Source organism: Pseudochaenichthys georgianus, unplaced genomic scaffold (genome assembly GCF_902827115.2).
Source record: "Pseudochaenichthys georgianus unplaced genomic scaffold, fPseGeo1.2 scaffold_891_arrow_ctg1, whole genome shotgun sequence".
Classification (NCBI taxonomy): Eukaryota; Metazoa; Chordata; class Actinopteri; order Perciformes; family Channichthyidae; genus Pseudochaenichthys; species Pseudochaenichthys georgianus.
Window position 1 is genome coordinate 1 of NW_027263425.1, and position 59,022 is coordinate 59,022.

Below are 59,022 nucleotides of genomic sequence, written 5' to 3' on the forward strand. Positions count from 1 at the left end.
ACTATTTATTATTTGCTAAAACACTGTTGTTTCTTTTGATGTGAAATATTATTTATTTAATTTAAATGAAAAGCCATGTTCATTTTTTAAACAATTTGTTTAGTTAATTTAATAATATGTATTTTTTAATCAAGTATTCATCTTTATTGTCTTTATTGTTAGTTTCCACATGCCTAAAACAACCTCAAGCTAAATCTAACAGTTGATGGCTAAATAAGAGCGCTTGAGAAATTGTGCAAGGCGTAATAGTCCGAATAGTCGATTAATCGTTTCATTAATCGATAGAATAATCGACTATCAAATTAGTCGTTTGTTGCAGCCCTACTGCTTCAGCACCTCAGGCTTGACATTCCAGTTGTCACCGAGTTGACTGAACGCCCTGTGAAACTTCGGGTTCTTCTCCTGCTTTTTCAAGGGCCCCACCTTCCCCTTCCCTTTGAAGGCACTGGTGCAGTCTTCTCCGCTGAACACAAAGAATCCAAGAAGTGTGGCACAGTAGTCTTCTCCCAGGGATTCTGCGAGCTCAGAGGGGTTGAGAAGTTGTCCATGTTTCCCTGACCCCGTATCCAGGTATATAGTCTGCCTGATGGCGTGAGCGTGGTAAAGAAGAATCACAAAGATATCCGTGTCAGGTGTTCAGACTACAGCATTCTTGTACCCCAGGGCAGCAGCGTGATGACGGTAGAGTACCACCCTTGTATCAGTCTCTTCCTGGTTGCTGTAGATCGTGGGGAGCTCACGTACCTCAACCTGATACACAATGGGACTTTGATCAACAATGACAGAGACTAGACACAAATCAAAGATAATCACTTGGAGTTAGAGATGTCCCGATCCGATCACGTGATCGGGGATCGGAGCCGATCACGTGATTTTCAAAAAATCGGGGATCGGGATTTCTTTTTTATAAAATGTTTTTTTTTAATTTAATGTTAGAAAACAAAAATGACCATGTTCACGTCTTAAAGTCATCCTGAGGACTTAGTTTTGGTTTAAAATTACACAACATCATGTATGTGTTGCTTCTTTGGGCTTGTTTTCATAGACCTGGTTGCTTATTCCTCTCAAAGCTGGCAACAGAGTGGGCGCAGTGTCTATAGTAGCAGTAAGCTAACGAGAGGCAACAACAACAGGACGAGTACACAGCGGCCACTCAGGGAACGGCACTGAAACAACCGACACTTTCAGAGGCTTTCAAAAGGAAAGAGAAACTGCCCCAGAACAGAGAAAAGGCCAACACAATAACAGCCAAGATAGCTGAACTCATCGTGTTGGATGACCAGCCGTTATCTGTTACCTTTGTTTTCTCTTAATGCATTGCATAAAGATCGGATCGGGAAAAATCGGTATCGGCAGATTGTCAAAATCAAATGATCGGAATCGGATCGGGAGCAAAAAAAGGTGATCGGGACATCCCTACTTAGAGTATAATTAAACCATCAATCACTTTTAATATGGGCTTTCAATTTACCTTGCCATTTGAGGAGAGAAGTTGACGGGCTCTCCCTTCCACGACCAGCCCTGCCCTTTCTGTTCTCTCCAGCCCTGAAGCTGCCTGTTGATCACTCCGTACGCGCAGCAGAGTTGCTTTTCGTTGTCATCATTTGTGAGAAACATCTTGAAGTCATATGGCTTCCTGGTTGCTGGTCCGGCCAAAAGGATCTTCTCTGAACTGCCACGTCTCAAGCTCTCCTGTGCTTGGATAGATCCTGGATGGTAACGGTCGGTCGAGAACAAAAAGTGCTTTTTGGCCACCATCTGATCGAGCACTTGTAGGCATATCTCCCCACAGGTTGGAGGAAGGTGGGTGAGGACACGGAGCAGAGCCATCCTGGATGAACAGGGCATCCTTAGGGTATGGCAGATCCTTTGGGGTGGTGTCCGCCAGAATGTAAAGAAAGGGTCCAATCATAACCACATGACGGACAAATGTATCTGGCCAACACCAGATGATGGGTAGGGCTTTCATTCAGGACCCACCTCTGACCCACCTGATCAGTGGCTAGCTCAGAACGCTTCAGTAGCTCACGAACAACTGTATCGTCAGTGATTGGTTGATGGATGGGCGTGAAGTAGTCCACTGTTGATTTTCTGAGTGGAGGAGTACCAGTTGCAGAGGTGAAGCCCCCGAGTCCAGGCACAGGCAGCTGTCCATTGCTTCCGATGTACCTGATATCGGCGCGAGAGAAGTGTAAGGGCGCGAGTGTTTCTGGTGTGTTGACTTTCAGGCTACGCTGTTGCGACTTGTCGATGACGGGTAGCATTCGGACCTTGTTGCTCTCAAACCCAGGCTTGACCACCTGGACCATGATTCCCCCAGCACTGGTGACAATGTTGCTGCCGTGCACACTGGGCGTGGTTTTATTCAAATGGTCCCACTCACAGTGGAATACCATGTTTCCCTCTCCTATCACAATTGCGGGTGTCCGATAGGATGAGACTTTGTCCAGGACCTTTGCCAGGGCAGTTTCCAACTCCAAACCAAATCCGTAGCTCTCAGAGTGGCCAAGCCTGTGTAATATTCTGAACAAGTTCTGTTTTGGTAACTTCCATTCTCCCTCTGACACTGCACGGCACAGGTCTTGCCCAATGGAGAATACCAGGCGCTTCATCTTTTCATTCGTCTCCATGTCTTCCTTGCCAGCCATAACCACGCTGAGAAACCGGACGAGGTCTGTGGGTAGGAGGTTTTCAGGAGGGAGCTCCATGTCGTCAGCTGTTGGCGGCCACTGTAGGTCTTTGGACTCTCTGAAAGCCTGCAGAATATTCTGGCGGAGTAGGAGAGCAACGTTGTTGTACTTGTCTGTGGTTCCGAGAGTGTAAGCTCGTGCAACGGCATTCGATACCGTGATTTTCAAGCTGTACACCAGCCAGAAAGAAATGGCATCAGCGTTGTCGTGGTCAACTCTCGTAAACTGGATATGCTCCTAGATTGGATCTTTCTGTAGCCGTTTCAGGAGTTTCTCAGAGCGATCATTTGTGTTCTCGTACCCATTCAATTTCAGCTCTTCCACATACAGCGAGCGCAAGGAAGATAGCTGTAGGACCTCAATTTGCTGGACTCCATGGGTTCCAATGTGTTCCAGTACTGAAACAAAGGCCTTTTCATGGGAGGCTGACATGAAAGCTTGGTTGGTATCCTCAGCTCCTGCTTTAAGAATACTGCTGCGCTCGTAGTTGGCTAATGCTGTGCGGAAATATTTAAAGCACGACTGATGGTGTTTAGCCTCACAAGCAAAGAGGTCTTTGCCCTTCACTTGTCTTTGAAGTCAAACTAGACCAGTGTTTCTCAAACTTTTTCATACCAAGGACGACTTAACCAATAAAAAAACACTCGCGGACCACCTAACTCCACAAATATCCAAAATCACATCGTTTTTTTAGAACAGATTACAAATCGCCTGAAAATGGTACAAACAAGTGGCAACATGTGTGATGAAGGTGTGGCGCTGGGCTATATCATGCAATCGAAAGTGAAAGTTAAGATCGCTCCATTGCGGAGATATTCCCGCGAGAGTGCGGATAGCTTACATTTATTTATTTAAAATGTGAAATGTTACCAATATACTCACGGACCACTAGGGGGCGCTCACGGACCACACTTTGAGAAGCACTGAACTAGACCCATATTCTCAGCCCGTGATTCTATTTGCTCCCATGCATTTTCTTTGTTCTTATAAGATGGGAAGTATTCAGGTCTCTCAGTTTTACGATGACCATCTTTGATCTATACTTTGTCGCAACTAACTAATTTTAGTTCGTTTTTTTTTTGGTGTGAACGCAACTTTTCGGAACTATATCGGAATTATTGTGGGAAAAGTACTCCGGTGTGAACGTGCCTAAAGACACCCTGTTATACAATCAGAACTTTTGAAAATTATAACAGATGTTCTGAGAGCAGCCATCATGTTCCACAGTTTAACCTGTTAAGCCTATTTTTCAGGCCTCAGGCTCGAAAATGACATGCCCAGAATTATATCTTCACAACTAAAAGGGCTAGATGAATAATATTTTTTATCAAAGCAATGATACAATAAATAAATCTATCACTACACGACATATTTAAACAAATGAATGTCATTTTAATTTTTTGTTACTTTGTTCTGAAAGCTGAACCTGCTGCTCCTCACAGAAGAGGGAAGCGGCTGTGAATTACTTTACATGGTGGATAAGGGTGGATAGCCCCCATTGTTCTGTGTGTCAAAATGAAAGACAGCCCACACATGCAACTCGACATGAGTCTAGTTGAGTTAGCTAATTACCTTGTCTGTTTGAAGGTTGAATGTGTGTGTGTGTGTAGCCAAGTTAGCCATCTGTTTGTTTTTGGCGGGAAAAAATGTTCACTACTGCCAGAGCTGTATGCCACAGATACATGTGATCACTGTGGGAATAGTATTATTGTGATCGTTGACCATCACAACATGGGTCTAGACCAGGGGTGTCAAACTCAAGGCCCGGGGGCCAAATCCGGCCCGTGACTTAATTTTATGTGGCCCCACAAGAGCTTGCAAAGAATATTATATGGTTACATGCAGATTTACAGAAGCACGTTGCCTATAAACTACATGTCCCACAATGCATCTCAAATTTGCCTTTTTTTCTCAGAATTTGCCTTTTTTTCTTCTAAACATGCCTTTTTTCTTAGAATTGTTTTTGTAAATGTGACTTTATTTGTTCAAATTTCACTTCTTTTTTCAACATTTCACTTTTTTGGGGGGATTTTGACTTTTTTCCAGAATTTGGCTTTCTTTTTAAATCATTTTGTGACATTCTCACTGAAGATAATTGCAATTATTTGCCATAGACTTCTGCTTTCAGACGTTATTAATCTATCCGATAATGCAGAGGCAATAATGTAATATAATACATTATGTTATGTATATATGATATGTATTTTTTATATAGTCTTAAAGTTACAACTGGCCCTTTGAGTGCAGCCATAATGCTGATGTGGCCCGCGATGAAATTGAGTCCGACACCCCTGGTCGAGACACATTATTTGTTCATAGAGATAGAGTGGAAAGTGTGAAAATTCAGTTTTTGGTAATGGTGACACTAATTTGCATAAAAAATACATGTGGGACATCCAGACAACATTTTAACACAGCTCATCATTTCCTACATACCTTTTCCACTGAGGAAACACTGATTATAAGAATATTTCTGTGTCGGTGCAAAATACATCGTTCTTGGTACAAGACTAAAATGCTATTTTCTTGTAATGGCGGCACTAATTAGCATGTGATCACTTTAAGAATAGTTTTATTGTGTCCCTTGACCCTCAAAACATGGATCTGGTTTCCTTATTTGTTCAGTTATCTGAGATATAGTGAAAGGTGTAAAAAGAGTGAAACTCGATTTTTAGGGTAAATAAACACTAATTTGGGAAAAAAATATACATGAGACAATTTTTCAACTTTTTAACATAGCTAATCGTTTTCTACACACTATCTAGAAAAGCTGATTAAAAGTATATTTCGGGGTGGTGCATGATACCCCCTTCTACCCACTAGACCAGGGGTGTCAAACTCAAATTCATCACGGGCCACATTAGCATTATGGTTGCACTCAAAGGGCCGGTTGTAACTTTATAAATATATAATATACATAAAATAATGTATTATATTACATTATTGTCTCAGAATTGGATTATTATTGGATAGGGTAATAACTTCGTAATTAACTACTTATGAAAGCAGAAGTCTAGGGCAAATAATTACAAGTCTCTTCAGTGCGCATGTCACAAAATGAGATGCATTGTGGGACATGTAGTTTATAGGCAACGTGCTTCTGTAAATCATGTAACCGTATAATAAACGTATTATAATCTTTGCAAGCTCTTGCGGGGCCACATAAAATGAAGTTGCGGTCCTGATTTGGCCCCCGGGCCTTGGGTTTGACACCCCTGCACTAGACTATATGTATTCTTATCAAAACCGTCTCTCCTGATTGAACTGCTCCCAACCAGAGCTGCATCAGAAACGCAAAACATTTAACCGTTTAAAAAACTGAAAGAAAGCCAATGTATGTGATGTTATCCAAACTGCATGTGCTGCCATGTGACATGACTGGGGGGGTGTTCTGTGTTCACTGCATTTATATTCAAGATACTTTCCACCAATTGAACGCTAATATGACCCTGGACTTAACTTAACTTTTGGGGGGGGTTTGGATAGCTCATTATCAGCTAAGAGAAAATAAGAGAATGTGAGTGTCTTCTTTTTTTCGAAGTGTTTTCAATGTTTTCCTGTTTCTCCAGGGTGCGAGGAAAACCCTTGCTTTGCGTAAAAGCCTATCGTCTCCTCGATCAAGATGAAAACACACACCGGGTGAGTTTTGATGTTTACACAAAGCTCTCTCCGCTGAGAGAAGCGTAAATGAAATCTTACCTCGAATCTCTCGTCCTCGCAGCGGTGCAGCTGCTCCTCGTAGGGAGTCTTCTTCGAGCTGACGAAGGTGGAGTCCTCCGACCAAGAGGGGAATGACACCCAGGTGTCGTTCAACACCTTCACACACACACACACACACACAGAAACGTAAAATCATCAATGGGAAAACGTACCTTTTACAGTAAAATATTTCACAATGACATGCCTAGAAATATCACGGTGATGTAAATGTATATTAAATATTCAATAGATTTTACTGTCAATATGTATTTCTTATTCTAATGTGGATATGTTTATACTGACTGTTTAAATTGTGTTTGTTTATTTAAACGTGAAATGCCTTGTTGACATGTTGCCGTGATTAAATAATTACCCTAATTAGGAACAAAAAGTAGATCCGATCTGATGAGGCCAGAAGAGGCAGGTAAGAAGACGACGAGCTATAGCTGCTAAATAAATTAATATGATATCGATATGAGACGAGTTGTTAGATTTGAGATATTAAAATACAGCAAAAGTTAGTTGTTCTGGTTTTAGAAGTTGCCCAATTAATCATAATTGAATCAAAATCACAGCTACGGCAAGAGGCACAATTTAAAAAAACATTCGACACCAAAACAAGACGCTTGTAAAAGTAAAGTGGTGTGATTCTGGCATTCGTATTTTTTGTCCTCACCTAATAAGTCATTAAATCCACATTACTGATGATTAATTATCAGAAAACTCCTTGTGTAAATATTTAAATCAAAGCTCAAACAAAAATCTGCAAATGTTTTAGGACTCATGCTGGAGAGAAAACTTGTTTATTTGACTAGGACTCTCGTATCGTAGTCGAGTCGATGCTGAGAATAAAACATATTGAAGGAGAAAGCTCCCCCGATCCGAACTGTTGAGTAAAGAGTCAAAGTGAAACCCCTTCTACTCCTTTAAGGTCAATAAGGTGCAGCTACTATACACGCCCCCCCCAGGATACATGATATTGTTACTCATATCATTTAATTATACTTTTGTCATTTATTCCTCTCTTTTTGTCTAATCCCTCACACACAGTTTTTTTTGTCTTTTTTGTCTCCATGTATATTTTTTAGGGCCCTCAGTCGATTAAAATAGTTAATCGCGATTAATCACAAATTAATCGAATTTTTTTTGTATCTGTTCTAAATGTTCCTTAGAGGAAGTTTTTAATACTCTTATCAACATATGAGTGGACAAATATGCTTTATGCTAATGTTTATTTACTATCATTTGAACAATAACAAATAGTCTCCTGAATATTAAAGTTAACCTCTGAACATTACAAATATCCGCCTCAATTCAACCTGGAACCTCATACAATACAATAATAAAATACAAAGTGTGTGTGTGTGTGTGTGTGTGTGTGTGTGTGTGTGTGTGTGTGTGTGTGTGTGTGTGTGTGTGTGTGTGTGTGTGTGTGTGTGTGTGTGTGTGGTCTAGCATTACTATACTTGTGGGGACCTAAATCTGTTTACATAGTCACGTGTGGGGACTCGCCTCCCTTATGGACTAAATAAAAATAAATAATTAGGTTTTCTCCGAATGGCTCCTCCTTTTTTCAAACTTCTGCACTTTGGAGGAGGTGCTGCCATACTGACAGACAAAGTAAAGCGCAGCAGTTGTACCTCCTTGCAGAGGGCGGTGCGTCCGCTGCATTTGGGCTGCTGGTAGGTCTTGGGCAGCGCTCGGTAGCTGGAGCCCAGGCGCTTACAGGAGGCGTAATCCACCTCGCGGCCCCCCCCCCCCCTCCATGTAGCGATCCGACAGCCCGGACACCGCATGAGAGAGCTCTTTGTCCCCCAGAAACGACTTGAACTGTGTGTACAGCTCGGGAAACTTCCTGCAAGGAGAAGGAGGACATATAAATCAAGAATGGCAGATAAATCAGGAGAAGAACAGCTGATCAGAAAGCGAGAGGGAAGAATCCTCACAAAGAGCTCAACCATGGTATGTTTAGTTTATTTTAGCAGAGGTCCATAACCAACAGCCTCATACATCACTCTCTTTAAAGGGGTGTGTGAAAGTGTACAGTAGTTTAAAGATACAAAGACTTTGACCAACGCTGAGAAAAGACTGATAATTATTGTCTGTTTTCTTTATCAACCTCCTATTTATGATGTTGTGGTTCTTAATTTAAATCTATATTCTGCTGTTTTGGATGATTGTTGAGTAATAAGCCAACAATAAGCTCAGGCTTCAGACTACACCTACTCCGGTCTGACAATATTGATGATTTTATTTTAAAAGTGTTGTTCATGTATCTTAAAACAACTATTTAAGTCACATGTGTCAAACTCAAGGCTCGGGGGCCAAATCAGGGCCGTGGTGGATTTAATTTCGGCCCGCAGGATCATTTCTAATTCCTATTAGATCTGGCCCGCCGGTATATTGCACCTTCCCTCCATCCTGAGGGTCTCCTCCGCTCAGAGCCCAAACATTGATGACCTTGCACCCGAGATGAGACGCCAAGTGTCTGAGCTAGCATCCCAGAGCAGCACACTGAGCTCAATGGATGCTTCCTTCTGCACTTTCTCTCACGACAACAGGGCATGTTTGGTTTCTCTCTGAGGGGAATAGTTTTGTTGAAGCTGTTGTTGGCCTGTGGGGAAATGTACTCATAAGAAGTGACTCTGGAAAAGCTGCAGATAGAGCCATGAGAAATGAATGCAGCTGATTATTTAATGTTGTTTTTATAGGCAATAAATTAAGCTTTGTTAGTTCCAGGTTTAATATGTGCAACAAGTTCATTTCAATACGTTCTGCATTAAACATTGAACCAGTCCGGCCCTCCACAAGTACGAATTTTTTTATTTTGGCCCACTGTGTATTTGAGTTTGACGCCCCTGATATAAATGGTCAAAACATTATTACAAGTGGTATCCGGCAGTAATACTATAATGTCTCTTCTACAACTTTATGTCAGCTCCCTGCAGCTACTGCATCCACCATATATTCAGCAGTGTTAAATTCGTCAACGAAAACTATGACGAACATTTTTTTTTACACGACTAAGACGAAACGATGACTAGCTAAAAATAGATTTTTTTATAATAAAAACTATGACGAAATATATATATTGTTTTCGTTGACGAGGCGGGACTAAGGTGTTAATGCTGGACTATCGGACATTCAAAATGTAGGATATTTTCACCCAATTGTCCGTCTTGTCTGTCAAAATGCATCCCTGTCATTGTTTGAATTAGTTGGGATTCTGGGAATCTGCACACATCACTAATATTACACAAGTAAAGTGTTAAAGGTGGGGTAGGTCATTTTGGAGAAACCAGCTCGAGTGCGCTAGAATTTGAAAATACGCAGCCGGGAAAAATCTACCCCTTCCTTCAGACTTCCTCACAGAGCCCCTCCTCCAACACACAGGAACGCGCACATGACCAATGAGGGCACGAGATCAGTGTGTGCCCAGATGGAAGGCTGACAGGCAGGTAGGCCATCCAGTTACTTTAGCCGGCTCAGATGATTGGTCGTGCTTTTTACAGCACCACGGCTTCCACAGATGACATGTTTTATGGATTTATTGTCAAAGCATTTAATGTATTCATTGCTATCGGGATGTGAAGAGCATTCCATGGAATATAACAAGTGTTTCTGAAGGGAATTACCTACCCCACCTTTACGAGAGTGAAATGTTGCTTTGTGAATTTCAACACTTGATACTGTCACCTTGGTTCCAATTTCAGATACCTGTGTGAACTGAACTGGTTTAAAGAGAGAAAACATTTTGACTAAAACTGGACTAAAACATTTTGAGTTGTCGTCGACTAAAACTAGACTAAAACGTTTTGAGTTGTCGTCGACTAAAACTAGACTAAAACGTTTTGAGTTGTCGTCGACTAAAACTAGACTAAAGCGTTTTGAGTTGTCGTCGACTAAAACTAGACTAAAACGTTTTGAGTTGTCGTCGACTAAAACTAGACTAAAACTAGACTAAAACGTTTTGAGTTGTCGTCGACTAAAACTGGACTAAAACTAGACTAAAGCGTTTTGAGTTGTCGTCGACTAAAACTGGACTAAAACTAGACTAAAACGTTTTGAGTTGTCGTCGACTAAAACTAGACTAAAACGTTTTGAGTTGTCGTCGACTAAAACTAGACTAAAACGTTTTGAGTTGTCGTCGACTAAAACTAGACTAAAACGTTTTGAGTTGTCGTCGACTAAAACTAGACTAAAACTGGACTAAAACGTTTTGAGTTGTCGTCGACTAAAACTAGACTAAAACTGGACTAAAACGTTTTGAGTTGTCGTCGACTAAAACTAGACTAAAACTGGATTAAACCTGGATTAAAACGTTTTGAGTTGTCGTCGACTAAAACTGGACTAAAACGTTTTGAGTTGTCGTCGACTAAAACTAGACTAAAACTGGACTAAAACTGGACTAAAACGTTTTGAGTTGTCGTCGACTAAAACTAGACTAAAACGTTTTGAGTTGTCGTCGACTAAAACTAGACTAAAACTGGACTAAAACTGGACTAAAACGTTTTGAGTTGTCGTCGACTAAAACTAGACTAAAACGTTTTGAGTTGTCGTCGACTAAAACTGGACTAAAACGTTTTGAGTTGTCGTCGACTAAAATTAGACTAAAACGTTTTGAGTTGTCGTCGACTAAAACTGGACTAAAACGTTTTGAGTTGTCGTCGACTAAAACTAGACTAAAACTGGACTAAACGTTTTGAGTTCGTCGACTAAAACTGGACTAAAACGTTTTGAGTTGTCGTCGACTAAAACTAGACTAAAACTGGACTAAAACGTTTTGAGTTCGTCGACTAAAACTGGACTAAAACGTTTTGAGTTGTCGTCGACTAAAACTAGACTAAAACTGGACTAAAACGTTTTGAGTTGTCGTCGACTAAAACTGGACTAAAACGTTTTGAGTTGTCGTCGACTAAAACTAGACTAAAACTGGACTAAAACGTTTTGAGTTTGTCGACTAAAACTGGACTAAAACGTTTTGAGTTGTCGTCGACTAAAACTGGACTAAAACGTTTTGAGTTCGTCGACTAAAACTAGACTAAAACTGGACTAAACGTTTTGAGTTCGTCGACTAAAACTGGACTAAAACGTTTTGAGTTGTCGTCGACTAAAACTAGACTAAAACTGGACTAAAACGTTTTGAGTTCGTCGACTAAAACTGGACTAAAACGTTTTGAGTTGTCGTCGACTAAAACTAGACTAAAACTGGACTAAAACTGGACTAAAACTGGACTAAACGTTTTGAATTGTCGTCGACTAAAACTAGACTAAAACTGGACTAAAACGTTTTGAGTTGTCGTCGACTAAAACTAGACTAAAACTGGACTAAAACGTTTTGAGTTGTCGTCGACTAAAATTAGACTAAAACTGGACTAAAACTGGACTAAAACTAGACTAAAACGTTTTGAGTTGTCGTCGACTAAAACTGGACTAAAACGGTTTGAGTTGTCGTCGACTAAAACTGGACTAAAACGTTTTGAGTTGTCGTCGACTAAAACTAGACTAAAACTGGACTAAAACTAGACTAAAACTAGACTAAAACGTTTTGAGTTGTCGTCGACTAAAACTGGACTAAAACGTTTTGAGTTGTCGTCGACTAAAACTGGACTAAAACGTTTTGAGTTGTCGTCGACTAAAACTGGACTAAAACGTTTTGAGTTGTCGTCGACTAAAACTAGACTAAAACGTTTTGAGTTGTCGTCGACTAAAACTGGACTAAAACGTTTTGAGTTGTCGTCGACTAAAACTGGACTAAAACGTTTTGAGTTGTCGTCGACTAAAACTGGACTAAAACGTTTTGAGTTGTCGTCGACTAAAACTGGACTAAAACGTTTTGAGTTGTCGTCGACTAAAACTGGACTAAAACGTTTTGAGTTGTCGTCGACTAAAACTAGACCAAAACGTTTTGAGTTGTCGTCGACTAAAACTGGACTAAAACGTTTTGAGTTGTCGTCGACTAAAACTAGACTAAAACGTTTTGAGTTGTCGTCGACTAAAACTGGACTAAAACGTTTTGAGTTGTCGTCGACTAAAACTGGACTAAAACGTTTTGAGTTGTCGTCGACTAAAACTGGACTAAAACGTTTTGAGTTGTCGTCGACTAAAACTAGACTAAAACGTTTTGAGTTGTCGTCGACTAAAACTGGACTAAAACGTTTTGAGTTGTCGTCGACTAAAACTGGACTAAAACGTTTTGAGTTGTCGTCGACTAAAACTGGACTAAAACGTTTTGAGTTGTCGTCGACTAAAACTGGACTAAAACGTTTTGAGTTGTCGTCGACTAAAACTAGACTAAAACGTTTTGAGTTGTCGTCGACTAAAACTAGACTAAAAACGTTTGGAGTTGTCGTCGACTAAAACTGGACTAAAACGTTTTGAGTTGTCGTCGACTAAAACTGGACTAAAACGTTTTGAGTTGTCGTCGACTAAAACTGGACTAAAACGTTTTGAGTTGTCGTCGACTAAAACTAGACTAAAACTGGACTAAAACTGGACTAAAACTGGACTAAACGTTTTGAATTGTCGTCGACTAAAACTAGACTAAAACTGGACTAAAACGTTTTGAGTTGTCGTCGACTAAAACTAGACTAAAACTGGACTAAAACGTTTTGAGTTGTCGTCGACTAAAATTAGACTAAAACTGGACTAAAACTAGACTAAAACTGGACTAAAACGTTTTGAGTTGTCGTCGACTAAAACTGGACTAAAAGGGTTTGAGTTGTCGTCGACTAAAACTGGACTAAAACGTTTTGAGTTGTCGTCGACTAAAACTAGACTAAAACTGGACTAAAACTAGACTAAAACTAGACTAAAACGTTTTGAGTTGTCGTCGACTAAAACGGGACTAAAACGTTTTGAGTTGTCGTCGACTAAAACTGGACTAAAACGTTTTGAGTTGTCGTCGACTAAAACTGGACTAAAACGTTTTGAGTTGTCGTCGACTAAAACTGGACTAAAACGTTTTGAGTTGTCGTCGACTAAAACTAGACTAAAACTGGACTAAAACTGGACTAAAACTGGACTAAACGTTTTGAATTGTCGTCGACTAAAACTAGACTAAAACTGGACTAAAACGTTTTGAGTTGTCGTCGACTAAAACTAGACTAAAACTGGACTAAAACGTTTTGAGTTGTCGTCGACTAAAATTAGACTAAAACTGGACTAAAACTAGACTAAAACTGGACTAAAACGTTTTGAGTTGTCGTCGACTAAAACTGGACTAAAAGGGTTTGAGTTGTCGTCGACTAAAACTGGACTAAAACGTTTTGAGTTGTCGTCGACTAAAACTAGACTAAAACTGGACTAAAACTAGACTAAAACTAGACTAAAACGTTTTGAGTTGTCGTCGACTAAAACGGGACTAAAACGTTTTGAGTTGTCGTCGACTAAAACTGGACTAAAACGTTTTGAGTTGTCGTCGACTAAAACTGGACTAAAACGTTTTGAGTTGTCGTCGACTAAAACTAGACTAAAACGTTTTGAGTTGTCGTCGACTAAAACTGGACTAAAACGTTTTGAGTTGTCGTCGACTAAAACTGGACTAAAACGTTTTGAGTTGTCGTCGACTAAAACTGGACTAAAACGTTGAGTTGTCGTCGACTAAAACTGGACTAAAACGTTTTGAGTTGTCGTCGACTAAAACTAGACTAAAACGTTTTGAGTTGTCGTCGACTAAAACTGGACTAAAACGTTTTGAGTTGTCGTCGACTAAAACTAGACTAAAACGTTTTGAGTTGTCGTCGACTAAAACTGGACTAAAACGTTTTGAGTTGTCGTCGACTAAAACTGGACTAAAACGTTTTGAGTTGTCGTCGACTAAAACTGGACTAAAACGTTTTGAGTTGTCGTCGACTAAAACTAGACTAAAACGTTTTGAGTTGTCGTCGACTAAAACTGGACTAAACGTTTTGAGTTGTCGTCGACTAAAACTGGACTAAAACGTTTGAGTTGTCGTCGACTAAAACTGGACTAAAACGTTTTGAGTTGTCGTCGACTAAAACTGGACTAAAACGTTTTGAGTTGTCGTCGACTAAAACTAGACTAAAACGTTTTGAGTTGTCGTCGACTAAAACTAGACTAAAACGTTTTGAGTTGTCGTCGACTAAAACTGGACTAAAACGTTTTGAGTTGTCGTCGACTAAAACTGGACTAAAACGTTTTGAGTTGTCGTCGACTAACGTTTGTCCGACTAAAACTGGACTAAAACGTTTTGAGTTGTCGTCGACTAAAACTGGACTAAAACGTTTTGAGTTGTCGTCGACTAAAACTGGACTAAAACGTTTTGAGTTGTCGTCGACTAAAACTAGACTAAAACGTTTTGAGTTGTCGTCGACTAAAACTGGACTAAAACGTTTTGAGTTGTCGTCGACTAAAACTGGACTAAAACGTTTTGAGTTGTCGTCGACTAAAACTGGACTAAAACGTTTTGAGTTGTCGTCGACTAAAACTGGACTAAAACTATGAAGGATAAAAAGGACTAACATGCCAAGATGAGCACTGATATCCAGCTCCATCATCTGTCCATGCACTCACCCCAGGAAAGGCGTGACCAGTTGCAGCAGCTCCGCTCCCGAAACTACTTCCTGGTTGAACAAGGCGATGCAGCGCAGGAAGTTCTCGTAGACTTCCTGGCTTTTAAACAGGCGGCGGACCTGAAGGACGAGAAGATGGAGAGGACCGTCAGATTGGAGTTATTTAAAAGACTGAAACTGAGGATCAACAAACCAGAATAACAAAGTGGAGTCTCACCTTATCAAAGAAGGAGAATTCTCTTAAGACGCCATGTTTGCCGACAGAAGCGAAAGACTGATCTTTGGTACAGGAATACTTCATTTTCTTCTAAATAAGACAGAGGAACACATGGTTAAAGATCTTTGTACATTAGTTATTGAAGTCATTGTATGAGTAGCTTTTGTCTTGTTGCTTATTCCCCTTCTGTACCCCCGCCCCTTTTCGCACTTCCGGTTCACACTCAAATGTGTTCTTCCTGTTAAGCACAAACAGTTTTGTAAACAATTAATTTAAGTTGGGATCATTCCCAGCTATGTTAGCCAACAAGCCGGCTGGCAAACAATGGCTATCCAGGGCCCTTTCTCATTTCTCGAACTCCCCTCCTCGACTCCTATCCTCGATACTTAGTCCCGCCCACAGGAGACGCGAGCGGAGGAGCCGAGGAGGGGAACCGAGGAGAGAGGAGGGGAAGCAGCAGGCGGTTAGAGAAATGAGAACTCCTCTCCTCTGAGCGGTCATTTTAAAGAGACGTCCATTAATGATGACAGGAGGCACAGCAGCCTCTGTCTGACGGACAGATGTGTTCATGACGACTTATATATTTACTTTGATTCATTCACAGTGCGGTGTCATGAGACAATAACAGGCTACAGATGCGGACACACACACACATATATATGTGTATATATTTATATAAATAAATACAATTTCAGAATCAAACAGAGCACTCTCATAACTCGTAACACTATCAGAGACTGGATATATCCCCCCCCCCCTCTCCCCTTTGGTCGCTACAATGAGGAAAATAAATTACGGGCCAAAAGTTGTATTTACAAGTATTAAAAGTAAGCAGAGGACACCAAACCAACAGACCTGTCTGTCCGCTGCATCTACGCACACACTGTACCACACACACCTACACACTGTACCACACACACACGCACATACACACACACACACACACACGCACATACAGCTCCTAAAACAGGCTACAGCCGTTGTGTATTTTATTGTGAAGCACTGAATGGTTTTAGAAAAATATCGACTCTTTGTTTGTAGATATCTACTAAACTAAAGCAAATAAAGAGAGTAGGCCTGTTCTACTGAGTGATATATATTATACACACTGCTCTGCTTTCTGGGACCTCACAGCTGTTCTCTCTGTAAACATCGCGTCGCGATGAAAGCAGTTTCTAAAATAATATCCAGGGGATGCATGCAGAGCTGTCATTGGCTGAGATAAGTCCGGCCGTGCGTCACGACTCTTTGAAACATCTCTGTTCCCGGAAATGCATCCGCGGAGGAGCCGTGGAGGACCATGGAGGACCCATCAGTGTATCCTCGGTTAGAGCTCCTCCAGAGAGCCTCCTCGACGCTCGATGCTCGGTCCTCGACGTGCATTTAGAGAAATGGGATGTCCTTCAACATGGCGCGCTAAAATTCATTTCCGGGTCACTACCGGAGGACAGAGGAGTCGAGGAGTCGAGGAGGGGGATTTGATGAAATGAGAAAGGGCCCAGGACACTCGCTGTGAGCTCTTCTCAACAAGCTAGCTAGTTAATTATCTACTTCACAAGCTCACATCTGCCATCTATCCAACTCAGGGATGGGCAACTTGGATGGTGGGGGGGGCACATAATGTATGTACTGGTCACCAGGGGGCCACAGATTCACTTGGAACACACACACACACACACACACACACACCACACACACACACACACACACACACACACACACACACACACACACACACACACACACACACACACACACACACACACACACACACACACACACACACACACACACACACAACACACACACACACACACACACACACACACACACACACACACACACACACAATTGTATGTAATTATTAAGAAATTAAGTCCGACATCTTCCTTGACAATCTTTCAGGGAACATCCTCTAATAAGCTCACTAAACAAACATCAGTTCACAGAAATGTTATTTAAATTTTTCAAGTGGCATGTTTGTGTTATTGGGAGGCGTGTGGCGCAGTGGGTTGTGCGTTCGTGTTCAAACAGGTTCAAACCCCCTGCAGTCAGCATGTCGTTGTGTCCCTCAGACTCTTCACCCCAAAGTGCTCCGTGGGGATTGCCCCCAGTGTTGAGTATGTGAGTCGCTTTGGATAAAAGCGTCTAACAAGTGACATGTGATGTAATTTAACAGTGGAATAAAACTATTTTAAACTATTGGAAACCACGGAAAATGTGTGTGCATTGAGATGAACCATTAAGATGACATAAACATGAAGTCATGAACACTAACCCATACATTAGTCGTCTTGAACCTAAGACACTTGCAGCCTCTGCTGACGCACAATAAGGGGAATGTCAACACAGACACCTGTCAGCCCGCACTCGGCTGTTCCTCAGCGCCGCTCCCCCCTCCCGCTGAAATTACGAATGAAAAGCGTATTGTAGCCCCCGGGCCGTCATTTGCCCATCCCTGATCCAACTAGTTATAGCTACGTATGCCCTAAAGTCAGACCTACCGTGCGGACATGTGCCTACCTGTTTGACAGAGAGAGTTATTATGAAAACGTTGATGTGTTTTTTGAGCCGCCTTGCTGCTCTCATACAGTCAGAAGCTCCTCACATCACCCCCGTAAATTCCCTAATATGCATTATCTGGATAAACTAATCACATGTGATGAGCTAAATGTTTAGTTGCTCGCTTTAAAAGTGTTTTTACAAGCTGGCTGGCAAACAATGGCTGTCTATGACACTAGCTATGAGCTCTTCTCACATCTATCCACGTAGTCATAGCTACGTATGCCCTAAAGTCAGACCTACAGTGTGGACATGTGTCTACCTGTTGGCCAGTGAGAGCAGTTATGAAACGTGTTGACATATTGGGCTCTTTTGAGCTGCTCTCATACAGTCAGAAGGTCCTCACATCACCCCCGTAAATTCCCAAATATGCATTATCTGGATCAACTAATCGTTTCTCGCTTTAAAAGTGTTTTTACAGTTCGTTTAGAAGCTCACGAGCTGTTTATTTGGTTGATAAAGCTGGAACGCCATGCAATAATAGCAATAACACGTAGTGAGGCAATGTGAGAGCGCCATGGAGCAGGCGAAGCATAAGGTGTATACGAGTGTTTTCAAGGACGTGCATCCACACATGGCTGCTCTCCCCGAGTCGGTTATTCTAAATGGAGAGTTTACCTTGAGCAGGGGGGACATGTGCTGCAGAAGGATCGGCCTGGGTCTCTTTTTATTCTGCTTGGATATCAAGTCATCGTCCTCCGGCCTTTTTAGCTGCTCTTTGCCTCCCGTCAGTGAGCTTCCTGTGAACTGACGGAGATGAAGCACACAGGAACAGTGTCAGAGAAAGATGCACTCGCTGCACCCTCGCTGCGAGGGGGACCCAAGTTCCCATCAGCAAAAACACGTGGGTTTGCTATCCTGGCTCCAAAATGGTGGAATGAGCTCCCCATTGAAATCAGGACCGCAGAAAGCTTACACACCTTCCGGCGCAGACTGAAAACTCATCTCTTTCGACTCCACTTCGAGCGATAGAATGACTAACAAAGAACTGCTAACAGAGCACTTATATACTAATAAAGGACTGGCTTATCTAAAGCCAGTTGAGCAGCACTTGAAACGATTGGCTCTTTGAAACCTGATGTTCTTATATGATTCTGTTTTCCTCAAGGTTGTGTCTTCCTGGTCGAATGTACTTATTGTGAGTCGCTTTGGATAAAAGCGTCAGCTAAATGCAATGTAATGCACATTCAGCTATTATCAGAGTGCAAGTTGACATGTTGGAGTAGTTGGTTTTGTGCAACCACAACTCTTATACATGAAAACTGTTAAAACAATACAGCAAATATTAGCATTTAGGGAGAAAACTCAATGAATTCTAGGGATTTTTGATACAGATATAATATTTATGATAATAAAGTTGCACTTTTCATACAGCTGGAAGTGCTTAAACGAAATGGCACACAACTCGGGAAAAACAAGATCAAGTCAAATGTTAAAACACTTTAACACACATGCAGCATTTGTACTTGATATATGTGAGGGATAATGTGCAGCGACGCACGCGGTCATTATGGGGAGAACACCGACAGGCTGATCAGGAGCCCGACGCCACGCGGAGGGATCTCGATCGGCATGAAGGTGTTATTATCCCGCTTATCACACGGCCACATTCTCAACGAAGTAACGATATAACTCCCAATATTAATTGAAATGCTTTTATGGATTTAGAAAATGATTTTATTGATTTAAAAAATATTTTTAAATTGACATGCATCCTCTAAGAAAAATAGTCCGTTATTACCGTTTGAGCTAACGTAGCGACGGCAGCAACTGCTCCGATAGCGTATTGAGGAGCTTTTTGATCACAGATTTGAACACATCGCTGCTTGCTTTAAAAGTAGCACAATTCATTATGTCAAACCTTGGGAAGTATCTAGATATCCCTGCCCTAATGCCAAAGTAACTGCACATGTGTCGCCGTTTGATGTCTATGTCTGGACCGCTGCGTAAAAAGGAGGGTTTCTTCCCGTTACTTCTCCGCTGTTTTCTTGTCGCTCTCGTCTTGTCAATTAGAAAAGCAAACTGTAAACAGTTAAATCGAACGGACTTGTTTGTGCAGATGTGAGCGTCCTTAACAACGGTCAATAAATCCCTGACAGCGGTCTGTGTTCTGGATTAACAACGTGTCACGTGTTCTGAATTGACCAATCAGAATCGAGTATTCAACTAAGCCATGTAATAAAAGATGTTAAAGAATATAAGGAGGTAAAACAGGCGGGAGAATAAAAAAATACTGGTTATAAGAATCCAAAAGTAAGAGTAAGTCAGTAAAAGTAAGACAGGCATAAGACTAAATTAATAGATACAGTCTAACGTTAAAAACTTCATTCAACAATACAAAATAAATAGGTATAACAATAAAGATTAAAAGACCAATTAAAAAGGAGCATGTCGTTAACTAACAACCAATCTAAAACAGCAAATATTAGCATTCATGGAGCAAGAATTCAATCCGTGTTGTGTTAAAATACTGAAATAAATCATCAAAATACTACAATTTGTATTCTGTTGATCCACTAACTCAGGGGGGTCAAACTCAATTTCCTCTCGGCCACATCAGCATCATGGTTGCACTCAAAGGGCCAGTTTTAAGACCATATACAAATACATATATAAATATTTAATATATATAAAATAATGTATTATATGACATTATTGCCTCTGCATTGGATTATTATCGGATAGGGTAACTTCATAAATCTCTTCAGTGAGAATGTCACAAAATGATTTAAAAAGAAAAGACAAATTCTGGGAAAAAAGTAAAAATCAAAAAAAAAAGTGGCATTTTGAAGGAAAAGTCAGATTCTGAGAAAAGGAATATTTTGAAGAAGAAAAAAACATATCTTGAAAAAATAAAATCATATTTTGAATAAAAAAAGTAATATTTGAGATGTAGTTTATGGGCAACGTGCTTCTGTAAATCGGCATGTACCCGTATAATAAACATTATATTCTTTGCAAGCTCTTGTGGGGCCGCATGAAATGAAGTCACGGGCCGGATTTGGCCCCCGGGCCTTGAGTTTGACACCCCTGCACTAAGTACTTACAGTTTTACACTCCTACTTAACACACTTCAATATTTATAAGCAGTTGCGAGAAAATAAAAAATGTAATTAGCACTTGATGCAAAACACAGCTAAGCAGACGTTATTAAAATAGTTTCCTGAGCCTGATTGTGCAACAACCTTTATTTTTATTTGTACATTGCACATCAGCTGCTGCTCCACTCACCAATGATCTTTTGGCGTCAGGTAAGAATTGGCCAAACTCAGCCAGCAGGTCTTCCTGCCCTTTGAAAAGACTGGCAACTTTAGAAAAAACTTCATCTTCTGTCATGCCGCTGCTGCCCCGGCTGCCCCGGCTCTCCTTCACCTCCAGCTGCTCCTTCTGGGGGGTGGTGCAGGTAAAAAAATGCTGATGAGAGGTGAGGGATCAAACTTAATCAAAGTCAAATACAAACAGGGTACAGAGGATATATACACTGTTCCCATGGGAACACACTGCTAAGAGAAAACTGAAAGACTATGGCATCAAGTCGCATGCTTTACGCTTAATATGATATTTATGTTTGCAAAGGTTATCACTAGTTTAACAGCTGAAACAACTGATAATAAAATATAAGAACAGTCTGATCAATAAGGAAGAGAAATGTACAAAAAATAACTATAAAATCAGTAACTAAAAATACCAACATTAACTTTTATACATCATAATAGAGTGGTGCAGGAATGAGTTCACATTTTATCACTTCCTGTCGCCTTGTTTCAAGTGTTCTGAATGTGCTTTTGGTTGTTAGTCTGAAATAAGGTCTGTGGTTAACTCAAGCTGAAGAGATGTTAACGTTTTGATCTAGTCCATAAAATACGTCAGTAAATACCCCACTGGTGAATAGGAACTACAGCATGGTCACATGACTTCACGTCACCACCGCTAAGCTAAAGGAGGCTAATGTTGGGCTATAAAGGAACTACAGAACGGTCACATGACTTCACGTTACCACCGCTAAGCTAAAGGAGGCTAATGTTGGGCTATAAAGGAACTACAGAACGGTCACATGACTTCACGTTACCACCGCTAAGCTAAAGGAGGCTAATGTTGGGCTATAAAGGAACTACAGCACGGTCACCACCGCTAAGCTAAAGGTGGCTAATGTTGGGCTATAAAGGAACTACAGCACGGTCACCACCGCTAAGCTAAAGGAGGCTAATGTTGGGCTATAAAGGAACTACAGCACGGTCACATGACTTCACATCACCACCGCTAAGCTAAAGGAGGCTAATGTCGAGCTATAAAGGAACTACAGCACGGTCACATGACTTCACGTCACCACCGCTAAGCTAAAGGAGGCTAATGTTGGGCTATAAAGGAACTACAGCACGGTCACATGACTTCACGTCACCACCGCTAAGCTAAAGGTGGCTAATGTTGGGCTATAAAGGAACTACAGCACGGTCACATGACTTCACGTCACCACCGCTAAGCTAAAGGAGGCTAATGTTGGGCTATAAAGAAACTACAGCACGGTCACATGACTTCACGTCACCACCGCTAAGCTAAAGGAGGCTAATGTTGGGCTATAAAGGAACTACAGCACGGTCACATGACTTCACGTCACCACCGCTAAGCTAAAGGGGGCTAATGTTGGGCTATAAAGGAACTACAGCACGGTCACATGACTTCACGTCACCACCGCTAAGCTAAAGGTGGCTAATGTTGGGAATTATGACGTTTAGACTTTTAAGCAACCGCCATTTTAAAAAAAAAAAGGCACATAAAAGCTTCTACAAACGCGTTCGAAAAACTATTGCCTTTGAGATAGGAAACCGGTAATAAGTGGTAAAACACTTAGTAATTTCCAGGTTTTATGACTAATTCCTGCACCACTCCAGCACCTTAAATCACAAAGTGTAATCTCAAGTTACCTGATATGTGTGAAGGATCTCCAGGAAGGCTCTGTAGATCTCGGGGTGATCCAGGAAGCGGTTTTTAATCTTGTTTACGTAGCTGATGGCACTGTCGAACTCCACGGGGCTGGTCTCTGAGGCGGGGGGAGAGGAGGTGGTGGGCTGGTTCTCTCTGCTGGTGAGGGGGAGGGAGAGCCGGCTGGGGGGGTCTGAGGGTCCTGTGGGGGTGGTGGCGGTGGTAGTGGTGGTGGTGTTGGAAGAGGAGGACTGGGACTCTGATGGAGTCACTTTGATTTCAGAGGTCAAAGCGGGTCCAGATTCAACGCCGGTGGCAGAGGCACTACCTGAGGGGGGCGCCACGGAAGAAAGGGGGGCGCTCTTCCCCTGATGGCCGGGGGACACCTGCACAGAAAGAGCGAGAAGAAGGACGTTAAGAAGTGGAGAAGCCAAAATGATACTTAGCCTGAATTTATTATTTGTATTATTATTATTATTTGTTTACGTCACTTTTATTTGTATTTGTTGAGCACTTCCGGCAATCGTGTATTTAAGATAAGATAAGATGGACCTTTTATTAATCGCCGTGGGGAAATTCAGGAACAGCAAGATTAATACAATTAAGGATAAAATCAAAAGATACAAATAAAAAATTATGAAATGAATTAAAATGAACATATATACATATTTGGTCATGTGTACATATTATTTACATGTGTGTGTGAAAACAGTGTATTTTATGTCCAGTAATAGTGTCACTTTAGTTCACCTGTTACCTGTCGGGGGGCGGGTGACAGAGGGTGAGCTTGTCGGGAATTTTTTTCTGTTGACCGCTTTGTTCCTTCCAAGCTATTGGGTGTTGGATTCTGTTTATTAAAAATGTGATCAACCCATGGGCGTCGCAGCCATTATATGAGGGTGGGACAAGTCCCCCCCACCTTTTAAAATGATTACTTTAGACCCCCCCACTTTTACCATGCGGAAAGTCCGTGCATCCGTCTCTCTCCACTCGCCTCTCTGGAGAGCGCTGTGTCGGTGCTTCACTATCAAATCCATTCCACTTGCTTATTGAGAGAATGCCCAAATCGATGAAACTCCGTCCCATGTTTTCACTGCTGCTTTGTACCAAGGCAGATTCTCAGAGCCGTACACAGGCTGCGTCTTTTGTGTAGCTGTGTCTTTAGTTGTAAAATTATGCGCCCCCTTTGCGAGGCCCCAGCGCTAACAGTTCACGAGCGTGCTCCACTAGCACCCGGATATAAGACGCTGTTATTAAAGAGGTGGAGGGAGAGCTCTCTCCCGTCAGACTGAGAGGCTGATAGCTACAGCTCAGGGAGGTGAAGGACGCTCTGAGGGTTTAGATCAGGGGTGTCAAACTCAATTTCATCGCGGGCCACATTTGCATAAAGGTTGCACTCAAAGGGCCGGTGGTAACTATATAAATATATATATAAAATAATGTATTATATTACATTATTGCCTCTGAATTGGATTATTATCGGATAGGGTAATAACTTAGTCATTAGCTACGTCTGAAAGCAGAAGTCCAGGACAAATAATTGCAAGTCTCTTCAGTGTGCATGTCCCAAAACGAGATGCATTGTGGGACATGTAGTTTATGGGCAACCTGCTTCTGTAAAGCGGCATGTAACTGTATAATAAACGTATTATATTCTTTGCAAGCTCTTGCGGGGCCACATAAAATGAAGTCGCGGACCGGATTTGGCCCCCGGGCCTTGAGTTTGACACCCCTGGTTTAGATAGTTCACTTTAGTCTAAGTAGTGGGTCTTAAACGGTTTGGTAATCATTTATGTAAGTAAGTATTTCCAAGCCACACTTTTATATGATCATTATAGTTATAAAAACAGGTATGAAATAATTCCAACTCATACTACAGGACAGTAACACAAGAATACCGTTTAAAAGAGGAGTGATTTGTAAAATATGCATAAAGAAAAAGTAAATCTGCTTACATCACATTTGTTAGACGCTTTTATCCAAATCCTAACAAACTGTGGAGAATCCCCACTGGAGCAAATTGGGGTGAAGTGACACAACGACATGCTGACTGCAGTGGGACTCGAACTTGCTACCCTCTGATTCGAAGTCCAGCACACTATCCACTGAGCCACAGCCTGTTACAGTTCTGTTTCACATGGCTGTTGTCCATATATCTCCTAATGTTGCTCTCAAGGTGATTGATGCTTTTAACTTCAACATTTAAAAAAGCGTCTTCCCGGGTGAGCATGCCCCCGGCCCCCCCTAGAGGAGGGGAGGTGATCCTGCATTTGTCATGATTTTGTTTTTGTCAGCTTTACAGTTTATTTGGTATACCCCACTACAAACAACGAGGGCCCAATCTTCAGACTATCCTTGCTTTGTGGAGTTATAATGTTCAGTTTATGTTGAAGCCATTTCTGAATAGGTGTCGTTTCAACGTGAGCGTATACGTGTGTAATTTAGCAGTGGCTCAGTCTTGGGGCTTGGACTGGGAGCCGTAGGGTCGCCGGTTCAAGTCCCCGACCAGACCTAAATATGGAGTGTGCTACTTGGAGAGGTCCCAGTTCACCTCCTGCCCTGCCGTGGTGCCCTTGAGCAAGGCACCGGACACCCCCCTCCCCCCCCCTCACGCTATACAATAGCTGCCCACTGCTCCTAGTAGACTCCTGGTGCTAGGATGGGTTAGAAGCAGAGGACACATGTCACTGCGTGTGCTCTGCATGCGAGACCATTGAAGAGGGGTTCATACCTCCAATTCTATTTGCATCTTTTAAAAACCATGTTATCAATTTAAAAACAGAGCTTGCAATTGAAATCCAAAGCAGAAGAAGTAGCAGCTGCACCTTAAGAATGTACCTTTCTACACACCATGAGTTCATAATGATAATGCTCCAGCTGAAGGTTTCATAGCTTCAAGATGAATACAGCAGTAGTGTTGAGAGTTCATCTATTCAAGTGTCTCACCTTGTGTTGTCCCGTCTGTACAACACTCTTACATTTTGGCTACATGGTCTGTTTTGGTTATAAATGTGGTTTAAATATTGTACGCCTTCAAGTGAAGATCAACTATGTACGACTTGTCAATTGATGTCCAATAGTAGAGACTAAGCTGGACACTAGTAGCTTTGAACTGTTGGACATTTGTACCTGTGGTTCCTATCAATGTACCAAACTTCAATACAAATATTTAAAGGTCCCCTGTTATACATATATCCAGAGCCTGTCTCTGATTGGCTGAAACACCAAACAGATCATTGCAGCATTACCCATAATCCCCTCTGTTTCAGCCCTGTTTCCAAAGTGCTGATTCTCTGTCTGTTACTTTAGAGGAAGACAAGGAGCCCCTCCCCACGCCCCTCTGAGAGACATCTGGTTACAAAGAACTCAATGGGGCTCTAGAGGAGATTCAGGTGATGAGGGGGGGGGGGTTACCTTGTTGCTGATTGGCTAATGGCTACACAAGACAACACATTATGACATCATAAAGTGGACAAAATCTGATCAGCTCATTTTCAGACAGGTTTTTATAGAAATGGATCAAAAAGAGAGAAAATCTTTGTTCCTGAAACTTTCAGAGTGTCTTTCCACAGAGGGGACACATGTTGATGTAGAAGAGACATGAAGAAGAGGGGACACATGTTGATGTAGAAGAGACATGAAGAAGAGGGGACACATGTTGATGTAGAAGAGACATGAAGAAGAGGGGACACATGTTGATGTAGAAGAGACATGAAGAAGAGGGGGACACATGTTGATGTAGAAGAGACATGGAGAAGAGGGGACACATGTTGATGTAGAAGAGACATGAAGAAGAGGGGACACATGTTGATGTAGAAGAGACATGGAGAAGAGGGAACACGTGTTGATGTAGAAGAGACATGAAGAAGAGGGGACACATGTTGATGTAGAAGAGACATGGAGAAGAGGGGACACATGTTGATGTAGAAGAGACATGAAGAAGAGGGGACACATGTTGATGTAGAAGAGACATGGAGAAGAGGGGACACATGTTGATGTAGAAGAGACATGAAGAAGAGGGGACACATGTTGATGTAGAAGAGACATGGAGAAGAGGGAACACGTGTTGATGTAGAAGAGACATGAAGAAGAGGGGACGCATGTTGATGTAGAAGAGACATGAAGAAGAGGGGACGCATGTTGATGTAGAAGAGACATGAAGAAGAGGGGACACATGTTGATGTAGAAGAGACATGGAGAAGAGGGGACACATGTTGATGTAGAAGAGACATGAAGAAGAGGGGACACATGTTGATGTAGAAGAGACATGAAGAAGAGGGGACACATGTTGATGTAGAAGAGACATGAAGAAGAGGGGACACATGTTGATGTAGAAGAGACATGGAGAAGAGGGGACACGTGTTGATGTAGAAGAGACATGAAGAAGAGGGGACACATGTTGATGTAGAAGAGACATGGAGAAGAGGGGACACGTGTTGATGTAGAAGAGACATGGAGAAGAGGGAACACGTGTTGATGTAGAAGAGACATGAAGAAGAGGGGACACATGTTGATGTAGAAGAGACATGGAGAAGAGGGGACACATGTTGATGTAGAAGAGACATGAAGAAGAGGGGACACATGTTGATGTAGAAGAGACATGGAGAAGAGGGGACACATGTTGATGTAGAAGAGACATGAAGAAGAGGGGACACATGTTGATGTAGAAGAGACATGGAGAAGAGGGAACACGTGTTGATGTAGAAGAGACATGAAGAAGAGGGGACGCATGTTGATGTAGAAGAGACATGAAGAAGAGGGGACGCATGTTGATGTAGAAGAGACATGAAGAAGAGGGGGACACATGTTGATGTAGAAGAGACATGGAGAAGAGGGGACACATGTTGATGTAGAAGAGACATGAAGAAGAGGGGACACATGTTGATGTAGAAGAGACATGAAGAAGAGGGGACACATGTTGATGTAGAAGAGACATGAAGAAGAGGGGACACATGTTGATGTAGAAGAGACATGGAGAAGAGGGGACACGTGTTGATGTAGAAGAGACATGAAGAAGAGGGGACACATGTTGATGTAGAAGAGACATGGAGAAGAGGGGACACGTGTTGATGTAGAAGAGACATGAAGAAGAGGGGACACATGTTGATGTAGAAGAGACATGGAGAAGAGGGGACACATGTTGATGTAGAAGAGACATGGAGAAGTGGATGTTGTATAACAGGTGACTTCAAAAGTGCCTCACCTGTGCAGAGAAGGGCGACTGGAGGAAAGCCACTCCATTCTTGGGGACTTCTATCCGATACCCCGGGGGCAGGAAGGCGTTGAAGCCCAGCACGAGGTCCGGGTGCCCGTGGAAGAGCTGCGACACTCGGTTTATCACCCCCGGTGTGTCGATGCTGCTCCAGACATGACGCAGAAAGAGACATATTAGGATGTGGATGATGGAGGCAAAACAACTATGAAAAAGCTACGCTGAAGTAAAATACTGTGTGTACTTTCTGCCACCGTAATACTGCCATTAAATATTTGCAATACTATACGTGTTTCATATAAAGAGACGATGCTTTCCGTCTCCATTGTCAGCTGAAGTGCTTTATCAACAAGCTGTCGAAGAATACACAAATAAAGAGGTATGCTTCTCAGTCATATGCCGCATGAAGACAACAAATACTATATGTGACCTGCTCCATCGAAATCAGTCGCATTGACCCGAAGACACATTTTGAGTTATATACTGCTGGAAAGAGGAGACTCCTAGCTTTCTCATGATATCAGGGTTGTTGTTGTTCTCCAAATATTAAGCGAGATATGTCACGTTATATAACGACTGTCACGAGCCATCGTTTTGAGAAAAAGGCCTTCAAAGTTTCCTCTTCTCTGGAATCCATCGATCTGATTGGTTATAAGCAAATTATCAAAATACTACGGAGGGAAGATGTTTTCGTTTGGATTACTGGTCTGGGGGAAGCTCGCGAGTGTGTGTGTGTGTGTGTGTGTGTGTGTGTGTGTGTATACGTGTGTTTGTGTAATTTTGCGTTTGTGTGCATTGTGTTTGTCTCCCGGGGAAAACCCTCACGAGAAACAGCGGCTGTTGTTGTGCCCGCTGTGACGTCAAGTTACTCCGTTCTCCGCTTGTAATTATGCCGAAGCTTCAAAGCTGTATTTATCATCTGAATTTGCTGAAACAAGTTTAATATTCTGAAAGCCAAGACTTTGTTTAATTTAAATCAGATGAAAGCAAATTGTAGCGGACCCTGCCGTGTTATCTATGATTACTATACGCCTACATTCATAACGTCAGCCGGCGGGAGGGGGGCGGCGCTGCGGAACAGCAGAGTGCGAGTGAGAGGTGTCTTCGTCCCTTTACGAGCTTAAAGAATGTATTTATGGTGTGATTTTGGAAATAAAAGTTTCATATTCTGAAAGCCAAGACTTTGTTTGTTTAAAATCAAACAAAACACCCGAACCGCGAAAAAATATTTTTGTACGCAAATCCACGTTTATTTTGAAACGAGCCGTTCCGACTTCCGACTGGTTTCGATAGAGCGGGTCACATGTGTGTTTTATAGTACTTATAATCAGAGTAATAATACATGTTATTTATCAGGCGCTTTAACAAGTGCTCAAAGAAGCTGTACAAAGATTATTTAAAAAATGCTCTTGTGGTGTTCATGTAAAACACTTCTTTGCTGCCGAGGCGTATAACAAAGCAAAGCTTCGACTAACACACACACACACACACACACACACACACACACACACACACACACACACACACACACACACACACACACACACACACACACACACACACACACACACACACACACACACACACACACACACACACACACACACACACACACACACACACACACACACACACACACACACACACACACACACACACACACACACACACAATACCCCGGTTATCTAGGCCTTTTTTGTTTTGTTGTTGTTGTTTGATGTGTCACACTGTAGGACCTCGAGAAACGAGATTTTTGGATGTACAACATGTAGAATTCTTGACAGTAAAGCTGACTTTGACTTTGATTGTGAATGCAGGACGTTTACTTGTAACAGAGTATTTCTACACTGTGGTATTATTACTCTTACTTGAAGATCTAAGGGTGCGTTCACACCTGCCTTGTATAGTCCGGTTGAATCGAACCCTGGTGCGGTTCATTTGGGTCGGTGTGAACACAATCCGAGACCTCTGAAGTGAACTAAACAACCGGACTCTGGTCCGCTAAAATAGGTGGTCTCGGAGCGCTTGCTTGCGAACTCTGGAGCGGTTCATTGCTGGTGTGAACGCAGTCTGCACCAAAACATAGGAAGCGCAGTATGTACGTGTCACAAGAACGCGGATATCTTCAAAAATCTTCAGCGAAAGAGTCTTTCAAGACATCCGCGGCTGTTTAGTTAAAGAGTAAAGCAGAATGAAGTGTTGAACAGTGTCGTGTAAAGTAAAAATTCTCCGTCAGCTACATAAAAGTAAGAACACCTGTCGTCGGTGAAACGCCCCTCCTCTGCAGAACGTCTCTCATGGATAAGCAGGAAAAGAACACCGACAGGCTGATCAGGAGCCCGACGCGAAGCGGAGGGATCTAGATCGGCATGAAGGTGTTCTTTTCCCCATAATGACCGCGCTGCTGCACATTATCCCGCTTATCACACGGCCACATTCTCAACAAAGTAACGACATGACTCCCAATATTAATTGAAATGCTTTTGTGGATTTAGAAAATTATTTTATTGATTTAAAAAATAGTTGTATTTAAATGTACATGCATCCGCTAAGAAAAGTAGTCCGTTGTTACGGTTTGAACTAACGTAGCAACGGCAGCAACTGCTTCGATAGCGTTTTTGAGGAGCTTTTTGATTACAGATTTGAAAACATCGCTGCTTGCTTTAAAAGTAGCACAATACATGATGTCAAACCTTGGGAAGTATCTAGGTATCCCTGCCCTGATGCCAAAGGAACTGGCAACTGAATATGTGTCGCCGTTTGACCTATGTCTGGACCGCTGCGTAAAAAGGAGGGTTTCTGCCCGTTACTTCTCCGCTGCTTTCTTGTCGCTCTTGTCTGGTCAGTTTCAGCCAAACTGTAAACAGTTACATCGAACGGACTTCTTTGTGCAGATGTGAGCGTCCTTAACAACGGTCAATACATCCTTGATAGCGGTCTGTCTGTTCTGGATTAAAAACGTGTCACGTGTTTTGAATTGACCAATCAGAATCGAGTATTCAACAAAGCCATGTAATAATGTTTTTTAACGGACGTTGTCTGATTATATAATAATATGTCTGTTGATCTCCAGATTAACAGCAGCATGAGAATAACCTGCCGAAAGTGCCGATGCTCCATGGCGGAGGCTCCGCTAGAAATTGCCGGGATTTGCGTTTGTACCCCCTTAATGTCTGACCAATGAACAGCATTTCCGTGCACATGATTTGTGTTTAAAGTTTATAGTCCCTTTGAGTTTTGCCCGTGTGAACGCAAACCGAACCTTCTGAGAAATGAAACAATGTAACAAACTGTGGTCTGGTGCGCAGCAGAGAGCGGACTATTAGGTGTGAACACACCCTAGAGTACTTCTTCCCTCACTGCTTGTACTTGATCAGAATCAGAATACTTTATTTATCCTGGGAGAAAATGAGGAGATTTAACCCATTCTCACTCGTTTGAACTGTCTATTCTCCTGGCTTACTAATGAGTATTAACTGTATACTAAAGTGCTTTGATGAGGCGTTTCTTTTGCACCTGACTTGATGCCTCTGAGGTGTTATCTAAAACCCTTTGCATGCCTTTGTTACTGAGAAAGTAAAACGTGCCTTGACTAATAGAAAAAGGGTGTTGTGTGGGAGTTAAAAAAGAAACCAATAATAATTGAATTAATAATTTGTGAATGCAGGACTTGTTACAGAGTATTTCTACACTGTGGTATTATTACTTTTAAGATTTGAGTACTTCTTTCCCCACTGCTTGTACTTGATCAGAATACTTTATTTATTCTGGGAGAAAATGAGGAGATTAAACCCATTCCCACTCGTTTGAATTGTCTATTCTCCTGGCTTACTATTGAGTATTAACTGTATATTAAAGTGCTTTTATGAGGCGTTTCTTTTGCACCTGACTTGATGCTGTTGAGGTGTTATCTAAAACACCTTGAATTTCTTTGTTACTGTGAAGTAAAACGTGCCTTGACTTATGGTGGGCGACTGTGGCTGCGAGGGAGTGCGGTCGTCTTTCCACCAGAAGGTTGTGGGTTCGATCCCAGCCCATGCAGCCAACATGTCGATGTATCCTTGGGCAAGATACTTAACCCTGAGTTGCTCCCGATGGCATGGCCAACGGTGTGTGAATGTGTATGCGTGTTAGTTCCTCGAGTTAGGTACACTGCTCTGTATGAATGGGTGAACGACATGTAGTATGTAAAGCGCTTTGAGGGGTCTTGAAGACTGGATAAAGCGCTATATAAGTACAGTCCATTTACCATTTACTTATGCCCCTTTCACACCAATGCGTTTTCAGCTCCGGCTCGGAGCAGAGGCGCCGCCTCTTAGCTCCGGAATCCGGTTCACTTCCAGCTCCAAAGAATTGTCGGTCTAGAGGCAAGAGCTTCGGAGCTAAGAGGCGGCGTCGCTTACGTCTCTCTAACGTCGAGGCGGGGGCAGGGGCAGATTCGGCATTGAAGTAGACGCTGAAGACCACAAAGAAGTCTTGCATTTCGCATGTGATGTTTGTAAAGTTCCAAGTAAAGTCGTCCCTTGTAAAGTCGTCCGATGCCTTCCATTTAGTTTCGTAAGAGGATAACCAAAGCGAACAGCGCTTCAATACAATCGGCCGTTGTTGTTGTCGATGTGAGGGAGTTCCGGGCGGTTTGGATTTTATGAAGCAGGCACGTACACGGTGACGTCATGACGCAGCAGCGGCAGCTCTGGTGTGAACAGAGCGGGAGAAGAAACCGGAGCTGAACCAGAAAAGCTCCCGCTCGGACCTAGAAAGGGAAAAGCGCTGGTGTGAAAGCCGCATAGGAGGAAAAGAGTGCTGTAGAAGGAGGAGATTAACCCCATGTTAACCCCTTCTCACTTGTTGTCTATTCTCCTGGGTTACTAATGAGTATCAACTGTATATTAATGTCCTTTTATGAGGCGTTTCTTTTGCACCTTGTCTCTATGCTTTTGAGGCTTTACGTCAAACACTTGCCTTGACTAATAGAAACATAGTTTTGTTGAGGAGTATCACAACAACATTTCAAGATAAAATAAACTGTTGAATAGTTCAAATGGCCACTTTGGATAATGAGGTATTTTAGATTCAGTGCTTAAGTTAATGATGCTGCGAATACTTGTGTATTTCTACTTAAAAGGTGGGGAAGGTAATTTTAGAGAAACCAGCTCGAGTGCGCTAGAATTTGAAAATACACAACCGAAAAAAATCTGCCCCTTCCTTCAGACTTCCTCACAGAGCCCCTCCTCCAACACACACGAACGCGCACATGACCAATGAGGGCACGAGATCAGTCTGTGCCCCGATGGAAGGCTGACAGGCAGGTAGGCCATCCAGCTACTTTAGCCGGCTCAGCTGATTGGTCGTGCTTTCTACAGCGCCACGGCTTCCAGAGATGACGTGTTTTAATGTATTTATTGTCAAAGCATTTAAGATATTCATTGCTATCAGGATGTTAAGAGCATTCCATGGAATATATGTTTCTGAAGTGAATTACCTACCCCACTTTTAAATAAAAGTAATAATACTAATACTTAAAGGTCCCATGTCGTGCTTTTCCGGTTATCACCCGTCCCCTCGTGTTAGGAAGGTTGTTCTGCATGTGAACGGTCTGCAGTCACAAACCCTCAAAGTGCACCCTGTAGCGAGGAGAACTCTCACACAGAGAAGACCTGTCTGCTGCCCCAGAACGCCTCGCTGGACATTTCTCTTTTTCCATTGTTTACTTCTTGGGTATGGGGACGTATTCCGGGTATAGTGACGTAACGGCTCCACAGATTGGTCCACATGACAGCCACTGGGCTCACAGGGAGGAGGGGGGGGGGCAGGAGCTCCAACAGGCCGTTTAGGACAGAGAGTGAATACACAGACTTTACAGAGATGCTGTTTGAGAAAATTGCACAATATAAATCTATTCTAGTAGACCTCAACGATGGAATTAAGATCAGTGGAAATGGCCGTGACATGGAGCCTTTAACGTACTGCACCTAAAATTGAGCCCTTTATCTAAAAACTGTATTTATCGTGGAAGAAAGTTCGGAAATGAAAAGTGTCCGTAAGCCGATTCCCCTTTGATTGAGTATTCTCTTGTGTCAGTAATGACTTTTAATAGTATATTAATCAGTTACTTTTGCACCTTGCTTTTCAGGTTTTAAGTAAACACTTTAAATTCCTTTGTCGCTGAAAGTCTTTATAAAACAAAACTTGCTATGACTTAGAGAAAACGAGTATTGGAGTTACTCGTAATAACTTCTGTAATGTCACGATTACATTTCAGGATGAAGTAAACGGCTGAATAGTTCGCCTGCTTCCTAGTTATTGATCAAAGTGTTCCCTCAGTAGTCTGTATTGTATTCGGGTGGACAATGTATCGCTAAAACTACTTTAGTTAGTAACTTCTTATATAAATACCTCTGTGACTTGAACTCTTTCATGATGTCGAGAAACTTGTTGTATATGCCGGGATCATTTGCAAAGCGGATCTTGACTTGGTCCAGATATGACAAGGCATCTTCAACCTGAACACAGGGGGGGAAAGAGGAAGAAATGCAATCAGTGAAGCAGCACGAAGGACAATCAGTTCCACTTGTCATGTTTGGAGAAAGCTTTCCAACAACTGTTTGTGTATGTTAATGAATTAGGATTTCAATACAGCTTTTTAAATAACTATCAGACAGAATCCGCTCCAACATGCTGAAAAGGACAGTGGCTTGTTTTCATTGTGTCTCTTTAAGTAGGGACATTGGAAGAAGTACTCAGATTGTCTACTTCAGTAAAAGTAGTAATACTATTAAAGTCCTGTTATGAAAATGTATTTAATTAGAAGTGCATTAGTATAATGGACGAAATATACTTCAGAGTATAAAAGTACTCTTTTAAATGTATTATATCATTATAGAATATTATACCATCGTGACAAATACATGGAGGCATTTAAATGCTGTTGTTTTTTAATGCAGAGCCAATTTAGTATGTAAAATACTGGGTGTGTTAGTCGGTCAGTACTGCATCTTATCATATATAATGTGTAGTGGAGAGATACGTACTGCATTTGCCTCCAAAATGTATTGGAGTAGAAGTATAGAAATACTCACAAGTATGTGAGTACAGTACTTTCCACCACTGAAATACTGCCATTAAATATTTGCAATACTATATGTGGACATGTGTTTCATAAAAAGTTATTTGAAGAGACAATGCTTTCTGTCTCCATTGCCAGCTGAAGTGCTTTATCAACAAGCTGTCGAAGTATACATAAATAAATCATTAAAGAATATTAAACTATACTGTTCTCATAACTAACATATACATGTATGTAAAATACTGGGTGTATTAGTAACACGGTACTGCAATGTATCTCATATGGTGTGTTTTATATGTGATAAGTAACTATAAGTGTTAAATAAATAGTTTGTGTAGCATAACAATGGAAATACTTAAGTAAAGTAAGTATGTGAGTACAGTACTTGAGTAAATGTACTTCAGTCACTGTAATACTGCCATTATATATTAGCAATCCTGAATACTATATGTGGACCAGCCATTAAAAACACGGGTGCATATGCAGTTACATAAATAGACAATGCTTTCTGTCTCCATTGTCATCTGAAGTGCTTTATCAACAAATGCACTAGTTAGCTGTACAAGCTGTCCAAGTGTAAATAAATAAATAAATAAATAAAAGAAACCCTAGGCTGCTTTTGTTTACTGGACCTGTCGTTTTTTTCACTACATCTGAAGCTATGTTATGTTAGGACATAATGGTCGTTGTGACTAACATGTAGAAGAGAGGGGTTGTTTATTCAGGCTAACGTTAGCCAACAGCCAGTCGATAATAACCTACATACTGACTCATTAAATACGTTTCGTCTCAGCGGGACTGTAAAACAAAAACAACAGGATAATATCCTACTATCGCGATAACAAAGAGATGTGTAATGAAGCAGCTAATCAGCTGAATTGTAGCCGTTTGTTAGCCTGGCTGACGTCCTCCACTTTGTTCAGGGTGGTGAAAAAAAAAAAAAAGGAGGAACTTCCCACAACCGGGGTCTGAGTTAGCAGGCACCGTAAATAAAGAAACTAGCACTAACTGTACACATTCGTTAATGAATTAAATAAAACACACAGACATCTTAACCTCTACAATGTTCTGCAGCATTACTTTTAACAGGCCAGCAGCCAGCCGTTGGTCTCACTACTCTCGACACACAGGAACAAAATGGTAGTGACTATGAGGGACTACTTTCCCCCCCTTGTCTTACCTTCAGCTTCTGGAAGTGCTGCTGCTGCTGCTGCTGCTGCACTTGCTTTTGTGTGATAACGTAAGGCTTCTCTTGGATTTGGTTTATTTGCTTGGCGGTGCTGTGCGCCTGAATCTTCGCCATTATCCCGGCGACAGGAGGGAGGCTTTTTTGAGAGAGCCACAACTTGAGAGCTTTTTTTTCTTCCTTCGGTGTTATTAACCCTCCTCCTGGTTGTTGGCTAGCCGACAAACCGTCCTCTCGGTCGGGAAGCCAGCCTGCCCAAAAAGCGAAGAGCAGTAAACCCTTTCCTTTGCCTTTAGCTGGAGCAGTAAACCCTTTCCTTTGCCTTTAGCTGGAGCAGTAAACCCTTTCCTTTGCCTTTAGCTGGAGCTGTGGACTGTACAGTCGGAGGAGAAGAGAAATGACGGAAGAGGTGACAGACTTTGAGTCAACATCACCATCACCATCGAGTTAAACAAGCCAAGGCTAAAAAAAAATTCAGCTAAGGGACAATGGTTGCCGTTTATCGTATTTTAAATAACTATCGCCTGTCTCTTTAAATTCGGCGGCAGCGGTCTGTCTTGGCGTCCGGAAGCCAGAGTAGGAGTGAAAAAAAAAGAGGGGTGCAAACTGAACTGCGCATGCGCGACAGTGGGAGGAGTTTCCACATGATTCAGAAAGACACACTCCCCCTTCACTGCTACAAAGGGACCATGTTACTCCGTGATAAAGCATATACACATACAATACAACATTTGGCCTTCAGTTAGTTGTTTGTTTATTCAACGACACATTTAGAATACTCCGGTAAAGCACAAGTAGGACACAAATAGTACTTAAGTACAGTACTTGAGTACACCGCTGGTGCGAAATGATGATCCTAACATGTCGTCCACAAATGTCGCTTCCTCCAAATGTCTCCAGTGTTTATCGGTGTTCTCCATGACATGGAACAATACGAAGACTCAATTAAATGCACGGAATTATAACTCGTTACTAAGACAAGAGAATACACAATAAAACAAGGGTTAAAAGCTGAAGGATAGGTAGGTATCATTTCCTAACTTTCTTCCACGATAATTAAATAAGCCGAACAGTTCTGCCAATTTCAACACACCTACATTCCTGATTGATCTCTTGTATTTTGTTCATAATACCCTCGGATTGAATTCATTGATTGAACAGTGATGTGCCTTTTTCTGATGTCCGTGAAACAATTGTTAAGAGAAAAAAACACGTTCATGCTAAATGATAGCTACATACTTCCACAGGTGTAAAGTAACTAGGTTTACTAAGTACTGTACTTAAGTACAATTTTGAGGGACTTGAGTATTTCCATGTTATACTACTTTGTACTTCTACTCCTCTACAGTTCAGAGGTACATGGTGTACTTCTACTCCACTACATGTATTTAATACCTTTAGTTACTTCACAGATGTGGATGAAGGATGTGAAATCAAGTGTTGAATCAGACTTTAGTTCCACCTGGAGTAAAATCCACCAGCTACCCTGCAGTCTCCAAAGTACTTCAGACTAGCTGCACCCTTCAACCAGCTTACCCTGCAGTCTACAAAGTACTTCAGACTAGCTGCACCTTCACCAGCTACCCTGCAGTCTACAAAGTACTTCAGACTAGCTGCACCTTCACCAGCTACCCTGCAGTCTACAAAGTACTTCAGACTAGCTGCACCTCCACCAGCTACCCTGCAGTCTACAACGTACTTCAGACTAGCTGCACCCTTCACCAGCTACCCTGCAGTCTACAAAGTACTTCAGACTAGCTGCCACCTTCACCAGCTTTGATGATCAATCATTATAAACATATCATATATATTATTCTGAAATGGACAATCTGCACAACGACTACTTTTACGTCTTTTCCACTATATTAGATGAGAATACTTTTATACTTTCACTTGAGTAACATTTTGAATGCAGGACTTTTACTGTAACAGAGTATTCCTACACTCTGGTACTTCTACTTTACTCAAGTACAAGATCTGAGTACTTCTACTTTTACTCAAGTACAAGATCTGAGTACTTCTACTTTACTCAAGTACAAGATCTGAGTACTTCTACTTTTACTCAAGTACAAGATCTGAGTACTTCTACTTTTAGTACAAGATCTGAGTACTTCTACTTTTACTCAAGTACAAGATCAGAGTACTTTTACTTTTAGTACAAGATCTGAGTACTTCTCTCACCTCTGCATTCCTCTACACGGTTCCACCACAAGTACAAGATATTCTGAACTGTGTGAGAAACTGAAACCGTGCTAATAATGGATTTCTGCAGATCATCCAGGGGGCATGAGAGCAAAATACAGAACAGATTCAGCTTTCAACAACTTTATTGTTTCTTTAAATGCATTTCAAGGAAGACAGGAGCACATAACTGGATTCAAAATGATTTATTAGTGACTTATTTTACATGGTAAAACATCAACAGAGCCATGTGCATGATAAACACAGACGTGTGCATGGTCATTATGATACAGAAAGGTGCAGTTAGAAATCTCATTTATACTTTAAAACTATGAGGGTTCTCCGCTAAGAGGCTTTGGCAGCAAGTCTCCACCTCTGAAGCCACTGCTGGAAAGTCATCCCTCCTTTCTGGACCTCAGGGAGGACATGCTGGGCTGGCTGATCCCACCTACATTTGTAAAAACACAAAACAGATGCATGCTACCAGACTTCTGACTGAAGGCGTTCCCAAAGATTTTGAAGGGACTGTTGTTGTGTGTATATATTGATTGTTGTGCTTTTATTCATGTCTTGATGCGCCAGGGTCTATGCAGGAGTCCTGAAGTCACATTTAAGACCCTCCCCATACATGTTAAGACCTCATCGCCACTTTGAGTTCTAACCGGTTACCTTGGCGACACACTTCACCTCACATTGACTATACACAGTATTGATTGTCCTTCCTCCTTATCTTCCAACCATTTGGACGCAGACTTGCATTTCCCCATAACGATGTTGCTTAGCAACCGGCGTAAACGGACCGTCGCGCTATCAAGCAGTGAGCGTGCGATGTCCTGTTCAGACGACGTCAAACCCAACGGGATGCCATCAATAAACTCCACAGAATCTCACGACACGCCTACGCCATGACTACATTCAGGCAGACTGCAGAACACAACCTCTCTGGACCATTTAGATACTTATTGGAAACAAGCTACAAAAAGTAATACCTTGGGAAATGCCGTTTAATAGCCTTCATTTTCTCTAAATTGATTTATCAATTAATTTTTATATATATTTGTATTTCTGTATTTGGGATTGTGGGAAACGGTATTTCGATCTCTCCGTCTGTACACACAAACTGAAAGATTGACAATAAAGTTGACTTTGAGGTGTTCATTGACAGACATGCAAGTAAAGGTTTTAAAAGTTTAAAATGAATAAACAATGAAGTTAAACAGTTATCTCCATACACTGTTTTTAGCACTAACTGAACGCTAACTTCCATTTTTATGAAATTACACACTGTAAAAATGCACAAACTGGAAATGAGCCTTACCAGTAGGAGATGGCAGTCTTCACTTGGACCCCGTAAGAAAGGCCCTGGGCGCTTCGCTGCGTGAGGCCTCGGACTCTCGGGACCAGACACTCCAGAAGCTTCTGATCCTCCTCCGTCACTCTGGACAGCAGCGCTACGAGGCACAGGGTAGAGAAACAGTCGTTTGAGATGTTTGAAGTCATTCCCACGAATAGAATCTAATTCTGTGGGAAACACTGACGCTTATTGCTACTGGTGGATATATTAACTTTTGGATTAGATGGAACCACAACAGCTTAATGTTAACTAAGTAGCATGCATAAAACATATTAAAGATAACTAAATTACACAATTTACAAAATACACATCCTGTAACAGTTCTGAGGATTTAGCAGCCAGGTATATATTACACATTTATTAACGATATATATATATATATTGCCCCATTTAACAACAGAGAGATACAGCCCTTCCTTGTGTGTATTTTAATCATGATAAAACTTCTCCTGGTTACCTTTTTGATCCGGTGCATGCAGCAGCGCCGCCTCCTTCTGAGTGTCCTGCAGAGTAGCAGAGTGCAGCTGCAGCAACTGACGGAGAAAACGCAACTCCAGCTGCTGGGCGCGAGCCTGGGAACACAGCTCTTCTGGAGCCTGAGGTTTAAGAAGGAGACGATTCAGTCAGAGAAAGAACCGAGCGTTCACGAGGCCAGCAAATGTAATATAGAAACTCATTCGCAGCAGCCGATAAAGGTCAACTCGCTTTTCAGAACCACTCATGTAGCGTTTAAGGGTGGGTGTTCGAGAAGCTGAGACCAACACTTTTATTGGAATGCAATAAATGTTAATATCAATCATCAGTGGTCAGTGTTACGGTCTTTTCTCCACATTATGTCGAATGTATTAAATGCTTGCCCTGAGCTGCATAAGAGGGTCTTTGGACCCGGAGAGGTGGAGTTCTTGAAGTATCTTTGTAATTACATTTTGTTATCATTTCATATTCCAGCTATTCCTCAAAAAACATGTTTTGGATATCATGCCGTTCAAAGCTTTGATTTGCATTTTAAGAAATTGTAGTTTTTGTATTTCTACCCCAAGTGGGTCAAAAATGACCTGCATGCATTTCCTATGGGAACCTTTGATTCTTATTACCTGTTGCCGTCAGGAATACATTCACTGTGGGACACACAGACGACATCACAAGTGACACCTCTCAGGAAGATTATTTTACACAGCAAGATCTGATACCTGTCAGTATAATAATAATAATAATAATAATAATAATAATACATTATATTTGTATATGGCTTTTCAAGGACTCAACATCGCTTTACAATATAAGGGAAGGTTGGGGTGGGGGGTATCGGACTATCAAACTTGATCAACCGGCATGGATGGATGGGGGGGGCTACGAGTAGGCAAGAGGAGAAGAGATGAGTTTTGAAAAGGGACTGGAATACTGTGAGGGTCTCAGAATAGCGGAGATCTTTGCATCGATATGTTCAAAACGTTTTTTTCAAAATGTAAAAAAACGTCTAAAATTATAATAAGTGAAAAATAAAATATTTCTAGTGTGAACAAAAATATAATACTAAATATTATACAAGTGATTTTTCTAAACCAAAATGACAAAAATTGCATAAAAAGTTTACACACATTATTCAAATACGGGTCCGTTTTGAGCCACTTATGGAAGAGTGTAGGGTCCGGTCACTCGGGCATCGAAGGGTTAAAGATAATTACTCATTTATTAGATTAGATTTTGAACCACTTGAAAAAAGAGAAATGACTTTAATTAAAAAAGAATTACTAGAAAATAATGGTTGCTGCCAAAAGTGTGTCATGTTGCCGTTGGTCACCATGGAAACATTCATTAGCTAACAACGACATTATTGTTCTATTAATATAAAGGGAGGTCAGGTACTCTTTAAAGCAGCTGCTAGCTATGGGGACTTTTTACTGAAGTACACTTCAAAGCCTCTTTACTTTGACTTGAGTGAAGAAGTTTAGTCAGTACTTCTACTTTCACCAGAGTATCTTTAAACACGAGTATCTGTACTTCTACCTGAGTAAAGGACGTGTGTACTTCTACTTGAGTAAAGGTTGTGTGTACTTCTACTTGAATAAAGGATGTGTGTACTTGTACTTGAGTAAAGGATGTGTGTACTTGTACTTGAGTAAAGGATGTGTGTACTTGTACTTGAGTAAAGGATGTGTGTACTTCTACTTGAGTAAAGGATGTGTGTACTTGTACTTGAGTAAAGGATGTGTGTACTTGTACTTGAGTAAAGCATGTGTGTATTGTAGCATGTGTGTACTTGAACCCTCTCTGCCGAACCCACCCTGTACAGCGGGAACTCCAGAGTCCGGCCCAGGCTGCTGAAGGTCGGGGCCTGCTTGAGTAAAGCATGTGTGTACTTCTACCTGAGTAAAGGATGTGTGTACTTGTACTTGAGTAAAGGATGTGTGTACTTGTACTTGAGTAAAGGATGTGTGTACTTGTACTTGAGTAAAGGATGTGTGTACTTGTACTTGAGTAAAGCATGTGTGTACTTGTACTTGAGTAAAGCATGTGTGTACTTGTACTTGAGTAAAGGATGTGTGTACTTCTACCTGAGTAAAGGATGTGTGTACTTGTACTTGAGTAAAGGATGTGTGTACTTGTACTTGAGTAAAGCATGTGTGTACTTGTACTTGAGTAAAGCATGTGTGTACTTGTACTTGAGTAAAGGATGTGTGTACTTGTACTTGAGTAAATTATGTGTGTACTTGTACTTGAGTAAAGCATGTGTGTATTGTAGCATGCGTGTACTTGAACCCTCTCCGCCGGACCCACCCTGTACAGCGGGAACTCCAGAGTCCGGCCCAGGCTGCTGAAGGTCGGGGCCTACTTGAGTAAAGCATGTGTGTACTTGTACTTGAGTACAGGATGTGTGTACTTGTACTTGAGTAAAGCATGTGTGTACTTGTAGCATGCGTGTACTTGAACCCTCTCTGCCGGACCCACCCTGTACAGCGGGAACTCCAGAGTCCGGCCCAGGCTGCTGAAGGTCGGGGCCTGCAGGCGATGGAGGGACAGCCACGACGCAGCGATCCTCTGTCCCCTGAAACATGTGGGAAAGTACGGTTAACCCCTTCAGGTGTCAGGCCGCGTGTTCCGACAGTCGGTCCCGGCTGCTCACCCTTCAGTCGTCCTCCGGTCCAGAGCAGGGAGGGAAATGGTTCCCAGTTGTCGCGCCTCCTTTGAAATGCTGTTCCTCTGACTGCTGGCTGCAGAGGAGACGACTTCAAACTGAGGCACCAGCGTAGCGAGGACAAACTGCTGCAGCTGAATCAAAACAGAGGGAGAGAAACGACCAAGAGATGTTCAACGACGAGCTTTTTCTGTGAGGTGTTTTACGGTCAAGCTAATTTAAAGACATTCCTGTTTGGGCCGGCGTTTGGGTAAGCTTGATTTTATACGACATTTTTATTTTGTTGCATTGTGTTTTTATCGTGTTATATTTGTTTTATTTTTGATTGTGTTTCATTGTGTTTCGGTGCTTTTATGACTTCTTAACACGTGGCTTGTGTGGTCATTTATCATTGTACGATCCCTATGATGTTTGTGTTCGGGCGGCAGACACCCTATCCGTTTTTAAGAGTGCGCTGAAGACCTTCCTTTTTGATAAAGCTTATAGTTAGGGCTGATTAGATCCAGCCCCTAGTTTTGCTGATATAGGCTTAGTTAGTCGGGGGACATCTCACTTCTTCCTTCTCTCTGTCTCTACCTGTGTCCTCTCATGTTCCCATAAACCCAGCTTCCCCACATGTCTTTCTTTTTGGCGTCTATATACGCCGAGATCCGGACTCATGGAGGATCCTGCGGTCCTGTGTCCTGGATCGCGAGCCCTGGATCTTGAGTCGTGGCTGTGGTCCTGGATCATCGGTCCTGATGGATATCCTCGTGGATTCATCTTCCTATTATACACACATGCATTTCCAAACATCTGGACTACCTATGTTGCAAATGTATTATCTTTTCAATTTACACACGGCATCTATTGCACGTCTGTCCGTCCTGGGAGAGGGATCCCTCCTCTGTTGCTCTCCCTGAGGTTTCTCCCATGTTCCCTTAAACTGGGTTTTCTCTGGAAGTGTTTCCTTGTACGATGTGAGGGTCTAAGGACAGAGGGTCTGAGGACAGAGGGTCTGAGGACAGAGGGTCTGAGGACAGAGGGTCTAAGGACAGAGGGTCTAAGGACAGAGGGTCTGAGGACAGAGGGTGTCGTATTGTCATACTGATATTCTGTATAAACTGTAAAGACCACTGAGACAAACGTAACATTTCTGATATTGGGCTATAAATAAACATTGATTGATTGATTGATTGATTGATTGATTGATTGATGTTTTATTGTTTTATCAAGCACTTTGTGACTTTGTCTGTGAAAAGTAGGGCTGTGCAACTAATCAAATTCTAATCTCAATTACGATTTTGGCTTGCAACGATTACGAAAACAACGTAATCGAAATAAAACGATTATTATTTTTATTTAAAAAAGGTGCAAAAGAGGGGTAAGGAAAAGAGACGAAGGGACAGGAGACAAGGTAAGGGTAGAGAAGTTGAAAGGAAGAAAGACAGAGGAGAGGAGACAAGGGAACAGGGAACAAAGGGAGAAGAGAAAGGAGAGTAGAAAAGGGAGAAAACGACCAAAAGAGGAAATGAGGACAGAGGAGACATATTAGAGGAGGCCAGAGTTGAGGAGAGGGAAGGAGACTCACTCTCCCTCCTGATGATGATGAGTATTTTTATTTCGTTGAATTATACTTAAAGTTCACTTGGAATGGATGTTTTCAAAGTCAATGAATAATCGTTTTTAATAATCGTGATATCAATTATTGACCAAAATAATCGTGATTATGATTTTTGCCACAATCGAGCAGCCCTAGTGAAAAGCGCTTCATAAATAAACGTTCCTGACTTTTAGCCTAAAGAAGCCGAAGCGTTTCTTTCACCACAAAACGAAGCAGCTCTTATAAATAATCTCTTCACCAGAATCAGAAACGCTTTCCCCGCAGCCTCCTGAGACCGAGCAGGAGAAAGACTTGAGAGCATCCTCACCTCTCTATGCAGACGGATCAGCTCCGTCTTGGCCGTGGAGTTTCCTTTAATCAGACCTCTGATGTCTTCCTGTCTGAGAACCTGCAGACACAACAACAACAACAAGTTTCATGATATATGTTTGGAGAAACCAAAGTTCATTAAGGTTTGGGCAAATCAAGAAACATGCTCTCAAGCCTGGCGGTGACGGACTACGTTATTACTATCCGTCATCATCTGTTACCCCCCCCACGTCGGAGCCACATATGAAGTCTTTCTCTGTGTGCTACGGTACATGTTTTTGAGTCACGATAGGTGGTGGCGTGCCATTGGATTTGTGTGGTGACGTCTGCGGTTGTATCCGGTTGCTTTTACCTGCGCACTTTGTGATGGATGGAGGGGGAGTGAGCTGGAGAAGGACCATGTGTGTTGACCGCTGTGAAGCTGACCGTCGAGCGGCCCAGACCAAGCGAGGAGGCAGAGGCAGAACGTCCACAAATATAACCCGACGTAGGGGTGGGCGATATTGAAAAATATGTTATCACGATATTTTCAGGCAGTATCACGATAGACGATATATATCAGGATATTTTTTCATGTCGGTTATTATGGTTATTTTTCAAGTTACTTAACAGAACGAGCACCGACAAGGTGACAGAAACTAAAGCAAAAAGGAGTAACAGACCAACATAGCATTTCAAGCTGGTTTTATTTCTGAAATGAATCCCTGAATGAACAAGTGAGCAGTGAACATCAATAAACATGAAAAGGAGGGTAAAACATAACTAAGTAAAACATAAAACATCAATGAGGAAAAGTCAGTGCCAAACAATTAAAATGTAAACTTTAGACTTGAAGTGTAATAAAAGACTTTAGCATAACTGAAGGGAAAAACATAAAACGCCACAGCGTCAGTTATGTCTTTCCACCGTTTGCTAGTCTTTCCATCAGGAGCCCCTTTATGAAATGCCTGCCCTATGGTCGCTCGCTGAAAAGAAAGGGGGCGGGGACTTTGGGAGCGTGTCAAACAACTCGGACTGAACGAAAGCAGAGGTGCGCTGACATTGTGAAATCGATCGGGCTTGATATATGGTGAAATTAAAATCAGTAGGTGAGGCTGGGGGAGCGGGAGGGGAAGAGGCTCTCCGTCCGCTGTCATAGCCCCCTGCGCCGCGCACAGAGAGCCTCTTCCCCCCCCCGCTATTTTTTTTTTCCAATTTTTTTTATCACGATAGGACGATATCTCTGAAAAAGCATATCGTGGAGACCTAATATCGTCACGACGATATATATCGTCATATCGCCCACCCCTAACCCGACGTGGCATTTATTAAAATCATGGGCACAACGTTCACCTCCTCAATCCTGCGGTTCTCCTTGCACACATCCTGCAGCCACAAGGATCACACACACACACACACACACACACACACACACACACACACACACACACACACACACACACACACACCACACACACAGCACACACCACACACACACACACACACACACACACCACACACACACACACACACACACACACACACACACACACACACACACACACACACACACACACACACACACACACACACACACACACACACACACACACACACACACACACACAACACAGCCCTCTCAACAGACAGGGCAACAGAGCCTACATACACACACTCCAATCAGCACAACGAGACACAGGTGAGGAGGGAGGAGACAACACAGGACACCAGGTGAGGGGGGAGGAGACAACACAGGACACCAGGTGATGGGGGAGGAGACGACACAGGACACCAGGTGATGGGGGAGGAGACGACACAGGACACCAGGTGAGGGGGGAGGAGACACCACAGGACACCAGGTGCACACCGTCATCAGCCACAGACAACATATTCTGTGCAATCACGCTAATAAAGGGCCCTATCACCCGGCCCGAAGCCGTCAGTCCATAGGGACGAAGCCACCTTCGTCACAACCGCACGCATCTAGAGATGGACTATTGAATGCTTGCTTTGGAAAAAAACGCATACTGTTGGAAAGACTTCGTTCAGACACTTCGTTTGGAATATTACTGCCGCTATACCCCACTTACTGACGGTGCAGTACATGTTCACCTCATGACATGTGGTGCAGATGGAAGGTGTGTTCCTCCTGCAGTGACAGTGGACTTTATAAAAAAAAAAAAAGGCAGCAGCCATTGTGCCTAAACCGGCCAATCTGAACAATGACATTTTACAAAATAAAATATATGTAATGTCAGCAGAAACTCAGAGCTTGTTATGCTGTGTTCGTTATTCTCGTGTCCAGGAGAGAAGCTTCAAAGGAGATGAAATGGAGTCTCTGAGAAGGTTAAACGGTACTTTAATTAATAAAAAGGCGCGGGTGTGTTACAAGCAGGAGATTCAGAGAGGAGAGAAAGGCTGCAGCTTCCTCTCGCAGTCGAGGCCGTGAAGAAAAGAGCTCACAAGCCTTCGTCCTTCCCGCTTGCTGGCTGTTCGCCCCTCCTCTCTGGGAGCTGTAGAGACGTTCGTTCTCCTGTGTCCGATATCGCGTTAAACCGAGGATTTCGACATTTTACATTCTTTGCTTACTTCCACATGCCTTTTCTCCTCCTCATCTCTTTCATAACTTTATATGTAATACGTGTTAACGGCGTCAATAGCCACTTTAACGATACTAATGGGCGGTAGTCCCGGATGTCGTCATGAAGGATTTTCAGAATAAAAGCTTGGTATTGAGAACTTCCGTTTTTTTCCAGAATAAAATAGCATTTAAACTGACGGTATGTTTAAGGTACATTATGCCATAAAACATTGATTTTAATTTCTAACGGAGCCCGCCAAACTTTCAGCATCTCCCATAAAGACACTCTTAAGAATGGTCTGGCTTATTTGAAACGATTCTTTCACACACAGTGACGTCACGAGCTACCCACAATGCAACTCGCGCCATATATATATATATATATATATATATATATATATATATATATATATATATATAAATACGCCATTTTCCTGGAGGTGCAAATATAAACAGCTAGCTAACGTAGCCAGGCAGAGCGCACTAGTTTTTTTTTTTCTGAATGAATGACCGAAGAAATCGCCGCATGTCTTCAGATTACATCTCTGGACTGGAGGGGTGTGCTCGAGGTCGCTACCAGCGTGAACTAGAGCTGTGTGGGTTGTCGGATCGCCCTTACAGACTGCCTGCAGATGGAAACACGACCCTCGACAGTGGCCTTTGTCGATTTTGACTGCATCTACGCCTATCTTCTGGAAACACCAGGTGAACACCCCACCTGTCACAATAATATTATCATGCCATTGCATATATGTGGTATTTTAGAGTTGACTAGATATTGATTAAGGCAATAGACTAGGATATTCTGCTTGCACCTCGCGTGAAATGGCGGATACCGGAAGTACGGTGTCGCACTCGGCCCAATACCCGTATGTGTGTGTGAAAGAATTATATCTGCATGTTTCTTCAAGAGACTGTTCTGACCCTGGGTGATTGGCTGCATTCAACATGCTGATTGGTCCACCTGAGGAGACAGGAGAAACCTGTTGTTCACCTTTACTTTGTAAATAATGCAGTCTGTTCAATAGACGTGCTTTGAGTGAGAAACCCTTTGTGTTTGAACCCATTTTTCTCCTGTTTTTCTGGTAAGAAGCTTGTATTTTGTTTTATTTGTTTTGTTAGGCAAGTTTAAGGAAATTCTGTAAAGATGTTTTTAGTTTGTTATGTTGGGGTCGTCCAAGCCCCCAGGAGGTGCGCCGGACTCTGAGGGAAATATTCATTGTGGCCAAACGGCGGTACTACACTTCCGTATCAGTCGCTGGGCCCGGAAACACTTTTCCCCATTGACTAACATCGGGAAAGAGACGTCTGTAAATCGTTGGATAATTGTTTTTAAACTAAATACCGAGTATGAACACTTGTATAGCCCTTATTAAAAACATTCGGTCCTCAAGTTGTAAAATGTGCTAATAACGTTATTCTGAGTTATTTCCCTCGGCATTATGAACGCGCATCCAACCCACGGGACCGCGCCGCCCGGCACGTTCATGTGACGTGTTCAGTACTACATGAGTTTTACCTTTACCCATGGACGCACAATAAGAACGGATGATATGAATACCGTACTTTTCGGACTACAAAGCGCACCTGCATATGAGCCGCAGCAGCTAAATTGTCCGTCTGTCTTGCTCTCGTTCTGTCTCTCGGTTCCACTTTTACTTTGGCGCGCGACCTGTCTCACTCTTTTCCGGCCTCCAGCTTTTCCTGCTGGAGCCCGCCGCTTAAAGGTGGCGGGCGCGGACCGGTCCTAGAGCCCATAGAGTTAAAGGTGGTTAATTTTACCTGTAAAACCCATAGATTTAGGAGGTTCCCTAGTGGCCGTCAGCTGTACAAAAAAAATGGGGGGAAAAGTCGCGGCCTTATAGTCCGAAAAGTACGGTATTTTTGTGACGTTTCACTCTCTCAAAAGTTGGGCCATTTTGTCTTCATGCGCCAATGAGCAGCTCTCATAGGAAGGAACGCGGCCCGCCTCCCACGCCCTATCCAGTTCTTATTATATATCCATGGGGTTGTCCAACCGCTTTATTTAGTTTATTAAATCTCAAAAAGCTGATTTCCTGTGTCATTGGCCATTTCTTGGGAGTAGGAAGAGTGCAATTTTGTGCTGCGCCTAGGTTCCCCTCGACCGGGGCGCAACAAGACCGAATTAGCAGCTGTTTTTCAGACAAAGTGAATAACGTAAAGTCGCGATGGATCGCTCTCAGTCAGTGATCTAATCCTCTAAAACATGACGCTTGCCTTCAGATGTTCCCGTCTTTATTTCGATAAGATCTGTCGTATTGACGCTTTGCTCTCACCACGAGCTGTCTGAAGTCCAGGATGCTCTGCCACTGGCTGTGCAGACTCCTGAGCGCCTCCTGCCGGCTCCTGGCCTGCTGGTCCAGCTGGATGCAGCGCTCTCTGATGTGATCCCGCGCTGCAGCCCGCATCACAACCTGCAGCTCCACCTCCAGAGCCGACCTGCCCGCATGGAGGAAAGAACGGAAGATCACCTCAGTCACTAACTTCCCTGTAAGCTATTCAAATGGATTGCAAATGTAAGAAAGGCTGTCGTATATTCATCCATTCTAGTCTACCTCAGACGCTCACATCCAGCACCAGACACTTTTCACGCTGCTACGGACAGTCTGGCACCAAAGATATTGAAGTGACTGTTATTTTGTTTATATTGATTGTTGTGCTTTTATTTATGTCTTAATGTTTCTGTTGATATACATACATATTTTTATATATATTTGTTTTTCTATTTGGGATTGTGGGAAACGGTATTTCGATCTCTCTGTCTGTACACACAAACTGAAAGTTGACTTTGACTTCCAGACTAGACTTAAAACCGTGTCATGTCAAATTTGTGTGAAGACTGTAGTTTCTATATATTTATTGTAGTGCCTTTTTTTTAAATAATAATAATAATAATACATTGCATTTCAAAGCGCTTTTTCAGGTGCTCAAAGACGCTTTACAGTGGTGATAAAACATGATAAAATAGAATTTAAAAGTTATTAGAACAGCAATACAGCATAATTCACAGATGAAAAGCCAGTCTGAAGAGGTGTGTTTTGGTCAGTAATTATTATTATTCTTTGGGACAGTGAGAAACGTCATTACGGTCCCCCTGTTTGCACCACGAATACAGATACATTGATAATACAGTTGACTTTGACAAAGCAACAAAAAATCCCCCCAAAAAACAGACTTATTGAGAAAAATGAAAAACATTGAAGCAGTGGAAATGCTTGACAATGATGAGCTGCAACTACAACATATTTCTGACCACAGAGAGGCGAAGTCCCTCCCTTTCCTCCATGGACCTTATTTCAGAAAAAGTATGTATTGAAGTCGATGGAGAGAGAAACGTTATCTTTCGATCCCGTTTGAATTCTGCCACGAGTTACACACATGATGTTTGTCAATTTAAAAGATCATTTTGCAAGTCAAAAAAATAGAACTGTGAAGTAACACTTTGTGTGAAACTGCTCAATGAACTACATCTCCCATCATGCACCACACACCCAGACGGCGTCACGTTGAAACATTTCACTTCTTTCTCTCAGAACGAGGCGGAAAGTATTAAAAGAGGTGGAAATCACTCCGAGTCTGGGCGCGTTGAGAGCTGTGCACACACAAGGGGAGTGAGTCGGTTCCTGAGAGCCAGCATGCGGGACCGGGACTCTGGGAGTTGTAGTCTTTCTAGTTGCGTATTTTTCATAGTCTTTTATTTCAACAGTTTTACGACAAACTGTGACTTTTTTTACTCGGAAATTATTTGTTAAGATTGAGAAACATCATGTGTGTAACTCGTGGCACAATTCAAACGGGATCGAGAGATAATCTTTCTCTCCATCGACTTCAATACATACTTTTTCAGAAATAAGGTCCCCTGGGGCGGAAGTAGACGGGCGGGACTTCGCCTCTCTATAGCAAAGACCAATTAGCCAGGCATCTACAGGTCTACCCATCTATCATTCATCCTGGTGTCACAGCGAGTTCGCTTACAGAGCCAAGGTGTCGTTGTGGAGCTCCTCAGTGATGCCGGACACCTCCTGCTCCGCCTCCCTCCGTCGAACCTGCAGCTGGTTCTGGATCAGCTGGACTCTGGAGCGGGTCAGAGCCAGCTGCACCAAACTCTGCTCCACCTCCTCCCAAGCATCCTGAAATCAGATTTTGGTAACACTTTACATCACAGGTCCCGTATTATGCATCAACATATCACAGGTCTCAGATATATACAGAGCCTGTCTCTGATTGGCTGAAACACCAAACAGATCATTGCAGCATTACCCATAATCCCCTCTGTTTCAGCCCTGTTTCCAAAGTGCTGATTCTCTGTCTGTTACTTTAGATGAGAATAAGGAGCCCCTCCCCACGCCCCTCTGAGAGACATCTGGTTACTATGGTAACTGCCCCAGTTCCTAAACTGTAATGGAGAAGAGACATGAAGAAGAGGGGACACATGTTGATGTAGAAGAGACATGAAGAAGAGGGGACACATGTTGATGTAGAAGAGACATGGAGAAGAGGGGACACATGTTGATGAAGAAGAGACATGAAGAAGAGGGGACACGTGTTGATGTAGAAGAGACATGGAGAAGAGGGGACACATGTTGATGTAGAAGAGACACGAAGAAGAGGGGACACATGTTGATGTAGAAGAGACATGTAGAAGAGGGGACACATGTTGATGTAGAAGAGACATGGAGAAGAGGGGACACATGTTGATGTAGAAGAGACACGAAGAAGAGGGGACACATGTTGATGTAGAAGAGACATGAAGAAGAGGGGACACATGTTGATGTAGAAGAGACATGGAGAAGAGGGGACACATGTTGATGGAGAAGAGACATGAAGAAGAGGGGACACATGTTGATGTAGAAGAGACATGGAGAAGAGGGGACACATGTTGATGTAGAAGAGACATGAAGAAGAGGGGACACATGTTGATGTAGAAGAGACATGGAGATGAATATTAGCAGTATATTGACTGTGTGTGTGTGTGGTGTGTGTGTGTGTGTGTGTGTGTGTGTGTGTGTGTGTGTGTGTGTGTGTGTGTGTGTGTGTTCAATACCTCCAAGAGACTCTTAACAGACGGCAGATCGCCCTCTTCTGCCGACATGTCCAGAAGGCGATTGCTTTCATAGCGGAACCTGTGATGAATATAAAAGGTGTAAACTTAACACCGAAAGCGTCTCTTAGTTTCAAAGCCGGAGAGAACATCAACAAAGAGTTTACTTTAGATCGGTCACGTCCCGCATCACGTTCAGAGCCGAGAGCTTCTCCTCCAGGTGCTGCTGCTCTCTGGAGGCCAAACACTGCAAAGCTGAGAGGATGTGGCTCGGAGGGTAGCCGCCCAGCAGGCTCTGATCACATGACGAGAAACATTATTATTCAAAGTGTGAGAGTGTCTCTCGTCCTAAAACCCGGAAGACAGTTAGCATTTTACCACTTCCTGTTCCCTCTCTCAGAGCCAATGGGATCTCTCCGTAGGGTTTAGGAAACTATCTGAACTAAGGTCTGTGGCTGAATAGGACTACAGAAGTTGTCGAGGCCGTCGTACGTCATTACGCCGAACACGTGAACACTCCTCTGAGCTAGTTTCTGTTCTGCTTGAAAGCAAGTCCCTGCCTCCTGCAGAGTGTTCAAACAGACGCTTCAACACGAGGACAAAGCGCCTCACCAGTCTGGTCCTCTGAGCGGCAGGAATACTCGTCTGGTAGTACTGCAAGAGACGGATCAAGTCGGATAATCTCCACACGTCTATCCTACTTTTATAATTTTCTAATCATAAATCTAGTCGCCAGAAGCTAAATGCTAACGTGATGCTATCGAGGAGCTACAGCCGGGTCGCTGCTTCAACGCCACGCCGACTTCAGATCCAGATTCAAACACAGATTCTCGATGGAACGAGTTGAAGCGTCTGTTGGAACACTTTGCAGGAGGCAGGGACTGGCTTTCAAGCAGAACAGAAACTAGCTTAGAGGAGTGTTCACGTGTTCGGCGTACGACGGCCTCCACGACTTCTGTAGTCCTGTTCAGCCGCTTGGTAACAACCATCGTTTCTCAGACACGTCCACTCTTCAGAAATCACTGCTGATGGTTTAATGTCGTGGAACAAAACGTGATCCGTCTCTTCGATGCGTCTCAACCTCAGACCTTAGTTCAGATAGTTTCCTAAACCCTACGGAGAGATCCCATTGGCTCTGAGACGAGGGAACCGGAAGGAGTGTACTTCCTGGTTTTAGGACGAGTCACCGTGTCCCTCTCTTCACAGTAAACGAGAGGGCAAAACATGTAGAGAAATGTGCTCAAAATATAGAAACCTCCACAGCACTCAGCCAGTACTGGAACACGGCGGTCCTCTGCTCTCTGCTCGTACTGCCCGGAGACACGGACAGAATTCATTCAAGAGAATAAAAAGGTTGTCAAGCGTAGTGTGTTCAATACGGTATCTCTCGTGGTAGCTCTTACCGTTTGGACGTTGTCTTCAGCTCGTCTTGCAGAGACTGGTAGAAGCGGACTCTGCATTCGCACAGCTCTCTCACTTCATGCTGTCAAAGAATAATTAAATATGACGACTCCTTTAATCGGCTCAGAAAGATATGGGTCTACTTTCGTCATATTTAGGTTACACGTCCAAAGATATTTAGATTCCAGCTTTTTTTTTTACAGGATATATTTTACTGCCGCTGCTGCGTCTGTAAAGCCGGTGTGTCCTTGGGCAAGACACTTCACCTGAACTTGCTCCTGTGGGTATTGTCCACAGTTTCTGACCATTGCATGTATGATATACGTGTAATGTGTGTATATGTAAAGCGCTTTGAGTCATTGGAAAAGCGCTATAAGGAATTATTATTATTATTACTTCTAACTTCAAGCTACTGAACACAATTGTTAAATGTATATCGTACACTATATTTATATGTTTAGTAGATTGGTATATTACAGAGTATTCTAATTATACTGTGTATCTTATAGTGTTTACTCCTCTCTCTGATTATATGTATTTTTGACTGAGAATATGTATAAATAGTTTTTATATTTAAAATGTTTCATCTTTATTTTATTTGTATTTTATTCTATTTTTAAGTAATTGTGTAATTCTTGGAGATTGACCGTCGTAATGCTGCTGTGACCAAAACTATTTCCCAACTTGGAATGGATAAATATCTATCCATCATCCATCTTACAGCTGTCAAGTTAACATCAATCTATTGTGTGGAAGTGGAGAAGATGCAAAAAGAAACAACCAGAAGTTATGCATTGCCGTTTCCCACGTAAAATGACATATTGCACTACAATAAAAACATTCCCCAAACACTCACACTCAGACCGAACGAGGGACGTGAACTGAGTGCAGTATATAGTAACTAAACATTCCTCACACAACCCATGTTTAGCTGTTGTGTGAGTCGGCCTGTTCACGCAGACTGAAGCAGCTCTTACCAGGACTTGTGCCTCTGCTGCCGCTTTGGAGTTCAGGTGGTCGCCATCACTGCGGCTCGAGGGCTTTTTATCAAACAGCACCTCGACCTCTGCTTTCCTGCAAAACACAACTCTTACTCACGTTCATGATGGAGGAGTGTCGCATGCTCCAAGGAAGAACCGTTTACAGTGTGTGGTAGTGTTGAACGGTGTACCGATACTTGAAAGGTACCGCGATACCCTGCCGTTAAAAACGTTACGATTCCTCCGTTTCATTAGTATCGGTACTTTAAGAATGACGGGGGAAAGTACTCCGGTGAGAAAGCGCCGTTTTAATAAGAGCCGTGTGTGTTCAGCGCTCTGCTTCCACTCCCTGCACTGCAGCCGTGCCTGAAGTCCCACCCCTCTCAAGCACGCTCTACGTGCCTCCCCTCTCAAGCACGCTCTAAGTCCCTCCCCTCTCAAGCACGCTCTAAGTCCCTCCCCTCTCAAGCACGCTCTAAGTCCCTCCCCTCTCAAGCACGCTCTAAGTCCCTCCCCTCTCAAGCTCGCTCTAAGTCCCTCCCCTCTCAAGCACGCTCTAAGTCCCTCCCCTCTCAAGCACGCTCTAAGTCCCTCCCCTCTCAAGCACGCTCTAAGTCCCTCCCCTCTCAAGCACGCTCTAAGTCCCTCCCCTCTCGTGCACGCTCAAGTGCCTCCCCTCTCTCGTGCACGCGCTAGCTGCCAGAGCATGTGAGAAAGCGAGAAGCATGGCTGCAAGTGGGAGTGCAACTGCCGCTGCGCCTCGGCTTGTTGACAACAAAGACGCCAGAAGCGAAAAACAAAAAAGTTGTTTATAGATGATGCTTAATTTAATACAAATTATAGTCATATATTTTATTTATTGTTCTCATTGTTTATAAGTTTGTGTTCTGGTTCTGGTGTGAAATAAAGCACAATAATTACATTTAAAACTGTTTCCCTTTTTTTAAGAAAAGTATCGAAAAAGAATCGGAATCGCAATTCTTGACTTGGTATCGGTATCGAAACCAAAATGTTGGTATCGTGACAACACTAGTGTGGAGTGGATCCGAGTAACGGCGAGGATACAAGCATTAGGCATCACTAATTAACGGGTGTACATTTTCAAGATTAGAATGAGTTCTCGACCAGGAAGACCCAAAGAAACGGGTATTAGCTTCTGGCTGCGTTTCCGCCGGGGGGGCGTCTTGCCGTCACGCGACGCTCGTATTCAGCTCGGAACGCCCTGAACGCGAGCCGAGGGCGTCCAAAAAAATAAATAATTTGAGAGAAGATCGAGTTTTTATCGCTTGAAATGACGAAAAGGAAAAAGGACGAGGACATCCCTCTGTTGGAGGGGCGAAGGAGTCTGGTGGGATTATTTTCGCTGCCAGCAAAGCGCGTTCCTGTGACGGAAAAAAACAAAACACCGCCGCGTCTTCCAAGGACCGTGCAAGGAGGGGTGTCCCTGTCGGCAGGGAGACGTATAAAGGACGGCGAAATTCAAAATTCAAGTCACGTCACCCCCCGCTCTTGGACGCCCTCTCAGCCCTGGTCTGGCGGAAACACTGACTTCGGGTCTGTATGCACTAAGAAATACACGTCCTTTATCAAAGTTAGAGGAATGACGGCCAGACTTAAGGGAAGGACCATCAGCATCAGAAGCCATGGTCTTCATGTAAGTCAGAGTCACTCTACTTCATATTTATGTTACTTCAACTCTCAATGATCTGCCTTACCTGGACATTTGTTCCAGAGTCTGGCAGTGCCCGCTGATCTTCTGTGTGTCATCAGAAAGCTCCTGGCGGCCCACAATGCAACGCTGCCTGAAGGCCTGCAGCAGCATCTCTCTGCGCCGGCTGTCCTCCACCTGAGCCCAGGTACGGCTGACGGACTGCTCTGTTGGTGAAGAGCAGAACAACACCAGTGCAGGCTTTCTGTTTGAGAGCACCGCGGGTCGCTCAGACACTGAGAGGAACTCACCTTGTGTCGCCAGCTGCTCCTCCGTCCCGCTGATCTGAGAGTCCAGGTGACTGATCTCGGACTTCAGCTGCTCGATCTTCCTCTGGAGGTCTTTCTGCTTAGCGGCTTCACTCTGGCCCTCAGTCTGCTTCAACTGAGCAGATCAACACACATGTCAGTTTATCTGTGGCTTTATGACTGGAAATGTAAAATGAATCACTCAAGATTAATCAAGTATCACCTTAAAGGTGGGGTAGGTACGAATGGAGAAACCAGCTCGAGTGCGCTAGAATTTGAAAGTACGCAGCCGGAAAAAATCTGCCACTTCCTTCAGACTTCCTCACAGAGCCCCTCCCCCAACACACACGAACGCGCACATGACCAATGAGGGCACGAGATCAGTCTGTGCCCAGATGGAAGGCTGACAGGCAGGTAGGCCATCCAGTTACTTTAGCCGGCTCAGATGATTGGTCGTGCTTTTTACAGCGCCACGGCTTCCACAGATGAGATATTTGTATGGATTTATTGTCAAAGCATTTCATTTATTAATTGCTATCGGGATGTTAAGAGCATTCCATGGAATATATCAAGTGTTTCTGAAGTGAACTACCTACCCCACCTTTAAGCTGGGATAACATGAAATAGAAAATAGCAACAAGAAAGAAAATCAAGTTTGAGCTTACCTCTTTGTCTTGAATAACTTTGTACCTTGAAGATCATTATGTTAAGGAAATCAATGGATACATGGATACATGCAACACACACACACACACACACACACACACACACACACACACACACACACACACACACACACACACACACACACACACACACACACACACACACACCACACACACACCACACACACACACACACACACACACACACACACACACACACACACACACACACACGACTATATTCTGTCTGTGTTATCTCTTACTCACATTTAGAAGAGCAGCTACCCACATGTGTGCATGAATTGCCACAGCCAATGTAAGGTGGCTTTAAAATCATTAAATGTGGACACGAAAGGATACCACTGCAGATTGCCACGCATGATCCTGACATTCCTGGGAAAACAAACAAAACGTCAGAAATCTTAACCCATTGCAATTAAGCAGTTTCTGACAAGACTAAGGAGGATTGAGTGAGCTCTGGGATGATCCGCGTGGCTACATTACTAGGAAATGTATTGAGGAACATCAGAAACATCAGAACTGGAAGCCTTACCTCTGTTGAAAAACATGTTGGATGACATATTTCCATATTGACTCCCCTGTCCCGATGCAGAGCCTGGAGAACAAATGATCAGCTTTACAATTGTTCAACAATGCGACATTTAGCTTCAACTGTGAGAAACATCAATACATATTCTCTTTGACTGGGTTTATGTATGCCCTATATGCACCAAGACAAATTCCTCGTATGTGTAAACCTACTTGGCAATAAACCTGTTTCTGACTCTGATTTCTGATTCAGATATGTTCTGCTTTCTAAAATGCCAATAAGGGTCATGTTTATTTTGCATAGAGGTGAGAATATGGTCATGGTGGTGTTGTTGTAGTTGGTTGCATTGTCATGAGAGGTGTTTCCATCATTGTGTCCCGTTCATTCGTACACATAATGGAGAACATCAAAATAGAAACACCTCCCAGTATAATGTAATCCTGTACAACACTGAAAACTACAAATAAATCCCACGTTCCCCATAATGTCAACACAAACTGAACATTACCAAGTACAATTTATGTCAGAGCTGTTGTACTGCTTTGCAGGTTGCTACTTAGTGTACATTTAAGACAGTAAAGATGATACCCACATTTTAAAGTTGCTGTTATTTGGCAGGCTGTCCGGGGGCAGATTGAACTCCTCTGTCGCCCAACGTCTTAAGTCCCGAACAAGACTTCTGTCCACCATCCTGTCAGAAAACACAACGTAAACAACTTGAACAGAGCTAATACTAGCCTGTAAAGCTAGCTACTACCGAGCTAAAGCTACTGAATTCCCATCAGATAGCTTAGTTAGCTTCAACCTTTGACCACGGTTAGATTATTAAAGCCCTCGTACTTACTCCGCTCGTGCAGAAAATGCTTCTTTATTTAAATACACGTTAATTCAGTCGGTGATGAAAATGTTTTGAAATCTCAAAGATTTTCAACTTCCCGCCCGTTTTACAGTATTTCCGGTTCAGCGTTTCCGGTGACACAGCGCTTCGGTTTTTTTATGTATTAACTTTATGTAATTTTATATTACTTTATATGTCTATCCCTGATGCGAAATTGTTTGTATGCAAAATTAATTATGTTCATATATATTCGTGAATAAATAAGAAAAGAATAGGTGTTGGTCTGTTGCATGAGAATAACATATCCGTCACTTCCGGGCAAAAAGTACGGCTCCGCCCAC

At 42.6% G+C, this 59,022-nt stretch overlaps 2 protein-coding genes across 3 annotated transcripts; both read right to left on the reverse strand.

Moving 5' to 3' along the window:
- Positions 1-321: 321 nt before the first annotated feature.
- LOC117444684 (uncharacterized) lies at positions 322-36,643 on the reverse strand. Its single transcript, XM_034080111.1, is given in 15 exon segments — positions 322-583; positions 659-766; positions 1,472-1,831; positions 1,981-2,768; positions 6,390-6,506; positions 8,030-8,149; positions 8,151-8,244; positions 14,925-15,043; positions 15,141-15,230; positions 18,321-18,449; positions 20,934-21,089; positions 22,625-23,008; positions 27,826-27,979; positions 34,231-34,337; positions 36,081-36,643. Coding segments are annotated over 15 exon segments (3,111 nt in total). The 5' UTR covers positions 36,204-36,643.
- A 1,815-nt stretch (positions 36,644-38,458) lies between these two features.
- On the reverse strand, positions 38,459-58,795 carry haus5 (HAUS augmin-like complex, subunit 5). 2 transcript variants are annotated; one of them, XM_034080110.1, is made up of 20 exons: positions 58,688-58,795; positions 58,436-58,534; positions 57,847-57,909; positions 57,654-57,686; positions 57,294-57,318; positions 56,632-56,764; positions 56,388-56,547; positions 54,670-54,766; positions 53,695-53,774; positions 53,547-53,592; positions 52,459-52,586; positions 52,295-52,373; positions 51,226-51,380; positions 49,527-49,689; positions 44,668-44,748; positions 42,746-42,891; positions 42,571-42,667; positions 40,079-40,217; positions 39,586-39,718; positions 38,459-38,715 (listed from the first exon to the last, which is right to left on the reverse strand). In XM_034080110.1, the coding sequence occupies exons 2-20, from the start codon at positions 58,531-58,533 to the stop codon at positions 38,613-38,615; spliced, it is 1,959 nt and encodes a 652-aa protein (XP_033936001.1). In that variant the 5' UTR covers position 58,534; positions 58,688-58,795; the 3' UTR covers positions 38,459-38,612. The 2 variants fall into 2 exon arrangements, with proteins under 2 accessions (XP_033936001.1, XP_033936000.1); XM_034080109.1 differs by having other exon boundaries at positions 53,547-53,601.
- Positions 58,796-59,022: the final 227 nt, after the last annotated feature.

Coding starts and splice junctions, on each gene's coding strand:
- haus5 (XM_034080109.1), bottom strand. CDS start 58,533: ATGGTGGACAGAAGTCTTGTTCGGGACTTAAGACGTTGGGCGACAGAG. Junction 57,687..57,846: donor CAACATGTTTTTCAACAGAG/GTAAGGCTTCCA, acceptor TTGTTTTCCCAG/GAATGTCAGGATCATGCGTG. Junction 57,319..57,653: donor ATGCGTGGCAATCTGCAGTG/GTATCCTTTCGT, acceptor ATGATCTTCAAG/GTACAAAGTTATTCAAGACA.